This window comes from Lynx canadensis, chromosome C2 (assembly GCF_007474595.2).
Source record: "Lynx canadensis isolate LIC74 chromosome C2, mLynCan4.pri.v2, whole genome shotgun sequence".
NCBI lineage: Eukaryota > Metazoa > Chordata > Mammalia > Carnivora > Felidae > Lynx > Lynx canadensis.
Genome location: NC_044311.2, coordinates 121,827,909 through 121,899,997, shown reverse-complemented (window position 1 = coordinate 121,899,997; position 72,089 = coordinate 121,827,909). Strand labels below are relative to the sequence as shown.

At 34.0% G+C, this 72,089-nt stretch overlaps 1 long non-coding RNA gene across 1 annotated transcript; it reads left to right on the top strand.

The window, feature by feature from the left end:
* Positions 1 to 25,125: 25,125 nt before the first annotated feature.
* On the top strand, positions 25,126 to 40,908 carry LOC115523055. Its single transcript, XR_003971624.1, has 3 exons — positions 25,126 to 25,212; positions 40,481 to 40,489; positions 40,898 to 40,908. It is a non-coding gene; the product is annotated as an uncharacterized LOC115523055 (long non-coding RNA).
* The last annotated feature ends 31,181 nt before the right edge of the window (positions 40,909 to 72,089 follow it).

The following is a 72,089-nucleotide window of genomic DNA, read 5'->3' as shown; positions in this document are numbered from 1 at the left end:
ATATAATCGACCAACATGATGTTTTCTGGAATGTCAAGAATATCAAATCCCTGCAGGCTGTGATGTGACAAAGAATAAAAGTAATATAACCTTGAAAAAGAGGGTCAATTTTTTCTACTGACCTTCCTCCCCAGTGAGCAATGACTTTTGAGGCTTTCTACTAATAGAAATGGTAAGGAATGCATTCACCAGATCAATAGCACCATGGCAAATGCCAGAGGCAGTGCTGATCTGCTGTTGTAAATATGCATCATCTGGCATAACAGCTGTTACAGTGAGAACTAATCTTATTAGTATTTATGATAGTCCATTACCATCCACCATGCTCCACAGTTTTTTTCAGGGACCAGAGAGTAACTGAATGGGGTTAAGACAGAGACAACCATCCCTACCTTTTTTAAGTCTTAGAAGACAAGTTTTAAATGCCTTTAAGTGGTGTATTCCTCCCAAGATTATATAATACTTCCAATTTATTTTCTTGGCTGGAGAAGTGGGCAGTTTCAAGAGTTCCTCTCAGTCTCTTAGCACAATGTTTCTCACTTCTGTGTTATCTCAATTCTTTTTACCATGCCTACCAATTATGGACTGGGGGGTTGCAGAAATGTTTATATAGTGAGACAGTGAATACTATGGTTTGGCTGTATGATGGATTGGGACAAAATTCTAACATTTAGATTCTTTTCTACCCCACTCTAAGAAGAAAACTGGTAGGCTTATAGGTCCTTCGATAAAGTGCGTACCCTAGAAATATCTTAATATGTCCCTTTCCTCAAAGTACAATTTGCCTGTAATTGGCCACAGGTGGCTTTACAACATATTGGGAAAAAATTATTGATATACTTCTGGTAACACTGTACAATTCTTCTTCAAGAGGACTCATTTTCTTATAATCACTGGATTGTAACCCTAAGAACTGACTTATATCCAAAAACTGGGTGAAGAATTTTAATTTTCTACTACATCAAAGGTCATCAGCCTTCTACTCCTCAGTTCTAAATGTTTACTGGTAATATGAGCCAAGTAACAAACCTCTTTTAGTCTTCTGACACTTCTACAATTCATTGCTTGGACAATCTAGCACCTCTATCTTACCACAAGTCATCATCCAACTGCAGGCTTTAACTGGACATCTCAACATATCAGATCCAGCATCTGGTTCATGACAGGATATAAATTTCTGAATCACTAAAGAATGAATAATTTCTCTCCTATGCAGATTTACATTCTCCATTCTCTTCACTGATACCCCCAAGATCAAATTCCATATATGTTCACTCACAGTTTGCCAGGAACATACTGAGTAAGTCTTATAATTCCCTGGCATATCTACTATTTCCTCCCAGGAATGGAATTACATTGTCCCTCAGGCTGTGCTGTGACCTGACATCAGGTATTGGCTTAGAGGCAATGAACAGAATAGAGGAGAATCTTGAGGAGGGCAAGTATCTGTTTCTGAGCCCTTTACAGGATTTCTCAATAAGGGAGGAGTGTGTGAAGAAAGAGCCTTCTCCTTTTTTAATGGGTTGGGGGTTACTTCTATCAACACAGAGATTCAAGAGGCAAATTATGGGTTCATGAATCTTAGGTCATTATTCAAATATCCTTATTCCGATGAATCTCAGAGTTTTAATCTTTTCCTATCAGGAAGCTGAATTAAATTTACAGGAAGAGACCTGTAAATGCTATGCATTCAGTGTCCTCTGAAACTCCACTACCCTTACAATTAATTCCCAGGCCCAATTTTCAGCTTAGTTAACCCTGTAGGACATAATGTCTTTAATACTGCTGTGGAAGCCTTTCACTTTTACAGTATGCCTTGAATTTTAAGTGCCATAATCTAAATATGTCCTTTGCTTTTTAAAGGCTTTCATCTAAAAAAAATAATCTAAATGCACAATCTTATAATTACCATTGCCCCCATTTCTTTCAATGCCCCTGCTATCACATAAGCCCATACTTCAACAAACACCTGGCTCTAAAACCAAATCACTTTCAGGTTGAATACTGCTAATTGTGACACAACTACATTCCAGAGGTTATCATCTCCCTGATTACCACTAGTAATATAATCTTTACCATCACCATGTGACAGATGAGTGAACGACACATTTCTATCATACCATACTCAGCATGGGATTTTCCAGGGCCACATCTGATTCTAAATATCCTATCTTTTGTTATTCGTTGGAAGCAGAGCCCCAGACAACAGTTTTTATTAAGGTAGTTTATTTTGGGAAGTAATTTGGAGAAGAGATATGGGTATCTAGAAAGAAGTAAAAGAAAAAAGAAAAAAAAAACTAATCTTAGGGTGCATTATTGAACTGATCTTCCCTGTTGGCAACAGGGGGCTCATTCAGCTGTGACCTTCTGAAGAATCCTGCAAAATACACCTATGAGTTCTACCATTAAAGCACTAAAGAGGAAAATACTTATTTACTTGTTATTGGTCTGATTGTTCAAGGGCTGTCCTCTGTGTTAATAACTTCTTGGCATTTCCATTTTTGTGTATGGAAGAGTAAGCATCCTACATGGAGGCACTTAAACCCTAAGCAGAAAGTTAAAAGTATGAGGTACAGTGGATCTAAGGTATTGTCAAGTTACACTTATACACAGATGGTAGCCATGACAACTTCTAGAACAAAATGTGATTCTAAAGCATTGGTTCCCAAACTTCATTGTACATTAGAATCACCAGGAGGGCTTGCTAAACCACATTTCCTTGTTCCACCCCAGAATTTCTGATTTAATAGGTCTGATACAGCATGAGATTTTGATTTTTAACAAGTTCCCCGGTGATGTTGATAGTGATGCTCCTGAGACCACTATCCAGAGTATGTATGGGGGAAAACAAGAGTTGTCTGGTGTGAAAATACACAATTTATGTGTAACCATCAATTAAAATAGAATTTATCTATCTATCTATCTATCTATCTATCTATAATTGTTTATTTAGTTATTTTTGAGAGTGAGAGAGAGAGAGAGAGAGGGAGAGAATGCCAAGCAGACTTTGCAGTGTCAGCACAGAGCCTGATGTGGGGCTTGGTCTCAAGAACCATTAGATCATGACCTAAGCCGATATCAAACGTCTGATGTTTAACCAACTGAGCCACCAGGTGCCATGACTCTATTTATTTATTTATTTATTTATTTATTTATTTATTTAAGGGAGAGGGAGTGAGAGAAGGGCAGAGAGTGAGGGAGAGAGAGAGAGAGAGAGAGGGAGAGAGAGAGACTGAGAGAGAGAGAATCTCAAGCAGGCTACACACTAACAGCACAGAGCCTGATGTGGGGCTCAAACTCACAAACCCATGATATCATGACCCAAGACTAAATCAAGAGTCAGAGGCTTAACCAAACGAGCAACTTAGGAGCTCCACGACTGTGTTTATTTTGAAAGAAAAATCTCCATCAAAAAATGCAGTCATTCTATTTCAGTTTTGGTACTTTATTTTTTTTCAACGGTTTTTTTTTTTTTTTTTTTTTTTTTTTTTTTGGGACAGAGAGAGAGACAGAGCATGAACGGGGGAGGGGCAGAGAGAGAGGGAGACACAGAATCGGAAACAGGCTCCAGGCTCCGAGCCATCAGCCCAGAGCCTGATGCGGGGCTCGAACTCACGGTCCGCGAGATCGTGACCTGGCTGAAGCCGGACGCTTAACCGACTGCGCCACCCAGGCGCCCCCAGTTTTGGTACTTTATATGTTTCTAGAAATTTATCCATTTCTTCCAAATTGTCTAATTTTTTGGCATATAATTTTTCATAATTTTCTCATAATTATTTGTATTCTGCAGTGTTGGTTGTAATCTCTTTCATTCGTGATTTTATTTATTTTGGTTCTTTCTCTTTTCTTTTTGATAAGCCTGGTTAGGAGTTTATCAATTTTATTAATTCTTTCAAAGAACCAACTTATAGTCATTGATCTGTTCTAGTGCTTTCTTTGCTTCTATATTTTTTACTTATGCTCTGTTCATTATTATTTATGTTCTCCTGGATTTAGGTTTTAATTGCTATTTCTTTCCTAGTTCCTTCAGGTTAGGCTGTGTATATAAGACTTTTCTTGCTTCTTGATGTAGACCTATATTGCTATGTACTTTCCTCTTATGACTATTTTTCTGCATCCCAAAGGTTTTGGACTGTATTGATTTCATTTTCACTTGCTTCCATCTATTTTTTTATTTATTCTTTAATTTCTTGGTTAACCCATTCATTCTTTAGTAGCATGTTCTTTAACCTGTATGTATTTGTGGTCTTTCCAAATTTTTCTTGTGGTTGACTTCAAGTTTCATAGCGTTGTGATCAGAAAAGACGCATGATATTATCTCAATCTTTTTGTACTTATTGAGGCCTGATTTGTGAACCAGTATGTGATCTAATCTGAAGCATGTTCCATGTGCACTCAAAAATAATGTGTATTCTGTTGTTTTAGGATGAAATGTTCTGAATATATCTGTTAAGTCCATCTTGTCAGGTGTGTCACTCAACGCCATTATTTCCTTGCTGATTTTATGCTTAGATGATCTGTTCATTGTTGTAAGTGGGATGTTAAATTCCCCTAGTATTATTGTATTGTTATCAATGAGTTTCTTTATGCTTCTTATTAATTGATTTATATATTTGGATTCTCCAACGTTGGAGGCATACATATTTACAATTGTTAGATTATCTTGTTGGGTAGACCTTTTTATTATAATATAGTGTCCTTCTGCATTTCTTGGTACCATCTTTGGTTTACAATCTAGTTTGTCTGATACATTTTATGGCTACTCTAGCTTTCTTTTGATGTTCATTAGCATGATAAATGGGTCTCCATCCTCGCACTTTCAACGTTTTTTTTTTTTTTTTTTTTATTTATTTTTGGGACAGAGAGAGACAGAGCATGAACGGGGGAGGGGCAGAGAGAGAGGGAGACACAGAATCGGAAACAGGCTCCAGGCTCTGAGCCATCAGCCCAGAGCCCGACGCGGGGCTCGAACTCACGGACCGCGAGATCGTGACCTGGCTGAAGTCGGACGCTTAACCGACTGCGCCACCCAGGCGCCCCTCCATCCTCGCACTTTCAATCTTCAGTTGTCTTTAGGTCTACAATGAGTCTCTTGTAGGCAGCATTTAGATGGGTCTTGTTTTTTTTTCCACTCTGATACCTTATGTCCTTTGATTAGAGTATTTAGTTCATTTACATTCAGAGTGATTATTGATAGATAAGAGTTTCGTGCCATTGTATTATCTCTAAAGTCATTGTTTTTGAAGACTTTCTCTGCTCCCTTCTAGTATTTCTTGTTTTTGGTCTTTCTTTCTCACTCACAGAAGGGCACCTGTGATAAGCACTGGATGTTATATGTAGTGATGAATCGCTAAATTCTACTCCTAAAATGAATATTACATTGTATGTCAACTAACTAGAATTTAAATAAAAACTTTACAAAAATGTAGTCATTCTATAAAAGACACCTTCAAAGATATTGATAAGATCCTCAAGATTCTGGATATTAGTTTTGAAGGCAAAGATGTATGCTTCAGCTGGTCTCTAAGGACAGAAAAGCATAGTCTATATGAGTCCAGGGTGTAGTAGTCAATGTGTGTTCAAATCCTAGATCTGCAATAGTTTTTCTGGATATCCTATAGCATGTTTCTCATCTTTAAAGTAAAGATATAGCACTTAACTCATCAAGTTGTGTAAAGATTGAGTAAGACATACTCCCCAGCACACAGAAAATACCCAAAATGTACTAGTAGTTGGTTTTATCATGTTTTATCAGCTAAGTATTGTTATTGAGGATAAAATATAAAAAGCAACACTAAGTTCAATGACTTAATAAATCATTTTCATTATTATATCTCATGAGTGATGAGGGTGGGAGTAGTCTGATCTCAATTGCATTTGGCTGACATCATGAATCACCTTGACAGACTTGAACAACTTTGCTCTTCACATCTTATCCTTCCTCTGGAACCTTATCTGGAGATAAGGCAAGAATATCTTTTTTATGGAGGTAAAAATCACAGAAGAGAGAAAAAGTCAAATACTTCAAGTGTTTTCAAGTTTGCTAGAATTCCATTGGCCAAAGTAGTTCACATGGCTGGACCTATTGTCTAAGTTACATGACAAAGATTAATTGGGAGAGTCTAGAATTGTCATCTTTACAACCTACCTAAGAAAGTAGAGATCTGGGGGGCCTGGGTGGCTTAGTCAGTTGAGCATCCAACTTTGGCTCAGGTCATGATCTCACAGTTCGTGAGTTTCAGCCCCACATCAGGCACTGTGCTGACAGCTCAGCACCTGTAGCCTGCTTCAAATTCTGTGTCTCCCTCTCTCTTTGCTCCTCCCCCACTCATGCTCTGTCTTTCTCTTTCTTTTAATAAATAAACATTTTTAAAAAGTAAAAAAAAAAGGAGAGATCTACTTAATTACCTTGAGTGTAGAACATTTTGTAACAGATTTGATATTTTCAAGTGTAAGATTGAAATTTTGGGAATCTACATGGATTTACAAGATGGTTGAATATAAAGGTTCATAATCATGAAACAGTGTTCCTAGCTGTCTTTTCACACTTCCAAAACAGTATTACTCTGAGAACTTTTGAAAAGTATGCATGGGTGCAGGAAGAATGATCTAGTGCCACATGGTGAAGCTGTCTCTTTAATGCATTGTGAAAGGCCTGGAGCAATTCTTCATCTCACCACAGTTAGCACCTTGGTGGTGGAATTGCTCAGTTCCTTAAGTTTCCAATGAAAATTGCATTAGTCTGCTTGGATTACCATAACAAAATACTGCAGGGTTAAAAACCAGACATTTATTTTCTCATAGTTCTGGAAGCTACAGTTCCATGATTAAGTGGCAAGAGAAAGAGTTCTCTGGTGTCTCTACTTATAAGGATATTAATCCTATCATCAGACCTCCATCTCTCTGACTTCATTTAACCAGAATTAGTTCATAGGCTTTATCTCCAAATATAGCCACAGTAGGAGTTAGGGCTTCAACATACGAATTTGGGGGAACACAACATTTATTCCATAACAGAAGTGAAGTGGTTAGTAGTTAAAATTGAGCTACCCATTCATTAAATATGAAAAATAGTGAAGCACTAATCAATTCCCAGAAATATAAAAACAGATGCACCAACAAAAGAGTCAATAGACCAAATCTGGTCACCAGACTATTTTTGGTCTAGCCTGCAAACTAAGGATGATTTTTACATTTTTAAAATATTAAAAAATTAAAAGAATAAGATTTTGTGAGATGTGAAAATCATATGAAATTCAATTGTGAGTGTTCATAAATAAAGTATTATTGGAACACAATATGTTTATTTGTTTAAATATTGTCTATGGCTGTTTTGGCAGTACGGCAGGGTTGAATAGTTGCAACAGAGACTATCTGTGCTCTTATCAACTCCCACTGTAGACCAGCTCACTACAAATTGCAAAGACACAGTTATAAATGGACAGTTTCAAGTGCATTCAAGTAGCGTTATGCCATAATATTTTATTATTATATTTTATCAGTGCATGCCCATCATGTCTACATAAAGAAAGAAGAAAAACTAACTTCGTCACATTTTTAAGGCATAGTGGAGTATGTATTATTTTATTATCAAATTAGATGACATTAGATTCCTAAAGGGTTAAGATAATCTATACAAGATAGGTTAACCACCCTGCTCCATTTTTTTCCCTGAGAAGAGAGGCCCAGACAGTATTATGTTTATTGAACAACAGTGCTATGGCTGTGCTAAAAGTCAACATTACTAGACTAAGCATTCATTACAAGATTATCAATAAGAAAACAATGGTCGAATAAATTAGAAAATTTGAAGTAGAATAGCTCAATACTGCAGAATTTCTTTACAAAGAAAGATAGGAAGGATGGAAGGTAGAAAGGAAGAAAGGAAAGAGGAGAAGACAGAAAAGGAAAGAAAGCTGCCATAAGTTTCAGAGTGGCTCTCATGAATTAATTTGAGCCAGATCCAATACACCATTGCTAATCCCATTAAAAAGTTATCAGCACCCACCAGAATGCTAGAAGTTGTAAATTATCTTTGAATTAGTAGGATGGAATTACGGCTGATTAGTTTTTACTTTTAAATTTCTCTTAGAGTCTGAAGAGAAAATGTTAAAATATTACCAGGGATTTCCCCATTAAAAATAATAGTAGCAAAAAAGTTTTCAAATAGTAAGTGTCTTGGTATATCATATATCAAAATGAAGTTTTTATAATAACTGTTACATATACTGTACGTATAAGATTAAAAAAAAATAATGGGTTATACTTAGCCATGGTTCTTTTCCCAGAAATAGATTATTTGTAGTGTTAATGTTCAAAATGTATTTGTTAATAGTCTTATAGATTTGCTATGGTTGTACGGACAGTTTGGCGTATTCTCTACATGCATTCAAATTTGTTTTTGAGTAAGGTTCTCTTCATTGCTAAGTGTGCTGTTTATGGAGGTAAGATTTTGTTTTCATGCACAGAGAAACTGTTGCTTTCAGACACTAGCAATATGTACTGCCACATGTGATTCCTAGGCATTTTGTCTGAGTCACAAGCTACCAAGTACAATAGTAAAGGCAGGAAGCAATTTCAGTAATCTAATTTGATTTTAATAAAGCTAGAAGAAAGACAAAGGCAAATTAATGTATTATTTAGTTTGAGGTTCTGCATTAGTATCTGGCCTCCTTAGGAAGACTATTTTGCATGGGTTGATGGAACATTGCAGTTGAAAATAAAGTGTGGAAAGTCTGAGTCTATGACTATGAGAGTTTCTTTTTTTTTAATGTTTATTTATTTTGATAGAGAGAGAGAGAGATGGAACACAAGCAGGTGACGGGCAGAGAGAGGGAGACACAGAATCCTTAGCAGGCTCCAGGCCTGATGCAGTGCTCAAACTCATGAACCACGAAATATGACCTGAGCTGAAGTCAGCTGCTTAACTTACTGAGCCACCCAGGTGCCCCTATGACTATGAGAGTTTCTAATGAAGATAAGAACTAATCTTAGATGGTCAGAAAGCAATTAAAATTACTCAAATGTTCTCTTAAAAATAAGTGTTCGTTACATATGGATGACAAGGTCACAGAAAATTCTTTACAGAACCAAGAGAAAGGACAGGTTGGTAACAAGGCATGAAACATACTTATTCTTAAAAACAAAAACAAAAACAAAAACAAAAAAAACCCAGATGTTGTTCTACTGACATTCAAGTTTAAATGTTCATCTGTTATTTTATCTGTCAATCTTCTGGAGATTTGGGAAATCTACTCCTTATTGAAGGGAGCAGTCTATAGAGAAACATCTAACAAGATCAGTGGGAGTAGGAGAGATTAGAGAAGAATTTTGTTTGAAATACCATTCTGTTTGCCTCCCGTTTTTCTGTACATCTCAGCATTAACGCCTAACATACTCCAGACTATTTTTTCAAAATGTTTGTATAAACAAATAATCTTGAAAGAGAGGGATTTCTTTTGCTGGAGCTGCTGTGCTTACATCCTGGGGCAGTAGAGATAATGAAGATCTCTTTCCAGAGGGGGATAAGGAATAGGTTTTGACAGCATTCTCTTAGATAATATTGGTCCTTCTAAATCAAAGTTCTCCCACCACACAACTGCACTCACTAATTACCTGTTGCTAGAGTACTGAATGAATTCTGTTGGATATATACCATGCAACACCATCTCTAAGCCTGACCCTTTAAAATTTCTCTTAATACATGTTGGTTTGTGCTCCAATAAAATCAAACTCTGTAACACACACATACACGAAAACATTCTACTGCTGCTAAGAATCATTTTGACTTTGCTGCTGTTGTTGTCACTTCCTTTTATTGAACAGTCTAGAACAATAAAATGCCCATACCTCACAGCAACAAAAAATCAGTCATGAACTCAGGAACTGATAGCTTGGCAGATGGCTTAGTTTCTTCTGGGTTTTTATTTGCTTTTTTGTGTATAAATCCTGTGTCTCTTACTAGATAAATAGCATAAGGTCAGAGACATATTATAAATTTTTAAAGTCCCAGTACTAGCACTGTAAATTACATGTGACAAATGTTCATAGCTCAAATATTTGACTGTGCCCTTTTCCTTTACTGTATTTGTCAACTTTGCTACGAGGTCAGAACTTGTTTCTTACATCCCAAACTGGTTGTCTCGACCACCTCAACACACACAAAAAGAAACATATATCTGGGAGGACAAATTCCCTTAACAATTTGATTGGTTTTGATTTTTTTTTTAAACTCTCCATATCTAGGGAACTCTGAGCCCACTATCTTTTAAACAAAGGTTGATTCTCCTGGAAGAGATTCAGAAAAGTCTTTTATCTGTTTTCCTAAGGTTCTCACAATAAAAGTTCTCTCAAGCCCTGAAGAGTGCAATAGCAAGTGTCGTGTTTCAAGAAACTCACCTTGAATAAGAGTGAATCTTAAATTTCCCAAGACTTCTAAAAGGCAAACCACCTTTTGTTTGTCTCTTTTATACCTGGTCTGTTGTTAATTTTATGCTCTAAAGGAAGACATCCTTTAGATGCACAAGAGCAAATCAGCATCAGAGAGCACAACTACCTGACTTTGCTAACCAAGGCCCAGTGTTTTTCACTCTACTAAGACTATGATCTGTACCACTTTATTAATTTATCTTTGAAGTCAATGGTTTTAGATTTGTCTGTTACTATTATCATACTATTATCACTGTTATTATCATGGAATGCTATCCTTCCCATAGCAAATATTATCACACTTTGATGGCCAGCCGCTGCTTTCTTCAGTGGAAAAATATGAAGATACTGTTTGCTCCAGCTGTTTCTATGAACCCTTGAGGCTACCTCTGATTTCATAATTGACCACTGCTCAGCAAACTTATCTTTCATAGTAGTCACAATATTTTTTTTTTTGTTCTTTTTTTTTTATGTTTATTTATTTTTGAGAGAGAGACAGAACTTGAGCCGGGGAGGGGCAGAGAGAGAGGGAAACAGAATCGGAAGCAGGCTCCAGGCCCTGAGCTATCAGCACAGAGACCAAAGCAGGGCTCAAACTTTAAAACTGTGAGATAATGACCTGAGCCAAAGTCAGACACTTAACAGACTGAGCCACCCACGCGCCCAGTAGTCACAATATTTTTACAACACTTTAAACGTATTAAACTAAGTTTTGTGATTACAAATCATAGATTTATTTTTTCCATAATCCCTTTGGTGCACACTTACACCAAAGTTCAATCCAAATCCATTTTTCAGCAGCTTTCCTATCCTGCATTAAGCTCTTTAATTTAGTTGTAATTGCTAAAAACAAACAAAAAAGGAATGAGATGTTTGTCTTAGTCAAATTAAAAAAAAAGATCGGGGCCCCTGGGTGGCTCAGTCGGTTAAATGTCCGATTTTGGCTCAGGTCATGACCTCCCGGTGAGTTCAAACCCTGCGTAGGGCTCTGTGCTAACAGCTCAGATACTGGAGCCTGCTTTAGATTCTGTGTCTCCCTCTCTCTGTGCCCCTCTCCCACTCATGCCTCTGTCTGTTTCTCTGTCAAAAGGAAATAAACGTTAAAAAAATTTTTTTAAAGAAAATCTCAAATCTGCACACAGTAGAACTCGATTTGGCCTATGTGGCCACATACTGTTTTTACACTGTAGTTGATGTTGCTCGTTGTATCTACCCAAAGATTCATTCTGTCGTGTCATTGCAAGGGACCATGGACTGTGTCATAGAACCCACAAATTGAGCAGAAATGCCCAGGGATCTTCTCCCACACATGCCAAAAGATTTAAATACATAGGTAAGTGAGTGAGTAAGTAAAAGTAAATATTTCCACTTACGATTGCAACTCTGCTTGTGCATGCAGGAGGAAGGGTCATTAGCTCACAGAATTGAGGTAGGAAATGAAATGTGGAATGAAATTTGCAAAAGAGGAGTGTCTCTAATGCTTAGCAAGGATGGACTTAATATAATTCATAAAAAAAACCAAATTCACAAACAAAACATTTTTTTCTCATTTATTTTACTTTGAAATCAGACCAATACATGATTTCTGAAAAATGATCATATGGGTCTTTAATTGCACCTCATACTGATTTATAGTATAATTTATTCCTTAATTTTAAATCATACATTTTACTTCAGTATTTTAGAATTGTGATGCATGAACACAGAGTAACATGTATTGCCTCTGATGTAATCATTCACTTGTGGTTCTTTATTTTTAAAACCAGGTTTCAATTATTTTAAATGATTTTTATTACTATATAATAATTATAAAATTATATAACTGTATAATTATAAAATTAAACAATCCAGAATAATACATTTTTCTGCCCTGAAGAATGTTCTTTTCAATTTTTAAGTGCACACCAGATGGAAAAGGTTATATGTCTGTTTACTTTTTTTAAGTATTTATATGTGTTCCAATTATTTCAAAAATTTCTGGTAGAAACATGGTCACTTAGTTCAGCATCTTTCTCCTTATTCTCTTAGAAATTATAAAAAAGCAACAAAAAGAACAAGGAAAGCAACAACCAAAGAAACCTTGATAAATCAATTTAAAAAAGCAACAAGAAGATATATAAAACCTTCAGATTCCAAAATAAGCATAATGGTTGCCAAAAACAATGAGATCTGGTACAAAGTCTTGAGGAAAGAAGTGAAATAAAGAAGCAGGGAGAAGGGTAGGGAGAGCTCAGTTGCATCATATCCTACAAATACCAAGAATAAATACTTTCTGAAGGTGAAGGTCTCACTTGGTAGTGCAAAACATGTCTGTCATTTGCAACAATGAATGCAGAAACCAGAATGAGCAGGGCCAATGCTAAAAGTATTTTGCATCAAATTTACTTCAGAAAAGCAAAATTGGGGATCTTCCCAAAGAATCACACAGAAAATGTAAGTCTACCTGTGAAAGCTACCCGTGTCCTCCACAGTATGACACACAGGTACAACACAGAAACCTCTTGAAGATTACTAGTTTGTGAAAAATGTTCTTATTTAGTTATGAGTTAAAGTAATATGGATATAATTGACAAAAGTATTATGAGAAAAACTACATGAATGTGAACATGCATCAAATCTTATCATCAGATGAAGAGCATTTACTAGAAAGCTGTTGCCAAGGAAGAAGTGAAAATAATCAAATGTTTACAATTAAGTGAACTAGTAAACAAAACAAATAAAACTCAAGGAAATCCTCACTTGCATAACAAAAATTATAATTAGAAACATTATATCCATAGAAGAGAAGGTAATAAGAATAAACAGAAAAAAAATATATGAAGCACTCAATAAAGAAGGAAGGGGAAGCCACTAACCTAAAGACTGAATTTGAAGGAGCCCAAGAAAGAAAAAATAGTACAAAGAACATTGGGAAAGCCATAACCAAAAGTATTTTCATAAGTAAAAAATAAAGAGTAAAAACAATATAAGAAACTATCCAACTGAAGAAAATAAAACATACATACATAATAAATTAAGCAAAGAAAATAAAAAACTATAAAAAGAGAAACTACTAATATACATTATAGAAAAATTTAAAAGTAATATATGCAAACAAAAGCTGATCCTTAAAAGATATACATAATATGTAATATGATGTCATAATCTGCTAACCACTCTAATGAGTGAAGCAAGCTCAAAAACACAAATGATTAGGTAAATATAATCACAAATAAGAAGATTTAAAAAATCTATTTTTTTCAACTATGCAAATATATTTCATCCTGAATATCTAAGGCAATTATTTATCAAAATGTACCACAGAAGAGTTATATTAGATAAACACACCAATTTTTGTAGCAAAATTAGAAAATGGTCTCCAGAACCTACACTGCCCCAAAAGCATCAGGTCTGGACAGATTCAGAACAATACTACACATTGTTTTCCATTAGAAAAGTGTAATATTATTTAAACTGTTAAGAACATATAAAAAAGAGAAACAGTGTCAAATGATGTGTAAGAACAAATTTTTCATAAATACACTGATTTTATACCTCACAAAGATTATACAAAAAAGGAAAGACAGAAATCAAATCACTAATGAATAGATTTTTTAAGTTCCTAAGTAAACTATAGTAAGGAAATTTAATAGTACAGGAAAAATATAATGCATTGTGGAAAATGTGGATTATTCCTTGCATGGAAGCATGGTTCAATACTAGGAAATCTATTAATATAATGTATCATTATGGAGATGCAATGAAGCAAATTGTACAATCATCTTAATAGATGTCATTATAATACAAAGTGTTTGTCAAATATGGACTACACAAACAATACCAAATTTTCTGATATTTCAAAGGTTACAGGCAATAACCATGTCTAGGAGTTAAAAACATATCCATTTAGGAGAAATCTGACACTATCACACATAGTTCCATAAAATGCCCCTTTTCTTCTCTGAGGATGTGTTTTTGTGTCAGATTTAACAGATAAGATTTTGAGGAATGTATGTGGAGACATTAACCACACAAAGGAACCATTTTGGTTTACAAAATTCTCCATTTTATATATATTAATTGCACAGCTTACATGATTTTCAAAGCAACCATGCTCCATAAATCCATGTATCCCAGAAACAATCTTATTGTTTCTTATTTACCAGAAACAATCTGGATAAATGTGTCAATAAAAACATTAAAAAATTTAAGTTCGTTTATTTATTTTGAGAGAGAGAGAAAGAGTATGCACACAGAAGGGGGGCAGAGAGAGAGAGGGAGAGAGAGAGAGAGAGAGAGAGAGAGAGAGAGAATCTCAGGCAGGCTCAATACCACACTGCCAGCAAAGAGTCCATGAGATCATGACCTGAGCCAAAATCAAGAGCCGAATGCTTAACTGATTGAGCCACCCAGGCACCCCAATAAAAATATTTGTATTGAGTTCACCAGAAGGATTGTGCAGTGGTCTTTAGCTGGCTTATGAGGATATCTGACTGAGATTATACCTCTCTGATGTCCTAGTATGGAGGGAAAGTGCCGGCCTGCCAATAGCAATTTCCTACCCAGATGCTAAAAAGGCATTTAGCAACATTTACAAATTGTATTGATTTGGGAATTATTAACAGGAGGAAAATTGGAGTATAGATAATAGAAAAATAAAGGCAAATAAATCACTTATTTGCAAAAAAAATTATATAATTATTTCTGTGGAAAATGCAAGAGAAGCAACTGTAAAATGACAGCAAATAAGATAAATAATTATACTGAAAACATAGTTTTCACATGTTTCAAAATACAATGGATAAAAATACAACTTTCATAGAAGCAACAAAAGGTAATATTTTCAGAAATGAAGTTAAAAATAAATGTAAGATCTATATGAATAGATCTACATGAATAATCATGTAGAAAAACCCACTTCCTAACACATACATAGATAAATCTTGAACAAATGAAAAAAAAATCCAGATTCATCCAATTAAATCAACAGAATATATTGTTTTTTTCCTCTAAAGCTCATTTAAAAATATGACCCCATAAAACACCAACTATTTTCCTATAATTGAACAGTTTGACATTAATGTTCATTTCCAAAAATAAACTAAGTGTAAATGGTAGAAAATCTTTAAATAATTTAGTGGATGACAGAAGACAGCCTATGGTAGACACTAAAGCATCTTACCAAGCTTTATTTTTTTATTTTTTTAAAGTTTTAATTTAAGTTCCAATTAGTTAACATACAGTGTAATATTAGTTTCAGGTATGCAATATAATGATTCAACACTTCCATAAAACACCTAGTGCTCATCATAAGTGCCCTCCTTAGTCCCCATCATGTTACTTAACCCATCTCTTTACCCATCTCCCATCTGGTAACCATCAGTATTACAAAGCTACAATGATCAAGACAGTACGGTACTAACACAAATTTTCTATTCTGCTCTGTTGATCTATGTGTCTATTTTTGTGCCAGTACCGTACTGTCTTATAATACGATGTGAAGTCTGGAATTGTGAAGCCTCCAGCTTTGCTTTTCTTCTTCAGAGTTGATCCTGGCTGGCTCAGTCAGTAGAGCATGTGACTCTTGATCTCAGGATCATGAATTCAAGCCCTTTGTTGGGCATAAAGCTTACTTAACAGGCTTTAAATATTAAATTGCTCTGTTAATAGTAACCGTTCATTAATAACCTGCAACATTAAAAGTAAAACAGAAGGCAGATAAAGACTAAATACCAACTAACTATTTAATAAAAGTGGCATGTGAAATCAATGGAGTAAAGATGGAAAATTAAATAAATTTTATCTGTAAACATGGGTAGCTCTCTGCAAAACAAACAGGCAAACAAACAAATAATTAAATAAAAACTAGTATATGTTCCCTCATATTCGTGGATAAATTGTAAATGTTTGAATGCTATAAATGAAATTCTAACAATTAAAGTACTAGAAAGAAATTTAAGAGAAATATCCTTTATGAATTTGGAGCAAGAAAATGCTTTTCTAACTATGACTCAAACCCCAAAGATCAAAATAAAGTATTTATATATATGACTAAACAATATTTTAAAATTCTGAATGAAAAATAAATAAGCAACTTGAATGACAAACTGGGAAAATTATTGACAGTTTATCCACAACCATAGGCAGATCTCCACACTGCATGTTCTAATAGTAATTTTGGTGAAAAAAATGGATTAAGGATAAACAGAAAATTTGAAAACATGTTTTAAACAAAATAAGTTCACACAGCTCTCAAAATTTTGCAACAATGCCTATCTTCATTCTTAATAACAAAAATAAATATTAAAATAATACCAACATACCATTTCTACCCTTCAATTGATCTTCAAAAATTCAAAAGTTTGAAAATAATCAGTTGATGAGGTCTGGGGAAATGGACAATCTCATATATAGCTGACAGTTTAGAAATAACTGTTAAGACAGTTTAGAAATAACATCAAAATTAAAAAATACAGGTATACTTAGCACTGAAATTTTACCTACAGGAATTTGTCCTATAGGTATACAGAAACATAAAAGAAATATTACCCTTTGAAACTAGTGCAATGTCAAAATATTGGAAATCAACTTGATTATCAATTACCAATTTTTAAAATACTATGGTACTTTATTTTAACAAAATATTGTGGGGTTTTTTTTGGAGAAAGAGAAAGTTCTCAGTGTACTAGTGAGGAGTATTTACAATACTTTTTGTGAATGTAAATACTCACATTTACAATAGTATATTATTTTTTTTGTAAGAAGGGGGAGGGTGCATTATTCATATTTGCTTATATAAACATAATTAACTCATGAGGAAAATTTTAAAAAATAACAATTAAGAAGGGTTATCTATGGAGGAGTAGTTGAGTTCACACTGAAGGAATAGGAGCTAAGAAGACAGGAAATATTTTTCATTCTACTTTTTATATAGAATATATAATTCCATAATCCCATTATTTCTGTATCCATTAACCATTATTCTCCTACAAGAAAGTGTTTGTTACCATTATTATATTAGTAGTGGTATTATTTTAGTATCTTTATCGGCTCATGTTTTACTTTTTAAAAATGTATAATTATTAGCATCACTGTATACATTACATTTATATGTGAAATACATGAATGGGTTTTTTGGATTTATTTAAAAAATCAAAAGTGAGAAGAAACAATAAATAAAAAATATAATTGAGTATAATTAAACTTAAATTTCCCATTTTCTAAATCTAACAAGTAAACCTAAGATGGTATATTTTGCTTAATAGAAAGAAACTAAGAAACATATCAAAATAATTATTATGCATCTTCCATGTAACCTTGAAAAATTTATTCTCTAATGACATTTGAAATGATTTTGTTTTCTACCTTAGTGTTTTTCTGACAACTCAATAAATGAAAAGTTTTATAAACATTTAAACAACACATGCTCAAAAATCAAATCAATTCTTCCTTGTATAAGAATGCTGCCTAATGGACACAGAAATTATGGAATTAGGAATTAGGAAAGGCCAGTATGCATTCTATATAAAATATTGAATATTTGAAATATAAATGCTAATTATGAGGAAGTGATTAATTATAAGGCAAGTAGATTTTTGTTTTCATGGATATGTCTAGTAAAGGCAACTCTCACTTTTGCAAACTATTAAAACTAATTTGATATTAATTAACTAACACTTTAGTTACCATGAAAATATTTTCAAGAAATGAAATTCAGAAATTTAAATATCATGTTTCCTTCTATTTGGTTTAAAGTAAATATATCAATATAGAATTTTATGGTAAAATGCAAATGATAAAATCTAAGACAGACCACAATATTTCTTAGCTATAGCACTGGGATCCTCTCAGTGTCTTGACATTGATTTTTACAATTTTCCTATCTAATGTATGCCATTGGTTTTAATTTTCTATTTTCATTTTCCTTATTTTGATTTTTTTTTGCATTTAAAAATAGTTTCCCACATTTTTATTTTAAAAAAGTCAAACATATGAGAAAGGTGATAAAAATCTTCAAGTAGCTTCACCAATATGTGAGTGGAATTTTACACTCAGAGCACATTTCAGTTTGGGCTCACCATGTGTTAAATGCTCAATAGGCACATGTGACTAGTGGTTATCAAACAACCAAATAGTTCTAAAGCTTTGCTGTAGTCCATCAGAAAATGGCAGAATGAATGACTTAACAATTTTCTGCTAAACGTTTTCACCTGGGCTACAATGCAGTCTTGTCTTTAGCCATAGTGGTCTAAAATTTCTCATTAAATGATGGCCTTCACCATTCTTACCAAGATTATTAAAAATTACATAAAATAAATGTATTAATTTATGAGTCATCCTGTGACCAGAGAAGGTCAATTCAGTCCAGAGAGTCAGAGAGTAGTTAGGTGTCCTGATTTTCCCATTGTCTACATCTTCTCATATATAACATTTTTTCTCCCAAAGTAACCCAGAATGTCCAAATGCATCATTTACTTTTTTGCTGCTGTATCTTTTTTTTTAGCAGCAAAGTTTCTGTTTACTTATGCATAACTAAAAATTACATTAATGAGGTTGTTTTCTTAGCCGAAGTTCCCTAAAAGTAGGCCCTAAGGAAAAATACTTGTCTGCAGTACTTTATTTGGGAATGTTATCTGAAGGAGCAGGAATAAAAGGACAGGGGAAGTAAACAGAGATGGAGAAAAAGTCGGTACAAAGAAGTAATACCGAGTTTGCATTTCTGTGAGTGAATAGTTTTCCATTCTGTCTCAGTCTTATAAGCAGTTTTATGGAAATTATTCTATAACTGTCCACCAAGGGAAAAAAAGGAGGGAAGCATTTACCCACCAGTCCTCATCATCTACTCATCAAGAGTGTTAACATCTCCATGGAAAATAAATGCTCTGCCTTTTTAGCTGTGAATGCATCCGTGTATGTAGAGTGGAGTCCCTTGGCATCCCATTCTTACATCAAGCAGCCTCAAAGGGAAAGGACCTAGTCAAACTAAAGCACTGTCCAATTTTACTTGTGCTAAACTAGATAAAGTTAATACAGGACTGGTCACCACTCAACTAACTGAAGTAAATGGTAGGGCAAGAGGATTTTGAAATACTATACAAATATTTCATTTTGTTTTCCTGAAACAAGGGATGTTTCCAAAGTAAATTCAAGTTTCAAGCCCCCACAAACAAACAAACAAACAAACAAAAAAAACAAAAAACCTACTGGACTATTTGTAATATGATTTCTAAATTTTGACCTCCCTATGAATAAACAAAGATTTTAAGAAATAATTTATGTGAAACTCACAGGTAAATGTTTATTCCACCCCCTACCGACCACTCTTCACATCTCTTCAAATCTCACCATCTATAAGCATACATGAATATTTGAAAGTTCTTTCACACCAAGGATATGCGCCTCTGAAATAAAGGCGGTGCTGAAATAAGAACATGTATGTCTCCTGATCCTTAGTAAAAATAAAAAATAAAAACAGTTGGTTCTACTTATAACACATAATTGTGGACAATTAGTACCTTAGGTAATTCAGAGGGTTTGAGGTATTCTTCAGTACCCATTCCTACTTTCATACTTTTTTCTGGTGAACAGATCTAGATGAAATGCTTCTCACTTTCAGCATCTCAATTATTATGACCATTCAGAGTTAATACTTAACAATATATTCATTTTTAAATCTAGCAGTGCAAATTTTTATATGAAATTTATTGTCAAATTGGTTTCCATGCAACACCCAGTGCTCATCCCAACAGGTGCCCTCTTTAATGCCCATCACCCTCTTTCCCCTCCCTCTCACCCCCCCATCAACCCTCAGTTTGTTCTCAGTATTTAAGAGTCTCTTATGGTTTGCCTCCTTCCCTCTCTGTAACTTTTTTCCCCCCGTCCCCTTCCCTCTGGTCTTCTGTTGACTTTCTCAGGATCCACCATAAGAGTGAAAGAATATGGTATCTGTCTTTCTCTGCCTGACTTATTTCACTTAGCATAACACTCTCCAGTTCCATCCACGTTGTTACAAAAGGCCATATTTCATTCTTTTTCATTGCCAAGTAGTATTCCGTTGTATATATAAACCACATCTTCTTTATCCATTCGTCAGTTGAGGGACATTTAGTCTCTTTCCATAATTGGGCTATTGTTGTAAGTGCTGCTATAAACATTGGGGTACAAGTGCCCCTATGCATCAGCACTCCTGTATCCCTTGGGTAAGTGCTATTGCTGGGTCATAGTGTAGATCTATTTTTGTTTTTTTGAGGAACTTCCACACTGTTTTCCAGAGTGGCTGCACCAGTTTGCATTCCCACCAACAGTGCAAGAGGGTTTCCGTTTCTCCACATCCTCTCCAGCATCTATAGTCTCCTGATTTGTTCATTTTAGCCTCTAGCAGTGCAAAATTTAACTTTCACTAAACCATGAAATTTTTTCATATCCTAATGGAAGTATCTTAGGTCAAAGAACTTCAGAATCTTGGAATTCTGGAAAAATGATGTAAGATTATTTTGAAGTCTCACAGTACTTACTTGTCCTACTTTACTTTTTTTTTCTTTTTTACATTTGTTAGACTTTGAGCTTGAGGTTTATCCTATTTGCACTCTTGATTTAGAAGTTTAAATAATTATTAGAGATGAGAAAATGCTAAAGTCATGTTCACAATACTTTGTTTCTCATTTAAAAATCGCATTCTTGCTTCAATGTATCTTTCAATTTAAATTCAAGACTTGAATAATTGAAACTGAAGTTTTCGTTCAATAGTGCCACCCCCATCCTCCTGCCAACAGATCAACATTAAAACTTTTATTCTACTTCTGTCAAGTTCTATCCTGATTGAGGAGGCTGGTAGTGCTCATCTAAGCACAGAGCTTTTGACATTTAAAGTAATTGGAGCAAATGAATGTGATTTTTTCCAAATGTTTCATGTATATTATCTTTACTTTAAAACCCAAACTGCTTATGCAATGAGGAGGTTAAATTTTATGAATATCAGTGAAAAAAAAATACAGTGAGAGTATTAGCAGGTAGAGAATGAAAATAAAATTGACTGAAATTTACCTATCTTTGAATTATGCCCCCCCCCCCACCATACTAAGTGGCACTTAAATTTTAGGCCCAGATAAAATTTTTGTCTTTTTTTCCCCTTCAGCTATCCTATCTGAGCAATTAACTCAAAACAAATGAAAAAGTGACAAATTTCTCACAGTATAAATGAATTTTTGCCTTCAATGTGTGAGTGAGTATGTGTTTTCAAGGTTAAACCAGAACAAGTCACTGGAAAATGAGCTTTAAGAGTCCAAGGATATTCAGAAGTGCATAGAAGTACATGGGGTTTGGGGTGAAAAAGAAAACCACAGACCACAAATTTTATGTAAGCATATTCTTCTTGGTCTTATTCACCACTATATTCATACTGCCTAAAACAATATAAGTGTGAAAGGTGCTGAGCACATATTTATTAATAAATTAATTATTTCCTCATCCTATCATCCATTCATTGATTCATTGATTCACAACATACATACTGAGGTGCTTTTATAACTTTGCTACTGAAGGGTACCCTGAGAATACAAAGATGAAAAAGTACTCTAGACTCAGTTGTCAATAATCTCAGTTTCGAGAATAGATTGTTATACACATGAACTATTATAACAATGGTAATAGAATTCTGTCCAAGAAGCCATTCTCCAAGTTTCTCAAATGTAGTCAGGTGAGGAATTAATGAAGAGAAAATGCTTGAAATGTGTTTGCATATTGAAGATAGAAATACATTTATTCCACCAAGACATTGGTAAAAATAGTAAAATAGTAGAATGAGAAGAGGTAGGAGGTTGTGGGGATAACTAAAGAAATTCCAACCATCTAATGATCTTGGCAATGAGCAGAAACCCCTAAGAAGAAAATGTAGACCAGTTAATCAGTTCATCAACCTTCTGGTACTGACATTAACAAATGGATCCTATCAATGTAATATTATAATAGTGTCATGAACTTGGAGCAAATGGTGAATTCATAGAAATATTAGGGATTTTTTTACTAACTAAACTTTTCAACATATTCCACTAATGAAGTTCACTGTGTTCTGATATAACTGGTACTGAAATTCCATTGTATATTTTCTAAAATATTCAGTTGAAAAATACTCATTATTTTAATGCTATATATGTCAGATTAAAATAATGTATAGGGAAACCAGCATTATTAATATATCTTTTATAAAACATAAGAGAATCCAGAGGTGCCTCAGAGCTTTAAGAGGACAATAAGGTTTGAATATGTGCAGGCATATTACTTGTAAAGTTTATTGTAAATCATACCATCCAGTTGTGTTCATGACAAGAGACAAGAATATAAACTTGGTTTATTCCTTTACTTTTCTTTTGTAGCTCACATTCCACATCATTCCTTTTGCTTTATTATGCCAATTTGGAAATTACCTGTCTTTGCTTTGTTTTTCCCTCCTTTTTGCTGTTTGCTATAAGTAACTTCAAAAAATTTAATTCTCCTATTGCATTTTCTAACTCATTTGTTTTTTGCTTAATCCTTCATTATTTTAATATAACACTTCTTTAATTAATTATGAATTAAAAGCACAGAGAGATCTTTTTTTGGAAAGGCTGGTTTACATTACTCTACGTCTTGCTTGTTTTCTCTCTAATATATGCATTAATATATAAAATAACAATTTAAGCCTTAACATTATATCCCAATTATATCTATGGCTAAGTGTTTCATTTGCTAGGCACTCTTCCACATGAATTACCCATTTGATAGCTGATATCTAAGGAACATACAGATTAAGTAACTTGCTCAAGGGAGTAAATATCCAAGGAAGTAACAGTAGAATTTGAACTCAGGCACTTGCAATTCCAGAGCTAAATCGATTAACCACTATGTTCTGAAAATACATTTAAAAAATAAGGAGAAATAAAAGTATTATTTTATAAAACTCATGCTACAAGGACTCTATTCTCTTTTTTTATGCATTACTTACTATAAAATATTTCATTTTTTAAGTCATCAACTATTTTTCTTTGAATCATGGTACCATAATTCATATTTGCCTTAGATTCAACAATAAGTAAATACTGACACACAAGTGGCCATGCTGCCTGACGTAGGGCAGAATGACTTTAGTGAATGTCCTTGTTTAGTCTTGTGAGATTAAGAATCAATAATCTGAAAAATCCACTGGGATCAGAAGATGGTTTGGGGCTGAAGGCCAACATTTGTAGTATATGTACAGTCAACATAAATACAAATGTCAGGGGTTGGGCTGGACTAGGAGTAAGAATTTTAGTTAAATGGACAGTTATCAGGGTATGTTTTTCTTACTAAAATAAAGGGAAGGAATATATTTAGCTAGAATACCACAAATTATCATTGCAAACTTAATGTCCTATTAGGACATCATGTTATATCTAAAAAAATAACTCCTCTATCAATATATTTTAAAATATTTATTTATTTATTTATTTATTTAGAGAGAGCCACGAAGGGGAAGAGAGAGGGGGAGAGAGAGAGAATCCCAAGCAACCTTTGTGTTGACAGTGTGGACCCTGACATGGGGCTTAATTCCACCAAATAAAGGGTTAATATCCAAACTATATAAAGAACTTATATAACCCAGCACCAAAAAAAAACCTCACAAACAAACAATCTGATTAAAAAATAGGCAGAGAACCTGAATATACATTTTTCCAAAGAAGACATACAGATGACCAAAAGACACATGAAAAGATGCCCAACATCACTAATCATCAGGGAAATGCAAATCTAAACCACAATGAGGGGTGCCTGGGTGGCTCAGTTGGTTAAGCATCCGACTTTGGTTTAGGTCATGATCTCAGTTCATGGGCTGGAGCCCTTTGTTGAGCTCTGTGCCAACAGCTCAGAGCCTGGAGCCTGCTTCAGATTCTGTGTCTGCCTTTCTTTTTGCTCCTCCCCCACTCATGCTCTCTCTCTCTCTCTCTCTCTCAAAAATAAACATTAAAAAAAAATAAACCACAATGAAATATCACCTTACACAAGTTAGAATGGCTATAATCAAAATGACAAGAAATAACAAGTATTAGTGAGGAATGTGGAGAAAAAGGAACACTTGTGCACTATTGATAGGAATGTAAATTGGTATAGCCACTGTAGAAAACAGTATGGAGGTTCCTCAAAAAATTAAAAATAGAAATACCATATAATCCAATAATTCCACTACTGGGTATTTATCCAATGCAAACAAAACACTAATTTGGAAAGATATGCACCTGTGTGTTTAATAATAAACAATACTGAACAATAAATAATAATTAATAATAATTAATAAAAATTAATAATTAATTATAATAATTAACAATAAAAAATAATAAACTTGCCATTATTTATAATAGGCAAGATATGGAAGAAACCTGAGTGTCCATCAATAGACATATAGATAAAAGAAAATGTGGGGCATGCACGCATGCGCGCGCACACACACACACACACACACACACACATATATATGGCCATGAAATATTACACAGCCATGAAAAGGGGATCATGATATTTGTAGAAACATGAACGACTTAAAAGGTATAATTCTAAGTGAAATAAGTCAGACTGAGAAAGATAAATGCCATATGATCCTGCTCATATGTGGAATTTAAAAAATTAATAAAACAACAAAAAGCAGAATCACTCTTATAAATAGAGAACAAACTAATGGTTGCCAAAGGGTAGTCAGGTAAAGGGTGGGTAAAATGGATGAAGGGAAGAGGGAGATACAGGCTTCCAGTTGTGGAATGAATATGTCACAGGATTAAAAAGCACAGCATAAAAAACAGGGTCAATGAGACTGTAATAGTGATGTAGCTACACTTGTGGTGAACATAGCATAATCTATAAACTTATCAAATCACCAAGTTTTATAGCTACAACTAATGGTACATTGTGTGTCAACTATACTCAAATAAAAAAAATAAAATAGATTAAAAAAACAACAACAATGGTCTTTACTACCATCAGTAATAGTCAATTTTTAGCTACTTTTGATCATCCATATATACCTAGTCATGGCTAAGAAGTATTTAATCATATATAACATGATGGCAGTATTTACTCAGGTAATAAAGAACTATACAAGAACATCTGGTAGAGTTTTTCTATAAAACACATCACTTTTTTCTTTTATCAAATGTATTTTTAAAATCATTATAGTGATGCATGCATATTCTGCTTAGAGAAAGTTGAAATTTTAACTATACAATAATAATTTTGGAGAAGTAAAATTTTGATCTGCTATGCTTTAAGAAGTTGCCCATTCACAAGAGTCACTTAACTCTAATGTACATATGAGATATATACATATAATGTATATATATGGTATGCTATATTATATATATAATTTATCTTACTTTAAGAATATTCAATATACATTCTATGTGTGTATACTTGATGATTCACCTTGGAGAAATTTTAAAGTTGAGTACAAAATTAAGATTTTAGGACAAAGTTCTTCTAGGTAAAATGATAAAATTAGTACAAAATAAACCAATAGTTGTAAAGTGGAGCATTGAGTGGATATAGCTAATAGATTACAGGTGAAGATCATACCCCTAGGATTTTAATTTGTAAGTAGTCATCTTTGACCAAGGGGAAACTAACATATACTTCACTTTCAGAAAACGGATTTACTGATTTGTCTTACTTTTCAATTGTCACAGGCACTATGAGGTTTGTTTACTATAAACCTTTCCTAAATTTTAAAGTGAACTTTTACAGATGTTATAAAATGAGGTGTATATGACCACTTACTGGTACAGAAATCAAACTTACTTGGTTTTCTGTTTGCATCCATCAATCAATGAGAAATTGAAGAAAGGCTTCATAAGGAATAAAATCTATTCATATATTGAATAGCTTGGCAATGATGGTTATAAATGAAATAAAAATGTCTGGGAAAATTAAAGATATAGACTCTAGGGATTTTTCTTTTAAGAAGGATGTGAAATAAATTTACAGCTTATAGAAAAAAATAACATCACATTTTGAGCAATGGAAGATCATTGAAATAAGTCATTATTGAATACATTTGTTGAAAAGTTTTAGTAGTTGATTATTTATCTTCTCTAAATGGCAAACTCTGATTGACCTTTCTAAAATGAACTAAACAGTGAGAAAACATCACATTATAATATTCTGCTAATATTTATCATTTTCATTATATCAGACATTAAAAAGTGATCAGAAAACTTACAGGTCCAAATATGAAGTTAAATTTATCAGTATAATTCTTCCAATTAAACTTATAATGGGTTGCAATGAGTATTTCATATTTTGACAATATATTTCCTATAATATATAAAAAGTTGAAATTAAAATACTTATACTAGAATAACTAGAATAATATATAGTTCATTGAATTAGTAAAAACTAGCATCTTAAAATTTTCCCCCATGGACTTCTTTGTTCTGTTACTTCCTTTTTTTAATTTTTTTTTTTATTTTTGGAGGACTAATAATAAAACATTTCAGTTTCACCATAAAATTATGTAATTATGTTTTACTGAAAGGAATGAAATCGCAAAAGAATGATTTTTTTTTTTTACCATTTATTCAGTTTTCAGAGACAGAGTGCTAGTGGGGGAGGGGCAGAGAGAGAGGGAGACACAGAACCTGAAGCAGGCTCCAGGCTCAGAGCAGTCAGCACAGAGCCTGAGCTTGAACTCACAAACCACGAGATCATGACCTGAGCTGAAGTCAGTCGTTCAACTGGCTGAGCCACCCAGGCGCCCCTCAAATGAATGGTTTTTAATTGTGAGACTGAATTTAAAAAACGCAAATAATTTTTTAAGGTGGTCTATTGCTTTCTTTTCTTAGCATCTTAATTCAGTAAAAGGCCTATTAAACACTTCCCTAAAAAAAAAATCTTAACATCATTGGTGCTCCTAACTCGCTCAGGTCCTGATCTCACAGTCATAACATGGTCAGAAGATCGAGCCATAATCTGGGCTCTGTATATAGTTTAGAGCCTGCTTAAGACTCTCTCCCTCCCACTCCCTCTGCCACTTTCCTGCCTGCATGTGCAGGTAAGTGCTCTCTCTCACTCTCTCTTTCTAAAAAATTTTGAAAAAAATCTTACTATCATTAACTTGAAAGTATAATATTTAATGTATTTTTTAATTCAGTGGAAACCCATTTAACAAAAACTGGACATCAAATGTAGTATGATCCAAAAGCAAATCACTCTGCAAGTCCTCAAGTGCAACATGCCTCAGATACAACCTTAAGTGATGATTAATATATGTGAATCCTGTTCAGATATTGGATCCTTACAAATTTAGGTTCATGATAAAATACAAAAAAATGAAAAGTTCTTTGACATCTCACTTTCAGTTATGAGAAATTTCTCATCAAAAAACTGTTGTTATAAAATTAATCACTAAGGATCCTGGGAAGATGGCGGCGTAGGAGGACACTGGGCTCATCGCGCGTCCTGCTGATCACTTAGATTCCACCTACACCTGCCTAAATAACCCAGAAAACCACCAGAAGACTAGCAGAATGGAGTCTCGGCAGCCAAGCGCCAATGAGAGGCCCACGAAGAGGGTAGGAAGGGCGGCAAGGCCCTGCGTGCTACTCGGTCTGGCAGGAGGCAGCTGGGGTGGAGGGGCAGCCGCTGGCCAAGCAGAGACCCCGAGTCTGGCGTGCAAAAGCAGAGGGGCCGGACGGAGTGTGTTCTGACAGCAAGCGGGACTTAGCATCTGGGAGGTCATAAGTTAACAGCTCTGCTCAGAAAGTGGGAAGGCTGGAGAACAAAGGGAGGGAGAGTTGTTGAGCCCTGGACTACAGAGCTCAGCTTGGCGGGGAACAAAGGAGCTCGCCAGCACCTTCTCCCTCGCCCATCCCCCAGCCAAAATCCCAAAGGGAACCAGTTCCTGCCAGGGAACTTGCTTGCACAGTGCAAACACCCAATGCTGTGATTCTTCGGATCCATCCCTCCGGCAGGTCTGAGTCCCTCCCAAAGCGGATCTCTGAAGGAAAAGTGAGCTGAGCCTGCCCCTCCTGCCCCTGTGCACCTTTCTGATCCACCCGAGCTAATACGCCAGATCCCCAGCACCACAAGCCTGGCAGTGTGCAAGTAACCCAGATAGGCCACGCCACCCCACAGTGAATCCCGCCCCTAGGAGAGGGGAAGAGAAGGCACATACCAGTCAAACACTGGCCCCAGCGGTGGGCTGGGGGCAGACATCAGGTGTGACTGCGGCCCTGCCCACCATCGCAAGTTATTCAAGACAGCACAGGGGAAGTGCCCTGCAGTCCCTCACCACTCCAGGGACTATCCAAAATGGCCAAACGGAAGAATTCCCCTCAGAAAAACGTCCAGAAAAAAACAACAGCTAATGAACTGATCAAAAATGATTTAAACAATATAACAGAAAGTGAATTTAGAATAATAGTCATAAAATTAATCACTGGGCTTGAAAACAGTATACAGGAAAGCAGAGATCTATTGCTACAGAGATCAAGGGACTAAGGAACAGCCAGGAAGAGCTAAAAAATGCTATCAATGAACTACAAAATAAAATGGAGACAACTACGGCTCGGATTGAAGAGGCAGAGGAGAGAATAGGTGAACTAGAAGATAAAATTATGGAAAAAGAAGAAGCTGAGAAAAAGATAAAAAAATCCAGGAGTATGAGGGGAAAATTAGAGAACTAAGTGATGCACTAAAGAGAAATGATATATACATAATTGGTATTCCAGAGGAGGAAGAGAGAGAGGGAAAGGTGCTGAAGGTGTACTTGAAAAAATAATAGCTGAGAACTTCCCGGATCTGGGGAAGGAAAAAGGCATTGAAATCCAAGAGGCACAGAGAACTCCCTTCAGACGTAACTTGAATCGATCTTCTGCACGACATATCATAGTGAAACTAGCAAAATACAAGGATAAAGAGAAAATTCTTAAAGCAGCTAGAGATAAACGTGCTCTAACATATAAAGGGAGACCTATAAGACTTGTAACTGATCTCTCTCCTGAAACTTGGCAGGCCAGAAAGGAATGGCAGGAGATCTTCAATGTGATGAATAGAAAAAATATGCAGCCAAGAATCCTTTATCCAGCAAGTCTGCCATTTAGAATAGAAGGAGAGATAAAGGTCTTCCCAAACAAACAAAAACTGAAGGAATTTGTCACCACTAAACCAGCCCGACAAGAGATCCTAAGGGGGATCCTTTGAAACAAAGTACCAAAGACATCTCTACAAGCATGAAACCTACGGACATCACAATGACTCTAAACACATATCTTTCTATAATAACACTGAATGTAAATGGACTAAATGCACCAACCAAAAGACATAGGGTATCAGAATGGATAAAAAAACAAGACCCATCTATTTGCTGTCTGCAAGAGACTCATTTTAGACCTGAGGACACCTTCAGATTGAGAGTGAAGGGATGGAGAACTATTTATCATGCCACTGGAAGTCAAAAGAAAGCTGGAGTAGCCATACTTATACCAGACAAACTAGACTTTAAATTAAAGGCTGTAACAAGAGATGAAGAAGGGCATTATATAATAATCACAGGGTCTATCCATCAGGAAGAGCTAACAATTATAAATGTCTATGCGCCGAATACCGGAGCCCCCAAATATATAAAACAATTACTCATAAACATAAGCAACCTTATTGATAAGAATGTGGTAATTGCAGGGGACTTTAACACTCCACTTACAGAAATGGATAGATCATCTAGACACACGGTCAATAAAGAAACAAGGGCCCTGAATGATACATTGGATCAGATGGACTTGACAGAGATATTTAGAACTCTGCATCCCAAAGCAACAGAATATACTTTCTTCTCGAGTGCACATGGAACATTCTCCAAGATAGATCACATACTGGGTCACAAAACAGCCCTTCATAAGTACACAAGAATTGAGATCATACCATGCATACTTTCAGACCACAACGCTATGAAGCTTGAAATCAACCACAGGAAAAAGTCTGGAAAACCTCCAAAAGCATGGAGGTTAAAGAACACCCTACTAAAGAATGAATGGATCAACCAGGCAATTAGAGAAGAAATTAAAAAGTATATGGAAACAAATGAAAATGAAAATACAACAATCCAAACGCTTTGGGACGCAGTGAAGGCAGTCCTGCTGGAAAGTACATTGCAATCCAGGCCTATCTCAAGAAACAAGAAAAATCCCAAATACAAAATCTAACAGCACACCTAAAGGAAATAGAAGCAGAACAGCAAAGACACCCCAAGCCCAGCAGAAGAAGAGAAATAATAAAGATCAGAGCAGAAATAAACAATATAGAACCTAAAAAAACTGTAGAGCAGATCAACAAAACCAAGAGTTGTTTTTTTGAAAAAATAAACAAAATTGATAAACCTCTAGCCAGGCTTCTCAAAAAGAAAAGGGAGATGACCCAAATAGATAAAATCATGAATGAAAATGGAATTATTACAACCAATCCCTCAGAGATACAAGCAATTATCCGGGAATACTATGAAAAATTATATGCCAACAAACTGGACAACCTGGAAGAAATGGACAAATTCCTAAACACCCACATGCTTCCAAAACTCAATCAGGAGGAAATAGAAAGCTTGAACAGACCCATAACCAGAGAAGAAATTGAATCAGTCATCAAAAATCTCCCAACAAATAAGAGTCCAGGACCAGATGGCTTCCCAGGGGAGTTCTACCAGACGTTTAAAGCAGAGATAATACCTATCCTTCTCAAGCCATTCCAAAAAATAGAAAGGGAAGGAAAACTTCCAGACTCATTCTATGAAGCCAGTATTACTTTGATTCCTAAACCAGACAGAGACCCAGTAAAAAAAGAGAACTATAGGCCAATATCCCTGATGAATATGGATGCAAAAATTCTCAATAAGATACTAGCAAATCGAATTCAACAGCATATAAAAAGAATTATTCACCATGATCAAGTGGGATTCATTCCTGGGATGCAGGGCTGGTTCAACATTCCCAAATCAATCAATGTGATCCATCACATTAATAAAAGAAAAGATAAGAACCATATGATCCTGTCAATCGATGCAGAAAAGGCCTTTGACAAAATTCAGCACCCTTTCTTAATAAAAACCCTTGAGAAAGTCGGGATAGAAGGAACATACTTAAAAATCATAAAAGCCATTTATGAAAAGCCCACAGCTAACATCATCCTCAATGGGGAAAAACTGAGAGCTTTTTCCCTGAGATCAGGAACACGACAGGGATGTCCACTCTCACTGCTGTTGTTTAACATAATGTTGGAAGTTCTAGCATCAGCAATCAGACAACAAAAGGAAATCAAAGGCATCAAAATTGGCAAAGATGAAGTTAAGCTTTCACTTTTTGCAGATGACATGATATTATACATGGAAAATCCGACAGACTCTACCAGAAGTCTGCTAGAACTGATACATGAATTTAGCAAAGTTGCAGGATACAAAATCAATGTACAGAAATCAGTTGCATTCTTATACACTAATAAGGAAGCAACAGAAAGACAAATAAAGAAAATGATCCCATTCACAATTGCACCAAGAAGCATAAATTACCTAGGAATAAATCTAACCAAAGATGTAAAAGATCTGTATGCTGAAAACTATAGAAAGCTTATGAAGGAAATTAAAGAAGATATAAAGAAATGGAAAAACATTCCGTGCTCATGGATTGGAAGAATAAATATTGTCAAAATGTAAATACTACCCAAAGCTATCTACACATTCAATGCAATCCCAATCAAAATTGCACCAGCATTCTTCTCAAAACTAGAACAAGCAATCCTAAAATTCATATGGAACCACAAAAGGCCCCGAATAGCCAAAGGAATTTTGAAGAAGAAGACCAAAGCAGGAGGCATCACAATCCTAGATTTTAGCCTCTACTACAAAGCTGTCATCATCAAGACAGCATGGTATTGGCACAAAAACAGACACATGGACCAATGGAATAGAATAGAAACCCCAGAACTAGACCCACAAACGTATGGCCAACTCATCTTTGACAAAGCAGGAAAGAACATCCAATGGAAAAAAGACAGTATCTTTAATAAATGGTGCTGGGAGAACTGGCCAGCAACATGCAGAAGGTTGAAGCTAGACCACTTTCTCACACCATTCACAAAAATAAACTCAAAATGGATAAAGGACCTGAATGTGAGAAAGGAAACCATCAAAACCTTAGAGGAGAAAGCAGGAAAAGACCTCTCTGACCTCAGCCGTAGCAATTTCTTACTTGACACATCCCCAAAGGCAAGGGAATTAAAAGCAAAAATGAATTACTGGGACCTTATGAAGATAAAAAGCTTCTGCACAGCAAAGGAAACAACCAACAAAACTAAAAGGCAACCAATGGAATGGGAAAAGATATTTGCATATGACATATCGGACAAAGGGCTAGTATCCAAAATCTACAAAGAGCTCACCAAACTCTGCACCCGAACAACAAATAACCCAGTGAAGAAATGGGCAGAAAACATGAATAGACACTTCTCTAAAGAAGACATCCGGATGGCCAACAGGCACATGAAAAGATCCTCAACGTCGCTCCTCATCAGGGAAACATAAATCAAAACCACACTCAGATATCACCTCACGCCAGTCAGAGTGGCCAAAATGAATAAATCAGGGGACTATAGATGCTGGCGAGGATGTGGAGAAACGGGAACCCTCTTGCACTGTTGGTGGGAATGCAAATTGGTGCAGCCACTCTGGAAAACAGTGTGGAGGTTCCTCAAAAAATTAAAAATAGACCTACCCTATGACCCAGCAATAGCACTGCTAGGAATTGACCCAAGGAATACAGGAGTACTGATGCATAGGGGCACTTGTATCCCAATGTTTATAGCAACACTCTCAACAATAGCCAAATTATGGAAAGAGCCTAAATGTCCATCAACTGATGAATAGACAAAAAAAAAATTGTGGTTTATATACACAATGGAGTACTACGTGGCAATGAGAAAGAATGAAATATGGCCCTTTGTAGCAACATGGATGGAACTGGAGAGTGTGATGCTAAGTGAAATAAGCCATACAGAGAAAGACAGATACCATATGCTTTCACTCTTATGTGGATCCTGAGAAACTTAACAGAAACCCATGGTGGAGGGGAAGGAAAAAAAAGAGGTTAGAGTGGGAGAGAGCCAAAGCATAAGAGACTGTTAAAAACTGAGAACAAACTGAGGGTTGATGGGGGGTTGGAGGGAGGGGAGGGTGGGTGATGGGTATTGAGGACGGCACCTTTTGGGATGAGCAGTGGGTGTTGTATGGAAACAAATTTGACAATAAACTTCATAAAAAATAAAATAAAAAAATAAAATTAATCACTAAAATAAAATTTTTTAACATTTTAATAACTTTTTTTACCAAATTAAAGGGTCAAATAAAAACAGCAACTTTATGAAATTTAAATTTAGAAATCTAACATTTATTAAGTATATTCAATATGTTTGGTACTATTCTAAGGGGCTTTGGGTATATTTTTTCTTTTAATTTTCATATTGATTCCATTAAATTGGTATGAGCATTATCTCCTAGTTATAGATAACACAACTGAGGCACACAGAGTTTAAGAAACTTGTCAGAGTTTGCCCAGTTAATAGCCAGATTTTGGATCCAGGCGACTTGGCTCAAGAACTTATGTGTATATAAATAAAACCTAGTGGAAATACAATTATTTGGCAAAAAAACAGTTAGTGAATGGAGGGGAGGGGACAAAGGGAAGTAATCTCTGATGTGAATGTAATATTTTTGTCAGATTAAAAAGATAATATTAGGTGTGAATAAAAGATAAAAGTCTTTATCAAAGGAACACAAGCCAATTATTAATACTCTAAGCACTAGAATGCGATTATCCACAAAACTATATTATTTCTGAGTAATATAGATATAACATGTTAGTTTATATGTTAGGGAACATATTAACTCCAATTTGATATTGTGACCAATAATAGTTACAAAATAAAGAAAGTGACTCTTAAAGCATAAATGACTCATCTACTTCCTTTTCCCAGATACTGTATATTTTATTTAGTCCTTGGAGAGAACAAGAAAACACATCTAACAAGCAGAGGGGGAAAATCTATTTGATAACATGCATTATGCTCTTTTGACAAATGAGTATTATAAACTAAAGGATTTACTTTTCTCTAGATATGTATTTAATATAGATTCAGTCTTCTTTTTCTGCTTTACTTTATTATGCTTTGGGAAGCTCAAACTACCTAGATAATTTCAATCTGTATCACAAGAATTCTAAAGTCCTTGCATTAGCACTAAATCCTTTATCTGTGTGTGTGTAGAAAATATTGCTGATTTCATCATTTCATTAAATTAAGAATTTATAGTAAATTTCAGTGAATTACAATCAATTTCTGGTTTCTCTGGTAGGAATTAAAGGCTTTCTAAATAGTCAAAATCAATCTACATTCCCTGACCAGATACTGCTATAAAGTATTATAAAGTTGGATTGCTTCAAATGGTCCTACAAAATATTATGTTGCTATTAAAACTTACTTAAAAATCAATTGCCATACATACATATATATTATATACAGACATACACAGCATATGCATATAAAAGATAATGTCAGGATTATATTTTATGTATTTTGTGATCTCTAATTATTTAAAAAATGAATTACCTCATGTTGATATGAAAACATAGTATATTAATAAATACAATTAATATATATAAGAAATAATTCTAATCAGTATTTATTAAATGTTGATTATAAAAATATCAGGAGAATGAAGTACTAGCTTTCTCTAGTATATATTAAGAATGCATTAAACAGTTGTTTGAATAAACAAATAAGAACATCAATGAATATGAAAAGAATATATTTTTAAACTTGCATTCCCAAAAAAGAAAAAGGTAGCATCTCATTACTTCAAAATCTATTGCGAAATTATAAAAAATGGCAGTTTTAGGTTATATGGTAAAATGACAAAAACAAGGATGACTAAACATGATATTTCACTCAAAACCATGCTAGGCATTTGATCCTAGGGAACTTTTATACTGATATGACATTTTAGATAGAATAATGACTTACATGGTGTTTGTAGTTTACAAACTATTTCTTCATGGATAATATTTAGATGAAATTTATTTACTACCATTAATAAAGTGAATTGCATTTGGCAATATCACAATACATACAGTGTATTTTATCTGTCCCAAAATTTTATTTTTGTACATTTGCTATTACTGAAGTTTCAAGTTCAGTTTCAAGTCTCAAAAACTAGGGCAAGGAATAGACAATCTTTTAAAGAAATCTCTAGGGCATAACCTTTCTCAACTGCATGCTTTTATTCCTGTAATCAGGGACACAACTGAATCAGCACATGCTGACAACTATGCTTACACAGGCTTCTTAGACACTGTCCAGAACTATACTGGGAGAGTAATTCTGACATAAGACATGTAGGCTTTTCCTTTAACTAGTTTTTTCCATGTTTGTCCATTTTGCCTATCTTGTTTGATCATTAGTCTTTGTTCAAGGATGCTAGATAATCAATGAAGGCAGAAGAGCCAGGAGCTCATAGCCCATAGTTAGTTAGTCAAGAAAAATACTGTATCCCACAGCACAAGCACAAATTGACATTCCAAATAGCCTCTCTTAAAATGCTCACTCAAAAAATAATCATCATCAGTGCTAGAAATGGACTTTACATCATAACTACTTAATAATTGTGTATACATAGAAAAGGTAGAGGTCACCATAAGAGATCCCAAGAGATGAAATTTCTTTCTGAGACTTGAACTAAACACTTAAAAAATAATTTAATTTGTCATTTATAATGGCTCTTCTGGCTAAAGAAAGTTTATGTTATTTTAAAGAATTTCACATGTAAAGATGTATGTAAATAAACATAAGTATAGGTTTTGTACTGTCTTTCCTCAAAATATCCTATTCTGACTTATAATGCCATAATTATTTTTCTTGTTTTTGACTTTTGTATAAATAGAAACATGCATTATTTACCTTTGTGTTTGGCTACTTCTGTGCACCATTTCTTCATATGTGAGATTCGCTCTTACTGATATAGCAGTGGCTCATTTATAACTTTCTCCATTCTGTTGTTGATGTACATTTTAATTGCAGTTTGGAACCATAACAAATAATGACACTTTGAGAAGTGTGTATATGTTATTAGTGAACATATGTACACGTTTCTGTTTGGTTCATACCTAGAAATTAAATCCTAGTTCATGGGGCACCTACACTTTAACATTTAGTAAACACTGCAAAATAGTTTCCTAATGTAGGAAACTGCAAAATAGTTTCCTAATGTAGTTGCAACAGTTTATACCATCTTAAGGCAGTTAAGAAAATTCTAGTATTTTATATCCTCACTACAACTTGGGACTATTTAGTCTTTAGAATTTTATCCTTTATGATTGGTATAAATCATAGTGTATAGGGTATTATTTTACATTGTTCATATACTAATGAGCATGATTTCCTCTATTTATTGGTCGTTGTATGTCTTCAGTTTTGAAGTTACTGCTCAATATTTTGCTCATTAAAAATTTTTTTTCTTGCTACTTTTTTTTATAACTTACTGAGAAATCTGTACAAGTGCTCCACTATCATAGTGTTTTACTATCATATTCATTTTCCTTTTGATTTTGTTGTTTTTGCTTTTTATGTTTTGGGTTATTAGGAGCTTAGAAATTAAAGATGCTATATCTCTCTGGTAGTACTCCCATTTTATCTTCAGGAAATGCCCCTCCTTTTACAGTATCCATTTTTAATCTGTAAATGTACCTTATCTGTTATCAATATATCACATAACCTCTCTGTTAGTGTTTTGTAGCATATATTTTTTCAGCCCTTAGTGTATACTTTTTGTTGTTTTGTTTTTGTTTTGTTTTATCTAGTCTACTAGTGCTTGACTTAGTTCATCACTACTTGACTTAGTAGTTCATCAATTTTTTGAAATTAAGATAGCTTTTATTGTGATGTCATACCTTTATCAAATGTGCTCATAAACTTATCATTGATCATTATTAAAAATATAATGTGAAAACATTATAATCTGATGTATTTCCTTTAATATTCTATATTTTATATTATGCTTTCAAAAACATTGTTCTCAGAGGAAGTCCAACATTTCACTAAACTGCTTAAATAATAAACAGTCCTCCAAAGCAGCCCCAAATGCTCAACTAATCTCACTGAATTTCCTTCCCCTGAACTTAGGCCCATAATTCTTCCCTACTTTGTTAGTTCTCTGCTGCCTTCAATCATTATCTCCTTTTATTTTTTTCCCCCAAGCCTTAATGGTTGTTCTCAGAGCAAAGATTGATTTGACTTACTTTGTCCAATATTACCAGAAGCTAAACTACTCCATTTTATTTTCATATTGGTCACTGATCATACATGGATGAGTCACTGATTTTTGAAACACCCATCTCCCTGAATCCTCTCACTATTTTCAAAAATTTTCAAGTGATTCTTTTGGCCTTACAAGGGACAGAATTACATGATATCTAAATGATAATATTTCCTTCCCATTCCTATTATATACTTCATTCTTTTTCGTATATATGCTTCTTTGACTAGTATTTTTTGAACAGTTAAAATGATAATGGTGATAATGAGGATCACCAAATTGTTCTGTACAAGAATATAAATGTTTCTTACATCAATTTCTATGAACATGATTTTAGTTTTTAATAATAATAAAATAGCAATATATTTTTATTTTTTTCATTACTTATAATCAGAAGTAGATGCTAAAATTTATCATTCATTTTTAACATCTCTGACAACAATTTTTCACTTATTCACTTTGTTAATATATAATTAGTTTTTCTACTATTTCATCATCTTTGCATTCTTTCATTGAGCCATTTTGGCCATGTTTTATCATTCTTGAAATATGATGATGAAATCTTGTTAGTATATTTTTCATTTTTCTGCATTTACTTATGAGTGAGGTTACTTGGTAGTTTTTTTTCTAGTTTTAAAATTAGTTTGGTAACAATCTAAACGGTTATATTTTTATAAATAAAATCATAAAACACATTTGCAATGTTTCATACTTATTTTGATTGCTTCCTTTGTGTGTGTGTGTGTGTGTGTGTGTGTGTGTGTTTCAAGTTTGTACTCTATTCTAGTTAGTTAACACAGAGTATAATATTAGTTTCAGGAGTAGAATCCAGTAATTCATCACTTACATACCACACTCAGGGCTCATCACAACAATGGCCTTCCCTAATATTCATCACTTATTTAGCCCATTTCCCCACACATCCCCCTCAAGCAACCCACAATTTGTTCTCTATAGTTGAGCCTTATGGTTTTCCACCCTCTCTTTTTTCTCCCTATATTTATCTGTTTGCTTTTTTCAATTCCACATATGAGTGAAATCATATGGTATTTGTCTTTCTCTATTTTCCTTAGCATAATAAACTCTAGCTCTATCTATGACATTGCAAATTGCAAGATTTCATTCTTTTTGATGGCTGAGTAACATTCTATGATATATATTTCCACAGTTTCTTTATCCATTCATCAGTCAATCATCATTTGGGCTCTTTTTATAATTTGGATATTGTTGATAATGCTGCTATAAACATTGGGGTGCAAGTAAACCTTAGAATCAGTATTTTTGCATCTTTTGGGTAAATACCTAGTAGTAGGTATACCCTACCCATAGTAATTGGGTCATGGAGTAGCTCTATTTTTAACTTTTGAGGAACTTCAATACTTTTCCCAGAGTGGCTGCACCAGTCTGCATTCCCACCAACACTGTAAGATGGTTCCCCTTTCTCCACATCCTCGCAAACATCTGTTATATTCTGTGTTGTTAATTTTATCCATTATGAAAGGTAAGAGGCTATATCTCATCCTAATTTTTATTTGTATTTCACCGATGATGAGTGATGTTGAGCATCTTTCATGTATTGTCAGCCATCTGTATGTCTTTTTTGGAAAGTATCTACTCATGTCTTCTTCCTATTCTTAACTGGATTATTTGTTTTATGGGTATTGAGTTTGATAAGTTCTTCATAGATTTTGGATACCAACCTTTATCAGATATGTCACTTGCAAATATCTTCTCCCATTCCATAGGTTGCCTTTTAGTTTTGTTGATATTTTTCTTTTGTTGCATGGAAGATTTATATCTTGATCAAGTCACAATAGTTCATTTTTGCTTTTGTTTCCCTTGCCTCGGGAGACATGTCTAGTAAGAAGTTGATATAGCTGATGTCAAAGAGGTTGCTGCCTGTGTTCTTCTTGAGGATTTTGATGGTTTCCTATCTTGCATTTAGGTCTTTTTCAGTTTATTTTTTGTGTACGGTATAAGGAAGTGGTCCAATTTCATTCTGCATGTTGCTGTCCAGTTTTCCCAGCACCATTTGCTGAAGAGACTGTCTTTTTTTCATTGGATACTCTTTCCTCTTTTGTCAAAGATTAGTTGGCCATATAATTTTGGGTCCATTTCTGGGTTCTTTATTCAGTTCCATTGACCCAAGTGTCTGTTTTTGTGTCAATACCATACTGTCCTCATGTTTACAGATTTGTAATACAGCTTAAAGTCTGGATTTTGATGCCTTCAGTTTTGGTTTTCTTTTTCAATATTACTTTGGCTATTAGGGGTCTATTGTGGGTCCACACAAAGCTTAGAATTATTTGTTTTAACTGTGTGAAGAATGTTGGTGTTATTTTGATAGGGATAGCATTAAATGAGTAGATTGCTTTGGGTAGTATAGACATTTTAACAATATTTGTTCTTCTAATACATGAGCATGAAAATGTTTTTCCATTTATTTGTATCATCTTCAATTCCTTTAACCAGCATTTTATAGTTTTCAGAGTACAAATCTTTTACCCCTTGGTTAGTCTTATTCCTAAGTATGTTATGGGGTTTGATGCAATTGCAAACGGGATAGATTCCTTGATTTCTCTTTCATTTGCTTCATTATTCATGATTATTATTATTCAAATGCAATAGATCTCTGTATTGATTTTGTATCCTGCAAATTTACTGAATACAATAATTAGTTCTAACAATTGTGTGTGTGTGTGTGTGTGTGTGTAGTCTTTTGGGTTTTATACATAGAATATAATCGTTTCAATGAACAGTGAAAGTTGGACTTCTTTCTTGCTTTTTTGGATGCCTTTTATTTCTTTTTTTTTTAATTTTTTTTTCAACGTTTATTTATTTTTGGGACAGAGAGAGACAGAGCATAAACGGGGGAGGGGCAGAGAGAGAGGGAAACATAGAATCGGAAACAGGCTTCAGGCTCTGAGCCATCAGCCCAGAGCCCGACGCGGGGCTCGAACTCACGGACCGCGAGATCGTGACCTGGCTGAAGTCGGACGCTTAACCGACTGCGCCACACAGGCGCCCCGTGGATGCCTTTTATTTCTTTTTGAGGCTTGGACTTCTGGTGTATGTTAAATAACAATGGTAAAAATGGACATCCTTGTCTTGTTTCTGACTATAGAAGAAAAGCTTCATTTTTTTCCCATTGAGAATGATATTATCTGTGGGTCTTTAATATAAGGACTTTTTGATGTTGAGGTATGTTCCATCTATCCCTACTTCGTTGAGGGTTCTTATCAGGAATGGAGGCTGTAGTTTGTAATGCTTTTTATGCACCTATTAAAAGGATCATATGGTTGTTATTCTTTCTTTAATTAATGCAGTGTTTCACATTGATTGATTTGCAAATATTGAGCTACCATTGAATAAATTTCATTTAATTTATTAAATGAAATGAGCTACCAAGGAATAAATGAGCTACCAAGGAATAAATTTCATTTGATCATGGTGAATGATTCTTGTAATGTAGTGTTGGATTTGATTTGCTAGTATCTTGTTTAGAATTTTTGCATTCATGCTCATCAGGGACACTGGCCTGTAATTCTTTTTAGTGGAGTTTCTGTCCAGTTTTATTTTTTTTTAATTTTTTTTACATTTATTTTTGAGAGACAGAGAGAGACAGTGTGAACAGGGGAGGGGCAGAGAGAGAGGGAGACACAGAATCTGAAGCAGGCTCCAGGCTCTGAGCTGTCAGCACAGAGCCCATGCGGGGCTCGAACCCATGAACCATGAGATCATGACCTGAGCTGAAGTCGGATGCTTAACCAACTGAGCCACCCACGTGCCCCAGTTTCAGTCCAGTTTTAGAATCAAAGTAATACTGGCCTCATAGAATGCATTTGGAAATTTTTCTTCCACCTCTATTTTTTTTAACAATTTCACAAAAATAGGAATTAATTCTTCTTTAAACATTTGGTAGAATTCCCCCAGGAAGCCATCTGACCCTGAATTTGTTTGTTGTAAGATTTTTGGTTACTTATTCAAATTCTCTGCTGGTTATTGGTCTGTTCAAATTTCTGTTTCTTTGTGTTTCAGTTTTGGTAGTTTATTTGCTTCTAGGAATTTATCCACTTCTTCTGGATTGCCCAACCTTTTGTCATATAATTTTTCATAATATTTTTTATAATTGTTTGTATTTCTGTGGTGTTGGTTGTGATTTCTTTCTCATCTATGATTTTATTTATTTGGGTCCTTCCCCCCCCCTTTTTTTTGATAAATCTGGCTAGGAGTTTATCAATTTTATTAATTCTTTCAATGTATCAGCTCCTGGTTTCATTGATATGTTCTACTGTAATTTATATTTCTATGTCATTTATATCTGTTCTAATCTTATTATTTTCCTTCCTCTGCTGGCTTTAGGCTTCATTTGCTGTTCTTTTTATAGCTCCATTAGGTTTAAGGTTAGGTTGTATATTTGAGATTGTTCTTGTTCTTGAGGTAGGCCTGTATTGCTATATACTTCCCTCTTATGTCCACTTTTGTTGCATCCAAAAGGTTTCGGACTGTCATGTTTTCATTTTCATTTGTTTCCATTTTTTTTTATTTCTTCTTTACTTTCTTAGTTAACCCATTCATTCTTTAATAGGATGTTCTTTAATGTATTTGTGATATTTCCAAATTTTTCTTGTAGTTGACATAGTGTTGTGATCTGAAAAGATGCATAGTGTGATCTCAATATTTTTCTACTTATTGAGGCCTGATTTGTGAACTAATATGTGATCTAATCTGGAGAATGTTCCATGTGCACTTAAAAAGAATGTGTATTCTGTTGTTTTAGGATGACATGATCTGAATATATCTGTTAAGTCCATTTGGTCAAGCATGTCATTCAAAGCCATTGTTTCCTTGCTGATTTTGTGCTTAGATGATCTGTCCATTGTTGTAAGTGTCCCACCATTGTTGTAAGGTATTAATGTCCTCTATTATTATTGTATTGTTATCATTGATTTTCTTTATGTTTGTTTTTATTGTTGTACATATTTGGTTGTTTCACATTGGGGGCATACATATTTACAACTGTTAGATCTTCTTGTTGAATCAACACCTTTATTATGATATAGTGCCCTTCTTCCTTGCTTCATTATTCATGTATAGAAATACAACAGATCTCTGTATGTTGATTTTGTAAATTCTGTGAATTTACTGAATTCAATTCTCTCGTTACAGTCCTTTGTTCCAAAGTCTAGTTTGTATGATATAAATATGGATACTCTGGCTTTCTTTTGATGTCCATTAGAATAATAAATGGTTCTCCATCCCCTACCTTTTAATCTGCAGGTGTCTTTAGGTCTAAAATGAGTTTCTTTTAGGCAGCATAAAGATGGGTATTGTGTGTGTGTATGTGTGTGTGTGTGTGTGTGTGTGTGTGTGTTTTAATCCATTTTGATACACTATGTATTTTTATTGGAGCAATAGTCCATTTGCATTCAGAGTGATGATTGATAGATATGAATTTAGTGCCATTGTATTGTCTCTATTGTTTCTGGAGATTTTCTCTGTTCCTTTCTAGTCTTTGTTGTTTCTGGTCTTTCTTTCTGACTCAAGAAGTCCCCTTTAATATTTCTTGCAGGACTGGTTTAGTGGTCAAAACTCCTTTAGTTTTTGTCTACGAAACTTTGTCTCTCATTATATTCTGAATGACAGTCTTCCTGGATAAAGTATTCTTGGCTGCATATTTTTCCCAGTCAGCATTTGAATACATTATGCCACACCCTTCTGGCTTGCCAAGTTTTTGTGGATAAATCTGCTGCTAATTTTATTTGTCTTCTGTTATAAGTTATGGATTTCTTTTCCCTTGATGGTTTCAGGTTTTGTTTTGTTTTTTACTTATTTCTTTATTTTGCAAATTTTACTATGCTATGTCTTGGTGTTGGCCTGCTTTTGTTGATTTTGATGGGAGTTCTCTGTCTTCTGAATTTGGATGTCTGCTTCCTTCCCCAGATTAGGAAAGTTTTCAGCACCTTCTGCCCCATTTCCTCTATTTTTCTTCTGGGACTCCTATGATACAAATGTTATTATGTTATATGGAGCTGCTGAGATCTCCAAGTCTACTACTGACCCAAGATTTTGATGTCCCTATTCTTTTCCCCTTGATTATTTTCCAGAATTTTATCTTCTATATCACTTATTTGTAATTCTTCTATCTTTGTGGTCATTACATTCTGTTGGTTTTGCTTCTCAGTTATAGCACTTTTAAATTTTGGCTTGAGTAAGTTTTGCGTCTTTTATCTCTGTGGCAAGGGACTCTCTGGCATTTCTATGTTTTTCTTGAGCCCAGCTAGTATCCTTATGATTGTTGTTTTAAATTATGGATGAGGATATTAATTATATCTTTTATTAGATACCTCACCATGACCTTTTTTTTGTTCTTTCTTTTGGAATGAATTCCTCAATCTTGGCACTTTGTCTAGGTTTCTGTCTTCCATATGTTAGGAAAACCTTTGATGTTTCTTGATCCTGAGAGTAATGACTTTATTAAGAAGAGGTCATATAGTGTCCAGAGCCTAGCTCTTCAAGAAGTATTTATGGTGTATGCTACATGCACTCTGCTATTGTGTTTGGCTGCTCTTTCCCTCAGATTGGTCCTCTACAGAGTTTCTCTTTGCCTGCAGTGAGGAGTGTTTGGATTTTGTCCAGTTTGTGGCAAGTTTTATGTAGTTGTGCTCTGGTCTGCTTGTTGAAGGTGGCCTGATCTTACTTCCACTAGAGCTGAAGCTTTGCAACACTTGATGCACATCAGCGGTTTTTGCTGGTCTTCTGTGGGAGTGCCCCACTGCTGTGAATCTAAGGCACATTTGCCTTAGTAAAGAAGCATCTACAGAGTGCAGGGTTGTGGGGTTAACATAAGAAGCTTTGGCCTCCATTCTGGGTGCTGTACGGCTCACTGAAGTCAGCCCAGGCTTATGGGTGGGGAAGAAATATCATGCCAGCCCTCTCCCTCATTGCTGGAGAAGGGAGTCTGCAAACGCCACTATCTGGAAAGACCTCACAAAAGAGTGAACAATATCCCCCATGTGTCCCAGACATCCCCCAGATCCCTGCCTTCATCCTGTTGTTTTTGCGCCATCAGCTCACTCAGTTGCACAATTCATCTATGTTTTATCTCTGGCATGCCAGCTGAATTTCAAAACTTCAGTCTTTAGAGACCTGGGATGGCATGGACCCATGCTGATCCTCTGGGGAAGGATCTTGCCATGCTGGGGCTGGTGCTGGTTTGTACCAGGACAATCACAAGAACGTGAAGAGCTTGAATTTTAACGTAAAGTGCAATAAAAAGCTGGTGTCGAGGTTAGCTGATCTCAGCAGGTGTCTCTGCCTCTATGCTAAGGAACGGGGCAGCACAATGATGCCTGCCAGCTTTTTGTCCCCTGAGAGGCAGTGCCACTTCTTCCAGATACACTCTAAGAGGAGAAACATCTCTCCCAGTGAATCCCAGGGGATTTTCAGATCATGCTGTCTGCTCCCTGGCCTTTGCCCTCCTTCACAGGAGAATTGCTGTGCCTGCCAGGTTCCACATTTATCATGGCTCAGACTTTTAAAACTTCAGTCTTTGAGCTCTGTTGGTTGTAAAAACTCATGATAATCAACCACTCATTTTTTCAGTCAGTGGTTTTGGGGAAGTGTTTTTCTTGTGTGACCCCTGTGTGCTGTTCTTTCTCTCCCTCTCTCAATCTCTCTCTCTCCCCCCCTCCTTTCTCTATCCATCTGCACACCTGTGATTCTCTACCCACCCCCATCACATCTCCACACTTCCCTCTTTTCACCATGTGGCTTCTTCTCTCCCTCTAGTTGTGCAGTTTGTTCTTTCAGTCCTCAGTCCTCAGATCAATTTCTTGGATGTTCAGAATGATTTGATATTTACCTAGTTGTGTTGTAGGCACAAGGCAAGCATAAGAAGCTCCTACTACACAATCTTAACCCTTTCATATTCTTTAATATAGAAGGTATTATCCAAATGTTTGCTTAAATAAAAATAAGTTGGCTTTGGAAGAGAACATATTAAGAATAAATGTTATATTTTAAGAATATTTCTACATAAATAAATGAAAATAAATAGAAATTCTAACAAATATCAGACTCCTGAAATTTAAATATATATATATAACTATATATATAATTATATGTATATAGTTATATATATATGTTTAAATATATATAAACATATATAATATATATATATAGTTATATATATAATGTTTATTTTTGAGAGAGACAGAGACAGAGCATGAGTGGGGGAGGGGCAAAGAAAGAGGGAGACACAGAATCTGAAGCAGGCTCCAGGCTCTGAACTGTCAGTACAGTGCCCAATGCGGGGCTCAAACTCATGAACCACAAGATCATGACCTGGGCTGAACCAGTCACTCAACTGACTGGGTGGCCCAGGCACCCCTAAAATTTAAATATTAATTTATTTGTCTTTGAGATCATCTAAGCAAGTGAACTAGAGATCAAGATATTTTACTTTTATGAATTTGTATCCATAAAAGGATTGAAAATACCTTCAAAGAAAATAATGATAAAAGGCTTAGGTGAACTACACACTTAGGATTAGGAATACTAACCACAAATTTTAGGATTATAAATTATCAGCAAACAACTTAGTGGTCAACACATAAAGTAAAATACAGTTTTCTGGCATGTATTTCTTTCTTTTTAATTTTTTAACTTTTTTTAATTTACGTCCAAGTTAGTTATCATATAGTGCAACAATTATTAATTTTCTTTATGGATTCAATATTTTTCTTAGTTCCACAGTCTTTCTACCATCTAAACGAGGCATTTGAGATTTTATCTGTTAAGTCTACAAATAGCCTATGTTAGAAAAACAAAATAAGAATACTCAGAAAAACAAAAACAAAAAGAACAGAGAAATTTAAGGTAAGGTCTAATGCATGTAAACTGAAGTTCCATTATATGCTTAAATAATCTTTAAAAAGGAAAAGAAAAACACTAGAGATAAAGCTGTAAAATTATCCTTTTATTGAGTCTTCCCTTGTACATTTGCTACTTAGTTCCTGGTTTAACCTGTCACCATAGAGTCCTTACTTAATAGTACAATTTTCTGTAAGTGTCCCTGATGGCCTATTGAGCCACATTTAAAATTCCAATTTTCTGTTTTATAAAACAGTGGATATTTTCATTTATCTTAAGTTATTCTGCTTTTCTAACTTGGTTATCTCTTACAGACTTTTTCATATCAGACAATATATTTCAGTGTGTTTCCTTGCCATCCTCTTCTGTATGTTTTATAGAGTGTACCCAGAATTGTCACCACCCTCAATATTTAACAGGGAATTCCATTACATGTGCTATTTACCCACTTACATTTGTCAGAAGTAAGCCTAATTAGCTGATACTTTCACTTTTAAATTCTTGCTCTGGGTAAAATTTTACCTTTACGTGTTTAGACTAATTCTTCTTCAGTCAATCTGGACAAAATACATAATCTCATTGCATACTATAAAGTATAATTTATGTTGGTAACAAATACACATCACTAAATTTTACTGTTTATTTCATCACACTTTTCAGCTGAAGAATATATCACAGATTACCACAGTCAAGGCTAGCGTAGTCAACATAGCACAGTTCAAATTGAAAAAAAATTTTTTTACCATCACTTTTCACTAGCATATTGTGTATTTACTGAAAATAAATTCAACTTACTTTCTAACTTTATCTATTCATTATTTATATTTTCTTACTGGTCTTAAGAAATAATAACAACAACTTGATTGAATAGAGATTAGTGACAACAATTGGACTGTATGATATTATTTTCTCAAATTATTTACTAAATTATTGTATATTAAAAGAAAACATGTAGCTCTTAGCTAAATGTCATAAATAGCTCAGTAATTACTATTTTAATAAATGAATAATATACAAGGACTAAAATGTAGTTTGCTTTGATAGTCAGGATTTCTGTTATTTTTTTTAATGTTTATTTAATTATTTTTGAGAGAGAGAGAGAGAGAGAGAGAGAACACAAGTGGGAGAGGTGCAGAGAGAGAGGGAGACAGAGAATGTGAAGCAGGCTCCAGGCTCTGAGCTGCCAGCACAGAGCCCAACACAGGGCTTGAATTCACAAACCATGAGATCATGACCTGAGCTGAAGTTGGACGCTTAACTGACTGAGCCACGCAGAAATCCCTCAAGCTTTCTGTTATTTAAAAATTTTTTTAATGTTTATTTCTATTTTTGAGAGAGAGTGAGAGAGACAGAGCATGAGTCAGGGAGCGGCACAGAGAGGAGAGACAGAATCCGAAACAGTCTCTAGGCTGGGAGCTGTTAGCACACAGCCCCATGTGGGGCTTGTACTCACTGACTGAGAGATCATAACCTGAGCTGAATTGGATGCTTAACTGAATGAGCCACCCAGGCTCCCCAGGCTTTCTGTTAGTTACCTTAGTATATTCTCATGGAATCTGACAATCGGCAAAACTTCTGTAGAATCAACAGGAAAAGTGGATCCCAAACTATATTCATAACCAGCAGATCTCATCATAATCCATATTTAAGACATTAATCTATGTTTGTGTGACTTAATTTTTGTATAAGTAACTGCTTGCTATCAAAATAATAAAGTAAAACTCCTCAACATAAAATGCAATAGTCTGTACAACTTGGACCAGCAAATCATGTCATTCTTTGCTTCTACCTTTCTTTACTCTGCCACACATAAATACAAAATACAAAATATGCACACACTTACTTTTCTAAAATCCAGATACTTTATTTCCGGAGTGTGCTCTCTAGACTTGGATGCTATTGCATTTGATCATACTATTCCCTGATATGTATTTCCTTTCCTTCTATTTATCTTAATAAAAAATTTCACCAGCTCTTATAAAAACCATCTCAAATAAAAGTATCTTTAAATACTCAATAAAAACAGATTTCATTATTTTCTCTGTTTCTATAAGTTTATAGTACTTTAGAATGTCACTTGTATTTAATAGTATTTTTTGTTTTAAGACTTGATTTACAAATACACATGTACATGCCTATGTATGGGCACATGCACACACACAATCTCTCAAAATAGATTAGTGCAGGACTTCAGTTCTCATACACATTGAAATCACCTTGAAAGTTTTTAAATACTAGTGCTGAGGTCTAAATCCCAGAGATTCCTATTTAATTTCAAGGGTAGTTTCAGTACACAAAATACCTTTAGGGGTGCTTGGTGGTTCAGTCTGTTAAGCATTTGACTCCTGCTTTTGGCCACGGGTGATCTCATGGTTTGTGAGTTCAAACCCCATGTCAGGCTCTGCACTGACAGTAGGAAACCTGTTTGGGATTCTCTCCCTCTCTCTCTCTGCCCCTCCCCTGCTCATGACCTCTCTCTCTCTCTCTCTCTCTCTCTCTCAAAATAAATAAATAAACATTAAAAAAAAAAAAGATACAACTTGCCTTAAAAACTAATCTGGGTGTTTCCAGTGCAGGGCCAGGGTATGATCCACTGAAGTAGATATGTTTTTATAAGAATGAAAGAAGTAGAGGGGCGCCTGGGTGGCTCAGTCGGTTAGGCGTCTGACTTCGGTTCAGGTCATGATCTCGCGGTTCTGAGTTCAAGCCCCGCGTCAGGCTCTGTGCTGATGGCTCAGAGCCTGGAGCCTGTTTCAGATTCTGTGTCTCCCTCTCTCTCTCTGACCCTCCTCCGTTCATGCTCTGTCTTCCTCTGCCTCAAAAATAAATAAACGTTAAAAAAATTAAAAAAAAAGAATTAAATAAGTAGAATGAGTAGGAAAAGCTATTATTTATTATCTTTTGTAGAGAGTTGCATAGGGCATCTATTCTATTAAGGTGTGTATTAATGCAAATGTTAGAATTATCTAAATGTGAGTGCTTGAAGAGAATATGTTCTCTTCTTTGATTCCTCTGACTCAAGGTTTCCAGCTCAACAGTGCAACCACAGCAACATTTGCCTCAGGTAACATAAATAGATAAAAAACAAAAAAGAAAGGAAGCAAGAAAGGAAGCAGGCAAGAAAGGAAGAAAGCAAGCAAGCAAGCAAGCAAGAAACCAAGAAACCTAGAAAGCAAGAAAGCAAGAAAGAGAAAAGAAATAACCAAAACCATATAGACTTCAGTATCTAACCAAAATGTAATAACAGAAATTTCCTCCTTTGCCTAAAACAAATTATGTGAGCTAGCAATTTCCAGAATATTTTACCTGGAGAAATTTTGCATGCTACAGACATAAAAGTGGGAATAAGGCATTATCATTACTAGGTCAAGTTATCTTTTAATACCCAGTAGAACAATTTTCATTCCATACAAAACCTCACCTTCAAATGACTTGCCATTGGTTTTATTACCTATAATTGCTGTTACCCCTCAAAATAAAACTAAGAGGTTTAATAAATCTTCAATGATTGTATAAAATACAAAAAGACTGCACATAATTTTCTCTTTGACCCTTTGTTGAATCCTTTCACTTGAGAGTTAATTTATATTGATATTATATTGACATTTGGTTTTTTTTTTTTTGAGGTGGAAATTTCTCCAAAAAAAAAAAAAAAAAGACAAATGAATAGAAAATTAAATGTCTTCCCAGTCAGTACTCAAACCAACTCCTCAGTTGTTAAGTGAATTAATGGAAAGATACAATGATTTCTAATTATGACAGAGATCATATTTGAAAGTAAAAACACAAACAAATAAGCAAACAAAACTTATAATTAAGAAAAAATAAATACTATGAAATGTAAGAAGAGACTCAATTAAAAGGTTTCTGTATTCCTTACATTTCAAAGTATGATTTCTGTTATAATACAAATAAAGAAACTATTTAATTTCAATGATTTTAAAGAATGATGAGTTTCATTAAACATGAAAAGGCCAAAGACATTCTGGGCCATCAGATATAGGTGGACCATGACAGTAATTTTGAAAAAGCTAGGAGAAATGCAAACTGAAATTAATGAGCTCAAAGCCAGAAACCTGGCTCTATGAATGAAAATACAGTTCTCTACCAATTCAGGTATTCTTCTACTGGGTCATATAATTTATACTTCTAGCAATAATATAAAATAAATGAGAAAACTAATAATTATATAATACTTCCCAGATGATAAATGTTTTGTCTATATATTATACTTTTTTTTTTTTAAAGTTTCCTCTTTTTTTTTTTTTAACTTTTATTTATTTTTGAGACAGACAGAGACAGAGCATGAACGGGGAAGGGGCAGAGAGAGAGGGAGACACAGAATCGGAAGCAGGCTCCAGGCTCTGAGCCATCAGCTCAGAGCCCGACGCGGGGCTCGAACTCACGGACTGCGAGATCGTGACCTGGCTGAAGTCGGACGCTTAACCGACTGAGCCACCCAGGCGCCCCTATATTATACTTTTTGAGAGAGAGCGAGAAAGCGCATGCGCTCATGCTTTCCAGGGATAGGTAGAAGGAGAGAGAGAGAATCTTGAGCAGGCTCCATGCTCAGTGTGGAATTATAAAACTGTAAGTATTTACAGTATCACTTTTCCTCTTTTGTTTCTTAATGATACTACAGGGCTGAAGATGTAATTATTGTTTCTTACATTGCTTTACAAACCCAGTTTGTTTAGCCCAAAAGGACACAGTCATAAGGCTAGATTATATTTTTGACATATATTACCTTTACATCATGGAAGGATATGGAAGTTGACTATTTGAAGACAAATTAATAGGAACTTTTTAGTACAATGTGAACCGGGTATAACAACAAACAGGGGATGTTGAGGTACAGAAGCTCTAGCAATGCATAAAATCATTACCCCTGTAATCCTGAAGGAACACAGGGAAAAAGGGGTGTCACCAGAATCCAGTGAGAGCTTGTGTATTTTAAGAAAGACTAGTTAATAGGAGACATAGTTGAAAAGCATCTTGGACCCTATAAATCCCAGACTAGAAATGAGTGAGAAAATAAACAACCTGGCTTTATTTTCCTCTCCTCTAATCTCCTGCCATTTCTGCTCTTTGGTCAAATCCATCTCAAAGTCAGAAGGCAAGGGCACCCAATTGATGTAGTCCCTAATAGTCAGTCTCCCAAGACACAGAACAGGGCAGAGGAGGGCAGTAAGGTTAACTAGACATTTTCCAGACGACCCCCATTATGTATTGTGATGTAAAATCATCCAGATAAGGCCAATAGGGAAAATTAATGGGTTGATCTAGTATTGATGTGCTTGTGTACATGAATAGATGAGTTCAATTAGTGTAGATTTTCATTAACTCATTTATTTTTAGATTTCAAAAAGAGAAGACTTTATGTGAGGAAACAAATGATAAGAAACAGATCTTACTCTCTCTAAAACATTTTTGAAGTAAGGTTTTAGAGGAGTAATGTGTTTCCTGTGTTAATGTGTTAACCTGTAACCATAGCTCATCAAATGCTAGAATTGCTCTTTTTCCTGACTCCTGACGGGGTACCAACTCCAGTACTTTGAGTAGCTTATTGTTAAGTTGTATTTTAAGCCTCCAAACATCTTCTGAATTATTGCTCCTGTAAGTTATTGATGCCTGTATTTGGAGGACAACTTTAACTCTTCCCATTAATCCAATAGTTAGCTATATGCTGCTGTTCTTTCATTGCTGTAAGATTATGAGTAATCACTCAGTTCTTCACTGCAGAAGTACCCTACATTATGCCTATGTTTTTTTTTTACTCCCTCTAGATTTATTATAAAATAATAAATGATTTCTAATACTACTCAGAATTTAAAAAATTACTATTATTAAATATGAACTTCATTACCTAAATGTAAATTATTTTATTTTATTTCATCTTATCTTATTGACTGGTTTACTGATTGGGAGAGGGAGAGAGCTGAAAAGGCTCTCTCCCAAAATTTAAGCAAAGTACAGTTAGCCATGAAAATTTAAGCAAAGTACAGTTAGCCATGAAAATTTAAGCAAAGTACAGTTAGCCATGAAAGATTTGTATTTACCCAGAATACAGTATGCTAAGCAAAAAATATTTGTCCTGTATTCTGCAGCTTCAGGAATTCGAACTAAGGAATTGTTCCCAAATCCTTTATTTCTTCCTCACTACCAAGGTCACTTCCTCTTAGTTTCCTTTTCTTCAAAAATTCCTCCCATTTAACTTGCCTAGGTCTCTCAATTCTTATTTGCTTCCTTTTTGCATAATCCATCCTCCCTTCCTTCCTACCTTCCTTCCTTCTTCTTTTGTTCTTTTTATACCTTCCTTTATTTTCTTTCCTGTTATCTTATTATCCTATCTTCCTTCTTTTACCCTGTTTTTTCTCCTTACTTTCCAGATTTATAAGACAATATTTTATGTAACATTCAAAAATAACAATATAAAAAGGCACATCAAATATTTTTGAGAATGATAACATAAAGAAAATAAGAGCAATGTCATTATGAAGTCCAAAATTCATTCAACTGGTGCTTTATATTTGCTGGATATGTAACAAATATTTGATACTAAGCTTCCTAATAGTCAGAGAAGAAAATAAGTTGTTTTATAAGACACATAGTGCCTTCAATGTAAAATAAAAAGCCAGCCGAGATCCCAAAGGGTGGCACATTGACATATTCTTTTTTTCTACAAATATATAATGAGCACTTATATGTGCCAAAAATTGGTCTAGGTTCCAGGATAAAGAATTTAACACAGTAAGGAATATCCATGCCTTCGTGAAGGTTACATTTTTGAAGGAGAGAAAAACAATAAACACAATAAATACAAATAAGGTATGCTAGATTGTGATAAGAGATGTAGAAAAAATATAAAATGTGAAAACAATCATTTGGCCTAACTAAGAATAAAACGTGGTTTATCTAAGGAATTAATAGACACCATGACCTTTAAGCATTTTTAAAAAATATTAGTTTTTCAGTTTATTGATAAGAATTGAACACCAACCCCTCAAATACCAATGTTATTTTTTGCAAACTAAGAACAGAATTTCCAAATTCTGCAAATTCTGGAGATTGGTTTGGCTTTTCTTAGGGATAATTAAGAACTTTAACTAAAATCCAGGCCTATATTAAATGGCTACCCAAGTTTTTAAAGAAAATAGTTATCTTTCTTTATGACTGGAAATCTGATTGTTAGCCACTGCAAAAATTAATAGACTTAATAACTGTTAAATCTATTTCTAACAAACTTTTACTGTTATTTATTAACATGCACCATTTCACAAAGATGAAAAAGCAATGACAGCAACAAATACATTTAAAAAACAACACATTGAGATATTTTCCAATCACTCAGGGAAACAGGTATTTTTCACAGGTTTCAAATAATTTTTTTCAGACAATGAAACTCATTCTTGTGTTAATTTTATATTCTAAAAACATAGATTGGGGCGCCTGGGTGGCGCAGTCCGTTAAGCGTCCGACTTCAGCCAGGTCACGATCTCGCGGTCCGTGAGTTCGAGCCCCGCGTCAGGCTCTGGGCTGATGGCTCAGAGCCTGGAGCCTGTTTCCGATTCTGTGTCTCCCTCTCTCTCTGCCCCTCCCCCGTTCATGCTCTGTCTCTCTGTCCCAAAAATAAATAAACGTTGAAAAAAAAATTAAAATAAAAACATAGATTGATCCATATTATTGAAAGCCCTAGTAAATAAAAAAAAATACTTTTTAAAAGGGTGCAATTTTTGGCATTTAAAAGATATAGTTAGAACAAATGCACATGAGACTGTGCCAGTCTCTTTGGATTGCTAAAAAGGAAACATGAAACATGAAACATGCAACCTTTTTTCTTACACTTTTTAATTTCTGTAGTAGGGGTAGGAATATTTTTCTTTATTCTTCAATTTGGGTTAGAGTTTGAGGAATGTGTTATCACTTTATCAAACTTTTACAACCAGATACATAATAATGAATAATGCATTGTATATTAGTATAACTCAACAAAGAATAATAGTAAATTCATGTGGTGAGGGGTAAAAAGCCTCTCTGACTTCTCCCCTGGCTCTCTTCCAATTTACAGCCTGTATACAGCTCTATTAGGCTATAGTTTCCACCCACACACCTTCATGGTTCTAGTGAAAGTACAACAAAAATACAGACATTAATGTGCAGAAAAGTTACATCGTATTCCCATTAGTATCATTATTTTCTAAACTACCTAATTTCATATATGTGATGATGTAGACACATTGACTCTGCTGGAAACCCTCAGTAGAAGAAGTCACTTGACACATAGTTTCAACAGAAATTACAGGATGTGAGACAAAAGCAGAGCACAGCATTAACCATTTTCCTTGTTCTGATGGTGGAAATTATCCACCCTGGGCACTGAGTTTAATTGCTGCAAACAGCTTCAGAAGGCTGCACTTTCATCCCCATTGTAGGTCAATGAGCATATCTGCATGGTAGAAATTATTAGCAACTAGGCCTGTCCCCAGGAGAGTATCCATGATGCTATTCACAGACCATTAACAACAGAGTTCACCCATGACCAGCGGAGGCTGCGAAGAAATGCTCTCTCCTTGGGAACAACCATTAGTGGACAGATGCCATTCTCTTCAGACATATTTGTTATTTACTTGTATAACTCTTACAGATTTTTGTGAAAGTTGTAAAAAACCTAAAATATTCATGAGGCATATTACTGGAGTATATTCTGTTTGCTTTTAATAAAGCTGTTTTATAACCCTTATGATATAGAAATGTGTTTGGATATCTTTGGTTCATTCTTTCTTTTTTGTTTAAACTTTTGTTAAGTAAAATTAGTGGGCAGAGACATTTAAAAAGTTTGAACAAATGTAGTGATGACTTTTCCTTTAATAATGAAATTTCTCCTAAAAAGGTAAAGCTGAAACCAACAGTATAAGATTCCTTAAATAGATTGAAGAGTAAACAAATTTAGTGTCCTGAGAAAGAAATAATGATCAACACCTAATATCCAGAATGTATCACACTGGTTTGTAAAATATATACTTCCCAACTTAATTCTTTGCAAAGGAAACTAATGCTTCTTGCAACTGAGATATTAAATATCCATGCAGGGCAGATAATCTATGTCCTGCAATATCACATTAATATTTGGGATGGAAATTTACTGAGATAGAATGATGTGACTTTAATCAGTTTGACAAATATGAACAGAAAGGAAAAGTATAGTGATAGTTAGAGAAAAAACATTGCCTAACTAAAGTTTGACAATCATAGTGCCAGAATTAACTTTCAGAGATGAGCTGGTTTTTGCCCTGCCTTAGAAAAAGAGTAAGTGTACCACTTGATAAATAAAGAAAGCAATGTCTTTTTCTTTCCCCCCAGTCACTGCCTTACTTTGGGGAGTCATTGCCATTTACAGCTCTGTCTTGAGTCGTCACTTAGTATATTGAAAATCTTCCAATTGAGTCACATTGTCTTTCATATTTATTGCTAGACTCCTTTGTAGTAAGCCATGATTTTTCAGTACCGTGAGACATCATCAATGTGCATGTTTTACTTGCTTTGCACCAAATTATGGTTCAGAGCTTATCATGTTGGATAATTTTAAAGATATTTTACTCCAAATGATCAGTCCTAAGGGACCTGAATTCTCATTTATCTTGACTCTATAAAACAACTATAATGCTCCTTTTATTGTTATTACTAGACAAGCACTGAGATGGCATTCTTCTACTCCTTAGCCTCCTCCATTCTCTTCCATTTCCTCTCTGACTGCATTGTATAGCCATTCCCCAAAGCCTTCTTGGTAGTTAAGAATAACTTTCCTAGGTGATACCAGAGTTTCATTATATTTTTCCATTGACCCAGTGGCATGAGAATTATGAAATGTAAGATGGATGTAACTAAAAATCCCACCGAATAATTATTGTAGAAGGTGAATAGCACTAATGTTTTCTAAAACATCTAATCTATAAATTCAAGAATCATGAGCCTGGGAAATGTATCCTCACATACAATAATAAAAAATTTCTCTGCAAATTAGTCATCTTTTCAGTGAAGTATAGTCAACCTAACACTAGGTGACTGGTTGGCCACTGTAAGATATGGTAGTATATCAAGGGGACATGAATGCTGAGGCCGGCATGTTGGACCTTCAGTCATGGCAATAAGCAGAACTTACTTGGTGAACCCAAATGTATGGTATTTAAGTCCTTGATTTCTGAAACAGTGACTGCTTTGGAGTAGGATTACTTGCTTCCACAACCTTGAAGATGGTGTTCACTAGAACCCAATCGAGCTGGCACCCTGATCTTGGACCTTCAGCCTCTAGAACTGTGTGAAATAAATTTCTGTCATTTACAAGCTACTGAGTCTTTGATATGTTGTTATAGCACCTTGAAAGGACTAAAAGAAGACATGCACATTCCTTCATGTGGTTATTAAGTGTTTTACCCCAAAGCAGCTTCTTATGAGACTCAGAATATAGAATGATTTTGAGTGGTCCATCCACTCATTCCCAAACCTCCTTTATTGCTTTTTATTCTCCAAGTACTAGGAGCCTCATAAACTCTCACTTAGATACATGCTATCTTCTTTTTTTTTTTTTTTAATTTTTTTTTCAACGTTTATTTATTTTTGGGACAGAGAGAGACAGAGCATGAACGGGGGAGGGGCAGAGAGAGAGGGAGACACAGAATCGGAAACAGGCTCCAGGCTCTGAGCCATCAGCCCAGAGCCTGACGCGGGGCTCGAACTCACGGACCGCGAGATCGTGACCTGGCTGAAGTCGGACGCTTAACCGACTGCGCCACCCAGGCGCCCCTATACATGCTATCTTCTGATGATAAGCTAGTCACTATCACTCTAGAATAAGTTGTAATATAAAGCCAGATAACTGACCAACAGAGAGAACTCTGAGGAAGGATTGTAAATATATTGTTTTTAGCTTCTGTATTGGGAAGGAAGATTTTCATCTTCCTAATATTAGAAATTCTCCAAATTAAAAGGAAGAGTAAAAGTAAGGGCAGCAAAAACTAAAATGACTAGTGTTCATTACACCAGATTTTATCTTTGATAAGTAACTTAAAATCACCACCAGGGCTTCAATATATACAAAGTATACAAAGACAATAGATCTTTGGTCTATTCTAATTCAGACCATTTTATCTAATTCTTCTTATTTATTAACTTTTAAAAGAAAGAATCTTAACCTCACTTTTATGGTAAAGCAATCATTCATCTGGCCCTAGAATAAACATAGATGACTTTCTTCATCTAAAGTTGAAAGATTCAACTCTTAAATGTGGTGCATTTTTGTATTTGAAATTTAAAGCACAGGCAAAAAACAAAAAACAACAAACAACAAACAACAACAACAACAAAAAAATCCTCAAAACTTTTATGCAGAGTGAAATGGACACAAAAGACAATATAAACACAATGTGACCATGACAACCAAAGAATTCTATCTCAACAGCACTAAACAAGACTTTTGCTTAATTATATCTTCTTAATATTTCATCAATACCTTAGTCACCATGTACTGGAAGAGTTGATATCATAAATACCTTGAATATTTTCTGTAAATTTTTATACAAAATACATATATACATATATTTAAATATGTCTTAAATGTATATATGAAAATATACGAATATAAATTTGTCCGCATATATACCATTCAAATAAATGGTTCGAGTACTCATGTATGCTTTCAGGTAGAAATAGCAGAAAGACTCTTTTTGTTATGGTTGATCTAGAAATATTCTGATAGTCTAGTAAAAGGTGAATTGAATTACTCACCAAACCAATACTGCTCACTCCAGGACTGTCTGAAATAAAAGGGAACAAACAAAGAGTAAATTGTTTTATATAAAAAATAACTACAGTCATATTTGTAAAATGTTATTCACAATAGCTGCAGATTTGTGTGTTTAGAGCCTGGTGGATGAGGAAATTTATAAAGATAAAGGGAGACAACAAAATGAGCCAATAAGATAATAGAGGGACAGGGGAGATAATTTCCTTGATGTAAAAATACAGGTATGTTTCTAGAATGGGCAGAATTTAAGGTTCTGTTATGTAGTGTATTGTAACTATACTTTGTCATCTGGAAACATTTAGTATATTTCACCTATACAAGGACACTATGGAGGGATGGAGAAAATAAATATATCCTGAACATGAAGAAGGAAATAAGAAAATGACAGGCACTGGAAATGAATTACTGAAAACAGGATTGCCAGGGATTATTGGCATTGGAGGAGCAGGTGGCTGAATGGATCAACCAGGAAAAATTTTAGTTATTCATCCCTTTTTCTCATCCTCCAAACTCTTAAAATATGGAGATGATATATGCAACTTCTCAGATTGTATACAATAAAAGTTTATGATATTCTACCTAAAATCTGAAGGCAAATGTGTCCCTAAAACTGGATTTGTGACATATGTATGTCTGTTTATGCATATGACTGCACAGACATATATGTGTTTATGTTGATGTTCATTTCAAGCAAACACATCTCTTTATGACTAGGTTAACTACTTATCTAACACTCTTATTTGCATTCACACACATTATTTTGAATGTAAAAGATTCTTTGGGAATTTTTGAGGGAGAAGGAGATGACAAACAACCATTGAAAGATTGCTAAGTGCAGGATCATCATACATTTTCTGATTCAGTCTTCACAGAAACCTAAATTTTGAGAATCTTCCACAATATTTAGGCTATAATTTAGTAATATTTGTGTTAGATATTGTCTTAATAATGCTCTGTAAGAAAAAAACCCTCACTGATGTACAATAATAGTATCCATTGATGCATCTAGTGTGATTGATATGTGAGTCGTAATATTAACAGCACTTGCCCACATGTCCATAGGTCAGCTGGCTGTTGGTTAATATGACAGGCCTCAGTTGAGATGCTGAGGTAAATTTGACTGCTTTGTAGATCTCACCCTCAACAGTCTCATTGGTATGTCTTTTTCATGGTGATAGCCGAGAGAAAAAAGCACAAGTGAAACTGTCCAAATGCTTTATCAAGTCTCTGTTTGCATCATACCTTCTAGAATTCGATTGACCAAAGCAAATCACATGACCAAGACCAGAATCAGAATTGGAGAGATTGCAAAGTTAAATGATAAAAGGTGTAGATCCAGGAAGAGATGAAAAGTAAAGGCCTTTAAGGAAATTAATCCACCACATCATAAAATATATTTTTTTTCTTTATTTCTTTTATCTCTAGCTTACAAAGAAGAAAAATAATAGCACTCAAGGACAGAATTTATGACACCAATGTCTTTTGAGAAACTTACATCCTTTATAATGTAAACCACAATAATTGAAACATAGTAGATATACAGTAAATATTGTTGATATTCTTGGAATTCAGAACATTTTGTAAAATTTATCTGAGCCTCTGAAAGTGGAGGGAGATGTAGCCATACTTCTGATATTGTTGGATGCAGTGTTTCCAACTATGGTGCCCACAGTACCTGTTTTCATTTTTAGCCATTCTAGGTCAATGAATTACAAAACAAACAAACAAAACAAACAAACAAAAAAGTTTAATACTACCAAACTAATCTCTTGTAATTATATTAGCATCAAATAGACTGAAAAAAAATTGTCCAAATTTAGAAGACTTAGTTCAGCAAGTAACTTCTTTACACTTTCAATTCCAGGTCATGTTATTCTCCTTCACCCTGCTAAGCACTAGACTGTTAAAAATTGAGTAAGACTCCTTAGAAATCTACCTATGTGGGAGATCTTAATCTAAGGTATCTTTTAATGCATTCTTGTGATAAATTAAAGCATGCCAGGAGGCTTCTTTTAGGTACTATTTTCCACCTTATAGCAGTAAATTATGTCTTTTTAGGTCACCTGACTTTAAAAAGTGATATAGTCAGAAACATTTTACAAAATTTCTACGAAAACTGCAATGGTTGTTAACATGGGAAATGGAAAGACAGAAATGGTGTACTTAAATTGTGCTTTGAATATTTATTTGACCATCTCATTATCTCATTTTAGAGTATGAAAAATATCACAAGTGAAACTTTCGTCTTTTTTCTTTTCAAATATAAAATGTAATATAATAATATTTTAAAGATAAGCATAACGCAATTTAACCTTTGTTTGTTTTTATGCCCATTAGGTGCCAGGGTGTAATAAAGAGGGAAAAGGGAATAAAAGAAAATTAAAACCTGCAGCAATATTTTAACCTTATTATTATTTCACCAATTATAAACAAACACTAACAGTACAGAAAAGTTAATTGTTAAACTGGTAACATTATGATTAGCAGGTCAAAAAGAATATATAAAAACTGCTAGAACAATTGTGGAAAATTTTATAGAAAAAAATAGTGCATAATTGAGAGCAATCTTCAAAGCAATCTAGAATTTTATAGTCACTTTAATTTAGGGAGGGAGAAATAAGTTGTATCTTATAAAGAAAAATTCTGGATTAATAAATTTGACTAAACTGAAACAAACATTTAAAGAAAGAACAACACACATTTTTAAGTATTTTACTGAGCATTATATGCAATAAGTTTTAAGTAGAAATAGTGTAGGAAATTTACCATGCTGTTCTCTTTGACTTTGATGCCTCTGACTTTCTTAAACCCTAAGAACCACTCCTATTAAACTTACAGTATCAACATCAAATACATATTTTCTGAGAGATAATTACTCAGACAGAAAAAAAAAGACTTATCTATTGCTTATTTTGCATTGTAGTGCTTGGCAACACTTCTCACTATTAAGTTTGATAGAAATTATTTAGAAAAAAATAAATTATGAATCCTTTCTTCTTTTTATCTACCTTTTACTTTCACTGCTCTTTGAAATCTAGTTAGTGAATAATCCAGCCTGTAGAACTAGATTACCAACTTTTCAATATTCTTCTCTAGTCTAAACAAAAGTTGCAAGTATATCACTGGTTTATTCACATGCACAAGACCTAGGAGTCAGTACCATTTTTGCTACTTCACACTTTAGCTCAGGATCTGGGATACCACAAACAAGTATGGGTTTTTACCCACTCTGAACACTTTCATATTATATTTCGCTACCAATCTAAGGACACATTGTCTTTCTTGCTTATTGCACTGTGATTATTCTCATTTCCCTGCTTGATCCCATTTTATTCCATTTTTATCCTAGGAATAAAGCAGTGTTCTAAACTCTAGACAATGGGTGGAACATTGGCATTGCTGGAGAGGAAAAATTTTTTTTCTTTAACTTTCAAGGTTCTTTTTGGCTGGTCTAAGAATTAAATTGACATGAGGCAGATTAATAGGAAAAATAAAATAAAATAAAGTTTGGTTACATGCACACAGAAGACCAGTAATAAAAGTGAGACCCAAAGAATTGATCGAGGCATTCAGCTTTAATAAATTTTAGATAAACAATGAACCCATAAATCTGAGAAATTGACAGGGCAAAGAAAACTTAAGTTTAGGAGCTTCAATCAGTAAACAGAATTTGGGAAAGTACAGTAAATTAGTAAAAGTATCAAGATTTGTTTAGATAAGCTTCCTTGGCCCTGCATTTCCTGTCTGTGACAATAAGGATGTCTCTCTACCTACAAACACTTTTCACATGGTACATTTCACATGGGAGCTTTATTTCCTGCTTTCTGGGATCATTGTTCTTTTTCACACTGGCTGTTTCTTAAGTAACTTTAATATGAAATAATAATTATGCCATTGTGACATATTTTGTGGCAGCCTGCCCTGGCCTACACAGCATCTTAAAAAACCTTCTTTTGGGTAGATTTTGCCTGATTACCAGTAAAGAACCCAAAATGTTTTGAAAGTTCTCTTAGGATGATTTTTGCCATCTTCTTGCCATTCTTTAGTATTCTCCATTGATATGCTTTGTACTATGATTTGGATGTCTAGTAATTATCAGGAGTATCCGACCAAAGGAACCATAGAAAACAAAATGAAAGAAGAAATATCAAAGATGTAACCCAAAAAGAAATTTCCTTAGATCAGGTCACAGTACTAGTGCCTTTACATAGATTGGATCTGGAAATGATGTGGAAAACCAAAAGGTTCAAGAGTAGTCAGAAGATAGTTTGAAACATAAGCTAGAGGTGTGAGCTGAGAATATAAAAGCCAAATTGGGAATGTCAGAGTCAAATTGTCAAAGTGGTAATAATAGTAAGACTATTGACTCTAAATCAAGGAATTATGGATGGAATGCAGAAGTAGTGAAGTTAAAGCAGTTAAAGTGATATTAGCATATTTTATAATTTATTTCATGAAAATTCTACTATGTGTTATCAATTGGAGAATGGTTTATTAATGGGAAATAATAAAATGGCAGATGATGGAGATATCTGTCAGATATTTAAGATCCGGTCTTGTCTGAAAGTCTTGAAGTCTGAAAAATTCTTCCACTATTAATGCCATCAGGATGATCTGGGCTATCCCATATAGAGTTGGAATGTTTGAGGAAGGTATTATTTCAGATAATTTTTAAGTGTTTGCTCAAGATTAAGTTGTCTAAATTATTAATAAAATAGCACATATAACAGTTGGAAACAAATATAGGGATGAGACCAACTGCTCAGTGGTCAGTACAATAATACCCTCAGCAAAAACAAACAAACAAACAAAAATTATAGGCCTTGGTAACACTGTACATTTAAAGAGCTTAAAATTATTCATTCCTACTCTAATTTGGGATTAGTCTCATCCAATGTTGTAAAATATAATAGTTATCACCATGAAAACAATCCTATAAGATGATCTTCCAAAAATATTCTTCAAATATTGTTGAAAACTTTAAAAAAAAAACACCTTCATACCTAAAACACATGCAGTAAGTAAGAATGTAGAATAACTCTTCTCAAAGATGGACACAGATCCATGGACCAACTACCTTGAGGAAACCCCAACCATAGAAAAATATGGTTGGTCACTGGGGCAATACTCTAATTTTGTCCATGTTAACAAAATAAGAAACCTACAGAATTTTTTCTAGCTTGAAAACCAAGGAGTCTATCATTTCAGCCATATTCCAAGGAGTAGAGGAGTCTACCTAGTCTTAATTAATTATGGTTCAAAAAATATATGTATTAATCCAAACTAAACGGCAGCTAAATAAGGCAATAGAGTTTCAGCACTACTTGGTCAATATTCAGAATGACTCAGAAGAAATATCAAGGTCTAAAGTCTACAGAGGGAGCATATCATACCAGAAAAATTAGCTATGAATATACTTTATTAGAAGTTAATGTGCAAGTACTTTGTCTCTATTGTGGCAGAGCTATGATGTGCCACTGATGATAATTCAAGCGAATATACACATCACAGAGACTTTAATCCACCAATATTTTACTTTTTCAAAAGTAGTATACTTTTCTATTCTTAATAAAAAAGTTTTATTAAATACTAATTTATTACAAAAAATCATATTTCTTATTAAATCTTTCAATATCTATACACTATTCACTCATCTTTATTTTAAATTCTGTTCCCAGTTCTTTTTTTCTTTCTTAACTTTTCCCTCCATTCTACTACTGCCCTTATCTTCATTTTTTGTTGTATGTACTCATTTGTTTTCCTTTCCTTTTTTCTTCACAATATTTATTTAGCACATGCTAGTTTTTATCTAACATGCTAGTCAATTGTGTCATTATTTTTATATAATACATTACATCAACACATTAATACATATAAATTAATACAATTATATTAATATATATTAATATATATTATTAAATATTATACATAACATATATGTTTCCAACTCTTCATTGCTATTCGTTGCTCAATTTATTATTGATCAATTTTGTATAAACATTTATTTATGCTCTATTTATTTTTACTATATAAATTTTACTCTATATGTATATACACATATCTATTATATATTTTTATTTATTAACCTACATATATTTATATATACATAAGTATGCACACATACACATGAACTTGGAATTCATTGCCTAGTTAGTGCTTGGCAAAATATGATCCATGGGGTCAAAGCCAGGCCACTGTTTGTTTCTATAATAAAGATTTATTGAATCATAGTCACATCCATTTTTTAATATATTGTCTATGGCTGTATTTTGTGTCACAGCAGAGTAGCTGTGACAAAGACTGTATGGTCCTCTAAACTCCAAATATTTACTATCTGTTTTTTTTTTCCATAACAAGTTTGTCCACCGCAGGTATAGTTATTATTTCTTTTTTTTGAAAAGTGGTATTTTCATACTCAGTATTTTTTTCGTGTGTTTATTAATTGAATAAAAATATTAAGGTTAAAAGAGATCCCACTTGACACTCAAAAGTCAAATTGACAATAGCCCTAGCCCTCACACAATCAACCTTAGCTGATTAGAGTGAAACTAGAGACAAGGTGAAAACTGAACACAGGATATCTTCCTTGGCACCCCCTGCATTGGATCAGCTGTACCAAAACTACTTTAATGTTACTGATAGTATGTAGATTTCTATTATATATAATATATATTATATATGGGCATGCATTCAATATGTAATATATATTACGTGCATTCAAATATATACACATATACATTATAATATATTATAATTCATATTATATTGCATATTATACTTATTATATTATAATGACTATAATATATGTGAATTCAATTTCTTCAAAAACAATTTAAGCAAATTGTACTTTTATTTCCATTTGCACAACTTTGTCAACATGTCCACCAGGGTTTTTGAAATCTCCCTAGCCACTTGGGAAGATATCACTTTAAGACAACAACAGAAAGGGAATTCATAACTTTCCTCAGTCTATTCTCTTAACAAATGCAAAATAATTATATTTTTACTTGATATCACTCAAAAGTAAAATGTACTCTAAAATCTCATTGGATTTTAATTAATGCAATGCACTAAGGTATTGGAATGCGATTCCATATAATTAAAAACAAAGAACCCTGGCAATTGCTCTTTATCAGAAACAGTTTATCTCAGATTTCATTGGTATTAGGGCAGAAGTAATGTCAGTAATTTAGGCACCTCTATTCCTGAGGTGATCCTCACGTTTCTGCACACAGAAGTAGTTGTAAGGGAAATCGCATGACTTTACTAGGACTCCCTACTTATCTCTTCCAAAGAGGAAGCAGAAGCAAGAAGTCAGTATCTTGGTCAATATCCTTGTTTATTGCCAACAAACTTCCCTTAAACATTGAGGATAAAATAATGTAAGTAAATTAAAATAATTTTGTGAACTATATATGCTAATGAGAATTAAAACTTTAAACTAGCCAGACTTCTCTACTGCAATCACATTAGATATAAAACTTACTTGATAACCATTTTAAGCATTACTAAGGTTCTCTTTTGCATTTTAAAAATGTGTCCATGTATTGAAGTTCACAGTACTCTACACACAGTTTGAAAAGTTTATATTGAAAGCATATAAATTAGCATACATTTTATAAGAACTTCACAAGCCTCACTCTTTTCTGAATGCTCTATTGGCTTCTCACTAGCTTATTTTTCCCTTAAAATAGTTAAAATTTAGATGCCTCAATTCCTAGGAGTTCTAAGGCTTCCACTTATGAAATGTGGTTTATCAATAGATGAAGAATGAATTTTCTAATTATTACACCTCATAACATCTTAAATGTAGTCTTTCATGATAAAAAAATGACACCACTGACAGTGATTACACATCTCCATTCTATCTCAAACCACCACACTGTAGGCATCTTTGAAAGAATACCTAGTACAACAATATTTGCACTTTCCTCAATCATCAGGCATTGGCAAATATTTTACTCCTCATCAAATACTACACTGAATAATGTGTATCTTTGAAAATGGACACCAGCCACACAATTACACTAAAATTGTGAAATATACAGAGAAGTAACAGGCTGTCAGTTGCTGGTCACTCACAGAAATGGGGATTTGAGAGATGGTATACTGCCTCAGTAAAACAAAAAATATGCAAATCAACATTTCATGTTTGATGTTAGACATAAAATAAATCTATTGAGGAAACTGACTACAAGTAGTAAGAAATGTCTATGTCTATGCAGATAGAACATTAAAGGAATACCTTCAGACTAGGATACCAGTTCAAAATTATCTGAGTCAATACAAAAGAAAATCTGTCTAAAGGCAATTAAATATTATTGTTCAATTTGAATGATACAAAAACATCACTGATAACTAATGCTATTATCAGTAAAAGGAGACTTTTATAAATGCTACATAATCTTTGTGATTACATGCTAAGTCAAAGATCATAATGCAATTTGCACTAAGGGTGGTATAAATTCTTTCACAAATTCAGTAGCTATATTGAGTCAGTATGTGTATTAAAAAAGAGATAATTTGAATATTTTTTTAAAAAATGAGAAATCCTGTTATAAACATATCTGAACACGTACTTATATGTAAAATAGTTTCCATATAAGAAATAACAAAGATAAAATTTTACATTTTTGAAAGTTATAGATATTTTAAAAGACACTGATGCAACTATTTCCAAGTTAATATAGGCAAATATAATAAGCTTTCTAATTCAGTCTTACATACCTAAGGCTCATATCTTCCACATGTGGAATATTTTTAACTTTGGGCAGGTTGTTAACCCATCTGAGCTTGAGCATTGGCCTGAAAAATTTGGGTAGTAACCATCTTCACATACTAGCATATGTGAATATTATATAATACATATAAAGAACATTTAGAGAGCTGTAAGCTACTATACATATCTAGGCTAACTTTTTTTTTTCAGTTTCTTCTAGAGTTAACTTTAGCGTGCTGAGGCTGACAAATTATTTTTCTGTTGTTATAGAAAATCATTTTGCTTGGTTTTTGTGGGGATAGACATTTGACAGATTCCAATATTAAATTTAAAGTGATATTGGTTAAATATTTGCTACCACTGAAACTAAAAATCCAATTGTTTTGAGTGAAAGGCAAAATAGTACTCAAAAGTGTTAAGTATAATAATTAATTGATGATGATCTGAATTATAATTTTTTTGTATAAAATCATCCCTGTAATACATATATAGCCAGTAGTGTTTTCTCTCATGTCCTTCATTCATTTCACATTCAGAGGTATAGTTATGTGAAAATATTATTCAGATTATAAATAAATGAGAACTTTTACTAAAAGAAAAAACCTAAGATGAAATATAAATACATAAATGTATTTTAAAATATAAATACAATATGTGCATCTGTATTTAATTTTATAGAATATAAATATGTAGTTCCTCACATGTTTAATGATTAGTAATTTCAGCGACAGGTTTAGTTGTCTCATTATTAATGTTTTTAATTCCTCTGGTATTAATTTGTATCAGGTCAACAAGTAATACTTACTTCTATTAATTCTGTAAAAATGCCAATTAATTTTAATTTTTAATGATATTATTTGGCCTCCTACTAGTATTATTTCAATCTCTGAATAATCTATAATTTTCAGAAATAAAAAGTTGCAATAATATGATATTGTGACTTTATAAGTTATTAATTTAGTAAGGATATGCTTCAGTCTATTCTTTCCTAATAAATAACTATATTAGATTTTATATTTTAGAGTAATTTGTTTCTACACACTAAATCTATTAGTAACTTATATATTCTCCAATATCTAACAAGAAAACATTACCCTTCTTTTTAGAAATGCATTTAAAAACCACTAAGAGTTAATTTTTGTGAACAGTATAAGATAGAAGTTCAGTTTCAATTTTCTTCATGTGATTATCCAGTCTTCCTAACATGATTTATGAAGAGACCATCCTTCCTCATTAAGTGTTCTTAGATCCCTTGTCAAATATCAGCTGATAGTATATGCAAGGGTTTATTTCTGGGTTCTTGATATGGTTCCATTGGCCTGTGCATTTGTTTTTATGACAGTACTATACTGTTTTGATTACTACAGTTGTAGTACAGTTTCAAATTAGAAAGTGTGATGCCTCCTGCTTTAATCTTCCTGAGGATTGCTTTGGCTATTCAGGGTCTTTTGAACTTCAGCACAAATTTTAGGATTTTTTTCACTATTTCTGTGAAAAAATGTCATTAGAATTTTGATAGGGATTTTGGATATCCAAAATTCCACATTGGATCTCGATAGGATTCCACTAGCATATTTAGATGGCTTTGGGAGATATGGACCTTTTAATGATATTATTTCTTCTTATCCTTGAACACAGGATGTCTTTCCATTTATTGCATCTTCTTCAATTTCTTTCATCAAAATCTTATACTTTTTACTGCAGATCTTTAAACTCTTGGTTAAATTTATTCCTACATATTTTATTGGCTTTGATGTTATTAAGATGGGATTGTTTTCTTCATTTCTCTTTTAGATATTTTGTTAGTGTGTATAAATGCAACTGATTTTTGTATGTTTATGTTGTGTCCTGAAACTTTAATGAATTTATTAGCTAGTTCTACACCCCCATAACTTTTTGGTGGAATCTCTAGGATTTTCTCTATACATCATGTCATCAGCAAATAAAGACAATTTTGTTTCATCTTTTTCATTTAGCATGTCTTTTATTTCTTTTCTTAGCAAATTTCTGTGGTTTGGATTATGCTGAATAGGAGTGGTGAGAATGGGCACCCTTTCTCATTCCTGATCTTAGACGAACAGCTTTCAAATTTCACCACTGAATATAAGGTTAGCTATGGGCTTGTCATATATGGTTGTTATGTTGAGGTATGCTCCTTCTATATCCAATTTGCTTAAAGTTTTTCTCATGAATCAATCAATGTATTTTGCCAAATATTTTTTTCTGCATCTATAGAGATTATCAGATAGATTTTATCTTTCATTCTATTCACGTGATGTATCACATTTATTGATTTAGATATGTTGAAACATCTTCACATCCCAGGATTAAATTCCACTTGCTTATGGTGTGTGATTCTTTTAATGTGGTGTTAAATTCAGTTTGCTAGTATGTCATTGAGTATATTTTAATCTATATTAATATTTGGTAGATTTCAACAAGGAAGTCATTTGGTCCTAGCCTTTTCTTGTTGGGAGATTTTCTTATTACTTTTTCAATTACCTTACTAATAATTGCTCTGTTCAGATTTCCTATGTCTCCATAATTCAGTCTTGGTATGTTGCATATTTCTAGGAGTTTATCCATTTTTTTCTAGGTTGTCTAATTTGTTAGCATATAATTGCTCATAGTAGTGTCTTATGATATTTGCATTTCTGCAGTATCAGTTGTAACAATGCTTTCTGATTTTGTCTTTTCTCTTTTTTTCTTAGTCTAGCTAAAGGTTTGTGAATTTTATTTATCATTTTTTCAAAAGTTTAATTTCATTGATCTTTCCTATTTTTCTGGTCTCTATTTCATTTGCGATTCAAAAATGATTAAAGTTTAAACATAAGAACTGGAATCAAAAAGCTCCTAAAAGAAAAACAGGGAAAAAGCTCCTTGACTGGTCATGGCAGTGTTGTTTTTATTTTTTATTATTTTTTTATTTAAAAATTTTTTTAATGTTTATTTATTTTTGAGAGAGAGAGAGAGAGACAGAGTGTGAGCAGGGGAGGGGCAGAGAGAGAGGGAGACTCATAATCTGAAGCAAGCTCCAGGCTCTGAGCTGTCATCCCGACGCGGGGCTCCACCCCACGAGCTGTAAGATCATGATCTGAGACAAAGTCGGACACCCAACTGACTGAGCCCCCCAGGCGCCCCAGCAGTGTTGTTTTTAAATACAACACCAAAAGTATAAACAACAAAAGTAAAAATAAATAAGTGGGACTATATCAAATAAAAATCTTCTGTACATCAAAAGAAACAATCCACAAAGTGAAAAGGCAGTCTATGGAATTGGAGAAAATATGTATAAGTCATATACCTGGTGAGAGATTAATACCCAAAACACACAACGGACTCATACAACACAATAACAACAAACCAAACACCCCAAATAAAAAATGGACCAAATGAATAAACAGTTTTTCAAAGAAGGCATACAAATGACCAACAGGTACATAAAAAGATGCTCAACATCATTAATCATTAGGAAAATGCAAATAAAAACACAATGTTTAGAATGGCTGTTAGAATGGCTATCATCAAAAAGACAAGAGACTACAAATGTTGGCAAGGATGTGAAGAAAAGGGAACCCTTCACACTCTTGATTAAGAATGTAAATTGATAAAGCCACTATGAAAAATAGTATGGAGGTTCCTCAGAAAACTAAAAAAAATATAAGTACCATATGTTATGGCAATCTCACATCTAGGTTTATACACAAAGATGAAATCACTATCTCGAAGAGGTATCTGTCTCCCAAGTTCAATTCAGCATTACTCTTAATAACCAAGACATGGAAAAATGTGTCTATAAACAGATGAATAGATTAAGAAAATGTAACATATATATGTATATATATGTACATATGTATATATATATACATATACACATTGGAATGTTATCAAGCTGTAAAAAAGAAGGAAATCCCGCTATTTGCGGCAACATGGATGGACCTTGAAAGCATTATGCTAAGGGAAATAAGCTAGACAGAGAGAGACACTTATTTGTGGAATCTCAAAACCCAAACTCATAGAACCAGAGAGTGGTGGTTGTCAGGGGCTCGGGGTGGGAGAAAGGGGGCGATGTTGGTCAAAGGGTACAAACTCCAGTTATAAGATGAATGAGTTCTGAGAATGTATGTATAGCATGGTGATTATAGGTAACAATGCTGTATCGTACACTTCAAAGTTGCTAAGTAAACAGATCTTAAATATTCTCACCACACACAATTAAAAGTGGTGATTTGTGAAGTGATAGAAGTGTTAACTAATGGTGGTATGGCAATCATTTTCCAACATATATCAAATCAACATGTTGTATATGTTAAACTTATACAATGGTACATGTAAATTATATATCAGTAAAGCTGAAAAAATTTAAAAATATACTGAAAAATATTGAGGAAACTGTTAACCTTAATGAAATGTCTTTGTAATAGTACCAAAAGAGAAGATTTTTATTTAAAGTAATATTCTATTAATGTTTTTCACATTTTGTGTAAAGTTTAATACTGATGAGTCCAAAACAAGAGACTGTATCTCCTTTGGTGTCTGAAATAATTCCAACTGATAAAACAAATGTCTTTTTTGTGTACCAGTTTGCACATGGTTGCATAGATTTTAATATTTTGGAAAATATTTGACTTATTTCAGTTAGTATAATGCCTTACATTTTTACCCAAGTAGTGGCAAATAGTAGGATTTCCTTCTTCATCATGACTGAATAATATTCCATTGTGTAATCCTAAAAACATGGAGAGTACATGCTATCCATGCCAAAGACAGTTTACCAATTAGATGAATTTGCTTCTTTCGATATTTGCTAATGCAGAAGGATTTCGTAGCTGCATTTTGAATAATTAATCTTTATTTTTCTACCTAGATATGTCACTGGAAATTATACAAAAAAGAAAATAAGCATTACCAAAGGCCTGTCTGATACTTTCTCAAATATGAATATATTTGCA